The 65,316-nt window shown below is 38.6% G+C and overlaps 2 pseudogenes; both read left to right on the forward strand.

Moving 5' to 3' along the window:
• Window positions 1–11,853: 11,853 nt before the first annotated feature.
• Window positions 11,854–15,947, forward strand: LOC143667932 (ATM interactor-like; annotated as a pseudogene).
• A 9,024-nt stretch (window positions 15,948–24,971) lies between these two features.
• Window positions 24,972–27,016, forward strand: LOC143668189 (stress-induced-phosphoprotein 1 pseudogene; annotated as a pseudogene).
• The last annotated feature ends 38,300 nt before the right edge of the window (window positions 27,017–65,316 follow it).

The raw sequence follows: 65,316 nt of genomic DNA on the forward strand, positions 1-65,316 counted from the left end.
TTTGAGGTTCATCCATTTTGTAGCATGTAACAGTACTTTGTTCATTTTTATTGCTGAACCATATTTCATTTTGTCTATCATTCACTAGAGGAACATTTGGATTGTTTCCAGTTTGGGACTATTATTAATAATGCTACTATAAACACTTGCTTAGAGGACTTTATTTCAATCTATGTTGTCATTTCTCTTGGATAGATTCTTAGGAGTTGAATTTGTTGAGTCATATGGTAAATTTATGTTTAACTTTTTAAGAAACTGTCAAACTGTTTCCAAAGTGGTTTCATAATTTTATGTTCTTACCAGCAATGTGTGAGAGCTACAGTTTCTCTACATCTTCTCACCAGCACTTACTTTCTGCCTTTTTGAGTATACTCATTCTAATGAGTATGCAATGGTATCTCATTGTTTATTTTTTTATTATTATTGAGAAATATCCACATACATACAGTCCAAGTGTGGTTTTAATTTGCATTTCCAAAATGACCAATGATGAGCTTTTTTTTCTTCAGCTTATTGGCCATTCATATATCTTTGGTGAAATCGATCTAAGTATTTTTCCCATTTCTTGCTTGGGCTATTTGTCTTATTGGTATTGAGTTGTAAAAGTTATTTATATATTCTGGATATAAGTCATTTTAGATACATGATTTGAAAATATTTTCTCCCTGTCTGTGACTTTCTTTTCATTTTCCTGAAGGTTAAAATATACTTTAAAAATGTTACATAAAAGGTTTGTGGAGTACCTGAAACATCTCCTTGGTACTCTAGTATTATCAGATAAGTGAACATTCCAGTGGCATTTAAACTTAGCAAGGTAAACAATTCATCTTAAGCAAAATCATGAACCAGTGGAGTTGGGAAGGACTTTTCAATTAACCAGGATGCCCTCCCAGTTTTGTGCATAAACTTTCTTTCTTTCTTTTTTTTTTTTTGCTTTTACAATGGAAATTTATCATCTTATAGTTTACAGTTCTTAGGCCATGAAAATATTCTACTCAAGGCATCAAGAGGATGATCCCTGGCCACTGAAGACAGATTGTTGGCATCTGTGGCTCCTCTGTCACATGACAAGGCACATGGCCCTCATCTGCTGGTCCTTCTCTCCTGGGTTTTATTGCTTTCAGCTTCTGGCTTTAGTGACATTCTCAGCTTCTTTGGTGCTCTTCTCTGTGAGCCTCTCTTAATCTCATCTCTTAGCTTCTTGTAAAGGACCCCAGTAATAGGATTGAGACCCACCCTGAATGAGGTGGGTCACATCTCAATTGAAATAACTTAATCAAAAGGTCTCACTACCACAGGTCTGCACCCACAGGCGTGGATTGAAAGAACATGGCCTTCTCTGGGGTCCATAACAGCTTCAAGCTACCAGACAGGGGGCCTGACTTTCTACTTAGCTCTTTTTTTAAAAAAAAAAAAATCTTTGGGATTATTTCTTATCCTTCACCCCAGTCTTGGGTCCTTTTTAGTATCTGCCAATTTATTGTGTTTCTGTTTATTTAACAAATGCTTGTATAACAGTTACTAAGTACTTTAAGAAACCAGTCATTTGTTCCAACCCAGCTTTTTTGAAGGGCTTGGGCTGGCATAGCCCTGAGACCAAAGCACACCTTAGGCATGGAGTCAGACTTGAGTTTATCAGGACTTACAAACAGGAGAAGATTTTTCCTAGCGGCATCCATCTGGAAAACTGGAAATAGTGCTCTGCAAAGGCGGGATGGCAAGGGGTAGTTTATAAGGGTTTAGGGCAAAGACATTCCATAGGGTATGAGAACAAAGCTTCAGCAAGATCTCATGACACAGGGATTTGGAGAGTTGTTATCAACAGTGATCAGGGGAGAAGAGTTTTAATGTTTTACAAGACAAGTGGTCACTGAAATCATATATACATTCTTTTCCTCCCTGAGGAGGTCTGTTGACCTTTAACTTCTGTCCCATTCACGTAGGTGCCTTCGTACAACAACTTACTCTCGGTGTAGAGGGGGAGCCTGGGTTCTGGATCTTCACATTACTTAACTTCATTATAAATCCAGGGAATAGTATTATGTTACATATTGATATCTGTATCTGTATTGTTATCAATGTCTACATAATCTATATCTATATCTATATTTATATCTATATCTGTATCTATATCTATATTTAAAGATGAGGAAACTAAGTCCCAGGAGAGGTTAAGTGACTTGCCCAAACCACACAGCAAGAAAACATCTGCTCCAGGATACAAACCAGGCTGTCTGACTCCAGAGTCCTTGTTCTGTACATAAACTCGCAAGTCTGAATGTCTTAACTGTAACGTCCATAACCAAGGTTTTATGGAGCTTTGGAGACACAGATTGAATTTGTTGGCAAACAAAAATTGGACTTGCAGGAAAACAGGGCTCATGAGTTCAGCTAGGACAGGCATAAAAAGCAAGAGATGCAATCTTTCCTGATAGGACTAGAGATTTATCCTTTGGCTCAAGATAAAGAGATTTAGGCTTCAAAGAAATTTAAGCAAGGATTCTGAATTCAATAGAAACCTGGCTCTAATAATAGAAATCAATCTCAAGGACTGTTTGTTGTTTCAAACAATCACAAAGAAAGAAACAACAGCTCATGCAGTTAAGAAAACCGTATTGTATTCTGTACCTAAGAGCAACTTGACCGTTTACCTCAAACCACCCAGTGCCTCCTTGGCATTTATGATTGCCTCTTTGCACTTATGATTTAGGTACATTTCTATTTGCTGTTTTTTTTTTTTTTTTGTATGCTGTATGATGGGGTCACGTTTCATTCTCTTTCCATGTGGATATCCCGTTATTGCAGCACCATTAGTTGAATTGTTTGTTATGTTTTTGCTGGGTTCTCAGTTTGTTTGGAAAGTGCATAGCCGGGAATTGAACCTGGGTCTCCCGCATGGCAGACGAGAATTCTACCAGTGAACTACCCTTGCACCCCTGTACATTTTTTGTATACACCTTCAAACTTATCTTCTTGGTTCATTCATTTTAACAGTGAGTATATTGAACATCTATTTTATCTATTTTTTTTTTTTTTTTTAACATGGGCAGGCACCGGGAATCGAACCCGGGTCCTTGGGTTTGGCAGGTAAGCATTCTTACCTGCTGAGCCACTGTGGCCCGCCCAAACATCTATTTTAAAACTAGATACTAGACTCAAAAAGTAATTCTCGCTTTTCATGAAGATGGTGCCAAAAGTGAAGAAGGAAGTCCCTGCCCCTCCACAGCCTGTAATTTAAAGGTTATCAGCATGGGTGAGATCCCCAGATCTCTGAGCAAAGCAAATACAAACCTTACCAGATAAGTGTAACTTCAGCTGCGGCCTCAAAGAATTCCTATAGATAGACAGCCAAGAAAACTCATAGTAAAAAATTATAAAACACAAATCAAGCAAACCACAGATAACAGACCAGAAAGAAATGCAAACTTCAGATGTTTTAATTGTCAGAATTATAATAAAAAATAGTTATGCTTGAAATGCTTTAAAATGTAAAACACTGAACAGCAATTGCATGTAAGCTAGGAAGGAGGTGATGGTAGTTAAGGAAATCTAAAGTACTAGAATTGTTCAGAAAAAGGGCAATAAACTTTCTTAAGGATGCACTTAGGGACTAGAAATAGAGTATATATCTTTAAAAGTAGTAAGTGGGAAAATAGAGTGATAAAAAAATTCATAGAAGGAAAGAAATGGTGGTACTTATCTTCTTGGTTCATTCATTTTAACAGTGAGTATATTGAACATCTATTTTATCTATCTTTTTTTTTTTTTTTAACATGGGCAGGCACCGGGAATCGAACCCAGGTCCTTGGGTTTGGCAGGTAAGCATTCTTACCTGCTGAGCCACTGTGGCCCGCCCAAACATCTATTTTAAAACTAGATACTAGACTCAAAAAGTAATTCTCGCTTTTCATGAAGATGGTGCCAAAAGTGAAGAAACAGAGAAAGGAAAACAAAGAGCACAAAATAAAATTGTAGAAATAAATCCAAAATATAAATAAATGCAAATGGTCTGAATTCTTCATTTAAAAGAGACACAGAATTTTACCCTGAGTTTAAAAAGAAATCCAACTAGATGCTTGTTACAAGAGATTCAACTAAAAATAGGAACAGAGAATGTTTGAAAGAAAGAGGATGGGCAAAATTCTATCTCACAAAACCCAAACAACAGGAAGCTGGAGAAGCAATATAAATATCAGAAAAAAATATGGTTTAATGCAAAAAGTATTACTAAAGATAATGAGTATTACTCTAAGGTGATAAAAGGCTAAAGTCACAGGAAGAGATATTCATTCCAAATTTGTATGCATTTGATAACATAGTTTCAAAATATATTAATAAAAACACTGACCAAACCACAGGGAGAAATTGACAAATTCACTAACATAGTGGGAGATTATGATATACTTTTTTACAGTAATTGTTACATCAGCCATACAAAACATTAAGAAAGATATAGAAAATTTTAACAATACAATGAAGAAACTTAAGCAAATGGACGCAGCCTGCCTTTATCCATTGGAGAATATACATTCTTTTCAGATTACCTTGGAACATTTGTAAAAACTCACTGGGTATCAAGCCATAAAGCAATCCTACTATATTTCAAAGATTAATATCATGCAGACTGTTCTTAACCAGAAGAAACCAACAATAGATGCATTTGAGGTCCCTGTGCACTGTTTCCTGATTTCTTTCTCCACTTTCCCTCCACAGAACTAATCATTGTCATTAATCCATTACTTACTATTTATGTACCATTTTAAAACATTTGTTATTGAAAAATCTTCATATACATACTTTCTATACATAGTGCACAATCAATAGCTCACAATATCATTACAAACTTGTGCATTCATCACCATGATCATTTTTAGAAAATTTGCATCACTCCAGAAAAAAAAAAGAAAAAACTCACACATACCATCATGTACCACTTTCTACACGCCATTTGTTGTACTAAGCAATTATATGTATTAACTCTTTTAATCAGCCCAGTGCATGTTTTCAAAACTTCATTTGTATCATACTGTACATTGCTTTTTAGAACTTGCTTTTTAGTTCAAGATTGTGCCTTTTAGTTTTATGCAAGTTAATAGGTGTTCTAGTTTGCTAGCTGCTGGAATGCAATATACCAGAAATGGAACAGATTTTTTAAAAGGGGAATTTAGTAAGCTGCTAGTTTACAGTTCTAAGGCTGTGAAATTGTCCAAATTAAAACAAATTTATAGAAATCTAAGGCATCCAAGGAAAGATATGCTAGTTCAAGAAGGCCAGTGGGGTTCAGCATTTCTCTCTCAGCTGGAAAGACGCATGGCAAACATGGCAGCATCCGCTAGCTTTCTCTTGAAGCCTTTTGCTTTTTATAAGGCTCCCAGGGAGGCATTTTCCTTCTCATCTCTGAAGGTCGCTGGACTGGTTGACTCTGTGGTTCTCTCGTCCTTCTGTCGTGGTTCTGTGACTCTCTCCTCATTCTCCAAAAGGAACTCTCTCCAAAATGTCTCCTCTTTTATAGGGTTCCAGTAAAGTAATCAAGACCCATGGAGGATGGGTGGAGACACGTCTCTTTCTAATCAAGTTTAATACCCACAATTGATTGAGTCACAACTCTGTGGAGATAACCTAATCAAGTTTCCAATCTGTAGTACTGAATAAGTATTAGAAGAAACTGTTGCTCTCAGAAGATTGATTATGATTAAAATATGGCTTTTCTAGGGTACATAAATCCTTTCAAACCAAAGCAGTAGTATTTTAGGGTTTTTCACATTAACAGCAGTGTAGTAATAGTATTATATGAACACACTACAAATTGTCTCTCCTATTTTCAAATGTGGTTGTTTCAAATGGTGCTATAATTAACATTCTTGGACCTGTTCCCTTGTATGATATTTTGACATTGCTAAATGGTTGGATATGAAATTATTAAATTTTAGGAGATATTGTTGGTAAGAATATTCAAATATCTAACAACTGAAGTGGTATCAGTTTTGTGCTGGATATCTTCTGTTTGTCCCTCAGCTCTCTCCCCCCTTCCCCACTCTTTTCTGAACCACAGGAGAGTGGCCCGTATGGACTCCGTACTGATGGGCTCTTTGGCTCTCTGGCTTCATGCTAAGTTCAGGGAATGGCACCACTAGAAAGTGGAGGGGTAAGAGCAGAGGGAGATTCAGGTATTTAATTCCCTAGCTCCTTCCTTGTAGTGTCACATTGGGGTAGCTGTATCCTTCAACCTAAAGTCACAGATATTGTTCAGGGAGCCCTCTCCATGCTCTTACTCTGGTCTTCTAGTTTGCTAGCTGCCAGAATACAACATACCAGAAACGAAATGGCTTTTAAAAAGGGGAATTTAGTAAGTTGCTAGTTTATAGTTCTAAGGCCAAGAAAGTGTCCCAATTAAAACAAATCTATAGAAATGTTCAATCTAAGTCATCCAGGGAAAGACACCTTGGTTCAAGAAGGCCGATGAAGTTCAGGGTTTCTCTCTCATCTGGAAGCGCACATGGCAAACATGGTGTCATCTGCTAGCTTCTTCTCCTGACTTCCTGTTTCATGAAGCTCCCTAGGAGGCATTTTCCTTCTTCATCTCCAAAGGTTCCTGGCTGGTGGACTCTGCTTCACATGGCTATGTCATTCTGCTCTGCTCCCTCTCAGATCTCTCATTCTCCAAAATGTTTCCTCTTTTATAGGACTTCAGAAACTAATCAAGACCCACCCAAATGGGTGGAAACATGCCTCTACCTAATCCAGCCAAACAACCACTCTTGATTAAGTCACATCTCCAGGGAGATGATCTTATTACAGTTTCAAATATACAATACTGAATAAGGATTAGAAGAAACAGCTGCCTTTACAAAATGGGATTATGATGAAAACATGGCTTTTCTAGAGCATGTACATCATTTCAAACCAGCACATCTGGTTTCCAGTAGCTACCCTGCTGTTCTTTTGCCCATTTACAGCTTGGTTACTAGACTTGCACACTATATTATTCCTTCTGATTTCCCTGTACCTGCTTACACCTTTATTACTAGTCAGTTATTAAATCCTCCTCAAATTATTAAATTGGAAGGTGCTATCTGTTTCCTGCTGTGACCATGACTAACACAGATCTAGACATGAACACATAGATCAAATTTTACCCACAAAACAATTTAAAATATATATAGTATTAAGCTTCTTTGTGGGTTATTTAATTAATACCACAAATATTTCATCCATTCATTTATATAATTTCCAAATCATTTATTGATTTATAAAAACTTTTGATGAGTGTTTTTGCTTGATGTAGCAGAAACTAGATAAACAATGCCTATGTTTTGATTTTGGAAATGTCTTAGTTTGACAGGGGTGCTGTGAAAAAAAAAAACACACACTAGACTGGCTGAAACAACAAGAATTTATTGCTCTGTGGTTTTAGAGGCTAGAAATCACAAATCCACGGTGGTCCTTGGCTTGAGTTTCTTCCTCCTGTCACATTGCAGTCTTTGTCCAGGTGTCTGTACTTCCAGCTCCCATTGACTTCTGGTTTCTTCTTGTTTCTGATTTCTATTAACTTTGGACTTCTACTTATGAAGTCTCTAGTATTGGGCTTAAGGCCTACCCTGATTCAGTTTTGCCAAACCTAAGTAGGATCTTAGGAGATCCTATTCAGAAATGAGTCTATACCTTAACTATAAGAGATCTTCAAAGGTCCCTATTTACAAATGGGTCCACACCCACAGGAACATGGATTAAGATTAAGAATGTGTCTTCATTGTGGTACATGATTCATTGTACCATAGAGAATAAATTAGTTACCAAATAGAATTGTGGGAAGATGGTGGAGTAGGAAGCTGCAGGAATCAGTTTTTCCACCAGAACAACTATTAAACAGGCAGGAACTGTCTGAATCAACCATTATGAACTCTGAAGTCCAGTGGAACACCTTGTGCTCTCTCTGCACAGGGGCACCAGCAACCACCCCTCATGCTATATGGGTCACGCTGGAGTAGCTTGCTGGTAGCAGAAAGGGACATAAAATTATACTTCCCCAACATCTGTTGAAGGGAGGTCATTGCTTTTGATTAGCTACTTTGGATTGCAGGGGACCTGAGGCTCTGAGGGTGGCTATTGTTCCAAACCATCCTGGACAAAGGCAGTGGAGGAACTTAAAGATGGCATACTTCCTCTGAGCTGTTTATACAGTTGAAAGGCTGCATTGGCTGAGCAAAGGTCAAGTCAAGAAAGTGAAGCTTTGGGGAGCTGAGGAAGAAGCTCCTGTTTCCTCTCCTCTCCTCTCCTCTCCTCTCCTCTCCTCTCCTCTCCTCTCCTCTCCTCTTTTCTCCTCTCCTCTCCTCAGCAGTTTGGAGCCAAAAGGCACTCCCTTTATGGTTCCTAGCCTTCTTCTGGCTGGGAAAGACTCACTTGGGAAACTTCTCTCCAGTGAGACACCGTCCCAGAATTTGCCCTCCAGGAAAAAGCTTGAAGCAACAAAAGCAGTGTAAAAAGCAACAAAAGCAGTGTAGAAAGCAATTGAGACAGACATCCTGGGAAAAGTCTTTCCTGTTTCAAGACTTACAGTGGAAGACCCAGGATAGGGAGAATATCAGTTTCCAGGGAAGTGGAGGGTGCATTCAAACATGGGAATTCCTATGGACACGAGCATGCATAAGCCCAGGACCAGAGACAGGCCCAGAAAAGACAGGGAGGACCCTGCACACTGCATTTGCTTGGGCTGAACAGCCTTATAGGAGAACTGAACTCTGACCCAAGAGCACCAGCCAATGCAAAGTTAATATACAAAGATGGTGAAAGGTGTTTTTTGCATAGATTTGTTGGGTTGTTAGCTCTTGACACTCAAGAATATCTATGTCATGTCACCAGCTGCTTATGAGCTCAAGAAACAGATATCTCAGAGAAAAAAATCCCAGAGTTAACATTTTAAACTATTAGATAGTACAGGTGTGTAACAGGAGATTACAAGACAAGTAAGGGAAGGATGGTCCATGCAGAGGAAAAGGATAAAAATTCGGAAAACAGCAATGAAGAAGACCAGATTTTTTAAAGAAGACTTAAAAAAAAAAGAACCTTCAGTATTTCAATATGCTCAAGGAGATAAAATAAAATACAGAGAAAGAACTAAAGGATATCAGGAAAATACAAATGAACAATATGAAGATCTTAATAAAGACACAGAAAATTTAAAAGGGAAACAGAGAACTACTGAAATTGAAGACCACAATAACTGAAATGAAAAATTCCCAGATTGTCTTCAACAGCAGATTTGAATTGGCAGAAGAAAGAATCAGCAAACTTGAAGACAAGAAAATTGAAGTGAGTCAGACTGAGGATCATAAAGAAAAAAGAACTACAAAAACCAAAAGTAGCCAAAGAGACCTCTGGAACACAATCAAGTGTACCCATATACACAATATGGGAGTCCCAGAAAACAAAGAAAGAGAGAAAGGAACAGAAAGGAAAATTCAAAGAAATAATGACAGGAAACCTTCTAAACTTAGTAAAAGATGTGCGTATGGACATCTAAGAAGCCCAAACAGCATAAATTTGAAGAAAAGTACACCTTCAAATTGTCATATACTGATTAAACTGTTGAATGCAAAGGACAAGGAGAGAGTTCTGGAAACTGCAAAAGAAAGGCAACATGTTATGGACAAGGATGTCCCAATTAGATTAAGTTCTAATTTCTCATCAGAAACCGTGGAGGGAAGAAATCAGTGGGCTTAAATACTTAAAGTGCTGACAAAACATTTGCCAACCAGGAGCTCTATATCTGGTGAGATTTTCTTTCTAAAATGTGGGGGAAATGAAAACATCCCCAGATAAACAAAAGCTGAAGGAGTTCAATACCACTAGACCTGCCCTATGGAAAAGTTCTTCAGAGTGAAAGAAAAGACACTAGACAGTGGTTCAAGCAGCATAGAAAAATAAAGATCTCTAGTGAAGGTAATTATTTGGGTTATTATAAATGCCAGTCCTATTGTTTTGTATTTTTTGATATGTTACTCCACTTCTTACTTCCTACAGATGCAAAAATATAAATACATAAAATGTAATGGTAGTGACATCATCTACATAGTGGTGTGAAATACCTCTTGAAAAAAATCTCTCCAGAGATTCAGTGAATAAAAGGACAAATCCCACTTGTTTAGAACTCTGGAGGATGATAGAGACTAGAGAAGGACTCTACAAACACTGAATTGAAGAAAGAGAGAAATATCAGCTAGGAAATTCTGTCCCAAGCCACCAGTCCTCTTCTGTCCCTCTCACTTGATCCCACACAGCTTGGGGATTGCTCAGAGGCAGTGCTCCAGATCCCTCCCACCTTCTACCAGGGACACAGATTGACAGGTCACTTACAACACTGAGTTAGAAACCCATGCATATCCCAGCACAGGGACCCAAGTCAACAGAGATCCAGGGCTGAAGACAAGCCACTTAGAAGTGTCACATATAAAAGCCCCCCTCCAGGGGGGACCACTGTAATGGCTGCAAATTGGTGTACTTAATCCAGTTACTGTCGGCTGGACCACTTAAACACAAAATGGACTTTTCTGGAGTGACCCACTTTTCTGGATTGTCCCCATCTGTCCCTCTGGGTGGGATACCCTAATAGGGAAGAAACGGAGGCAGAAAAACCTCATAGAGATAAAAAAGGAGAAGATTACAGTGAACTGCTGTAAGACAGATGGGTCCTGTCTTACAGAAAAGTGTTAAGGAAAACAGGGCACTGAGTGAGGGAGAGAATTTAAAACAAACCATAGAAGCTGAGGAGAAACTTTTGCACAAAACCAAATAGAACAAATGAAGATTCCTAGAAAAGGAACCGAGGAAAAAAAGCTATGTCCTGGAGGTGACACAAAAAGTGCAATCTTAAAAATTGGTCCCATATCCAGGGCAAGAAGTAAGTGAAGAAAAGCTGGGATAATCTGATCAGTTAAACTTGGGTTATTCTAAAGGTCCAGAAAGAGTTGAACCAACTGTCAAAGAAGAGCTTTAACACAAAGCCAATCAACAATAAAACCCTAGACAAGAGGGAAAAGCTGACCTTCAGAGTTAACTCATCAAGACAATAAGATGTCAATCAACAATAAAACCCTAGACAAGAGAGAGAAGTTTACCTTCAGAGCTAACTTATCAGGATAATCAGATGCCTAGACAATAGCAAAAAATTACAAGCATACTAAGAAACAGGGAGATATGGCTCAATCAAGGGAACAAACTAAAACTTCAAAAGAGACACATAATTTGGAACAACTAATTAAAGAAGTTCAAACAAATCTAAATCAATTCAAGGAGGTAAAGTAAAATATGCATAAACAGATAAGGATATTAAGATGGCAATGAGTGAGCATAAGAAAGAATGAGAAAGTATAAAAAGAAGCCATAACAGCAATGAGGATGTTCTCAAATTAATTGTGGTGATGAATGCATAACTATGTGATTACTGATTGTATGCTTTGTATGGATTGTGTACATGAGCAAAACTATTAACAGATAAATAGATAGATAAATGGTAGATAGATAGATAAATGGAACTAAGATATGGTAAGAATGGTTAATGAACTTAATTTTCATCTTTTTAACTTGAAATCTACAAAATATCAGCTCCAGATAAGCAGTAATTTTTTTGTGTGTGTGATTTACTCACTGATGCATTCCCAACACTGGGAAGAGTACACAGATGGATTCTCAGTAAATACTTGTTGAATTAAAAAAAAAATGACTAAGTATGGGGATGAAAGACACAATAGTGAGATTGAAAATACACTACAGGCATACAACAGCAGATTTGAACATGCAGAAGAAAGAATCAGCAAACTGGAGGACGGGGCAATCAAAATCATCTGGTCAGAAGAATAGATAGAAAAAAGAATAGAAACAATTGAGCAGTGTTTCATGGATTTGAGTGACAGCACAAAGTGCAAAGAAATAAGCATCATGAGCATCCCAGAAGGAGAAGAGAAAGGAAAAGGGGCAGAAAGACTATTTGAGGAAATGAGGACCAAAAATTTCCCAAATCTTATGAAAAACATAAGTATACATGTTCAAGTAGCATAATGTACTCCAAATAGAATAAATTTGAATAGACTAATTCCAAGACACATACTAATCAGAATGTCAAATGCTAAAGAGAGATTCTGAAAGCAGCAAGAGAAAAGCAATTCATCACATACAAGGGTTCTTCATCAAGAGCAAGAGTTCTTCTATTTCTCAGAAACCATGGAGGTTTACTGAAAGCTTGGCCTTGCTGCCATGCAGGAGACATGGCAGCCTCTGAGGTGGCAGCAGTGAGTTTGACTGCCCTGTCCTCTGGCACCCCAGCCATCCCAGTGGCTGAGAGGGGAGCTATAGCTGCCTGAGGCCCTTGGGGTCTCCAGGCACAACTGAGGGGCAGCCAGCCATGGCCTCCAGCACCAAGGAAGCAGCCCGCAGCTCTGGCACTGCCTTCCTGGATGCTGAGCCAGCTGTCCCAGGCAGTGCACACCAACATTCTGTGTACCTTGCACAGCTATGACAAGATCCTACTCAATAGCCCCGTGCTCAACTTGCAACCTGGTCAAGAGCCACCGCCTGCAAGATGGCATAGTAAATCCAACTATGAGGAAAGATTTGAAAACTGTTCCACAGTTCTACTGTGGCCCAATTGAAAGATGCCCTACAGGCCCTGACAGACCATTTTCTCAACTCTTTCTTGTAAAACAGCACTTTCTGAAAATGAATGCTGAAATGAATCATAAATGTATGAAGTGCAGCAATTTTATGGTAATGAATGGGACCTGAAAAGAGTCATAGAGGATTGTAGCAAGACGTTCCAGTGCACGCGTGGCTGTTCTTTTGCCAGCAGAACTGCGGTGCAGTCCCACATCAATTGAACAGGCTGTGAGATCCCCGCTGAGCATGGGGATCCACTTAGTAAGGAAAGGAAAATGGAGAACTCCACAAACAACCAGGAGCTGTCAAAAAAAGACCATTCAATCGTTGCTTGATAAATCAATGTCTAGACCAGACACTCAAGAACTAGAAACTTCAGAAATAAAGCTAGTAGCTTCCTTTGAAGACTCTTGCAGCTCTAATGCTAAAAAACAGTCTCCTACACCTCCAAGATATCCTCAGAAGTTGCTTTTACCAAAGCCCAAAGTGGCTTTGGTTAAACTGCCTGTTAGGTGGTTTTCTCCTACGCCTGTCTTGGTGCCTACTACACTCAAATCCATGAAACATGGCTCAATTTTTTCTATTCTTTTTTCTATCTATTCTTCTGACAATATGAGTTTGATTGCCCTGTCCTCTAGTTTGCTGATTCTTTCTTCTGCTTGTTCAAATCTGCTGTTGTATGCCTTTAGTGTATTTTTAATCTCACTATTGTGTCTTTCATCCCCATACCTTGTTATTTGTCTCAGGCTGTGGTAGTAGGTGTGCATCATCAGGGCTCTGCCATGGGCACCCTTCACTCACTTCCTTTGTCCATAGTAACCTTGATCCTTGGTCCAGACTCAGAGGCTTGTTCTTTCAGGGTGAGCCTGCCTCTCTAAAAAACTGTGAACCTGGTTGCTGTTGAACCAATTACTACTGGTGTTCAAGTGAACTTGGGTAAAAGTTCACCTACTACTTTACAACAAGTAGGGAACACATGTCAGAAGAGCAGCATTTCCTCCATCAATGTGCAGACAGATCTCTCTTATGCCTCACCAAGCTTCATGCCTTCTGTACAGTAGACTTCCCCAGTAGATCGTCTTGTTCTCAAACTGATTTGAAGTTTGGTTTTCAAGTTTTCCTTCCCATTAGTGTTCGTATTCAAACACTGTTACCCAGTTCTAAAGTAAATCCATATATAGCACTCAGACTGATGTTTTTTTAGAAGCTTGTTTCAGTCAGATGGTATCTTCAGAGAAACTCGAACCAGTGGAATACAAAGTTCCACAGATGTCGTGGTACACATGGACCAAGAAATAATGTGTACAGATATTTTTTTAAAATTTTTTTATTAATTTTTAAATGAAAAAAATGACAAGAAAGAAACACAAACATTCTTAACACATGATCATTCCATTCTACATATATAATCAGTAATCCACATCATCACAAATTGCATATTCATCATCATCATCATTTCTTAGAATATTTGCATCAATTCAGAAAAAGAAATAAAAAGACAACAGAAAAAGAAATAAAATGAAAACAGAAAAAAAAGATTATACATGCCATACCCCTTACCCCTCACTTTCATTGATCACTAGCATTTCAAACTAAATTTAGTTTAACATTTGTTCCCCCATTTGTTTTTATTCCATATATTCTACTCATCTGTTAACAAGGTAGATAAAAGGAGCATCAGACACAAGGTTTTCACAATCACACAGTCACATTGTGAAAGCTATATCATTATTCAATCATCCTCAAGAAACATGGCTACTGGAACACAGCTCTACATTTTCAGGCAGTTCCCTCCAGCCTCTTCATTGCGTCTTGAATAACAAGGTGATATCTACTTAATGTGGAAGAATAACCTCCAGGATAACCTCTCGACTCTGTTTGGAATCTCTCAGCTATTGACACTTTGTCTCATTTCACTCTTCCCGCTTTTGGTCGAGAAGGTTTTCTCAATCCCTTTATGCTGAGTCTCAGCTCATTCTAGGTTTTTTCTCAATCCCTTGATGCTGAGTCTTAGCTCATTCTTGGATTTCTGTCCCATGTTGCCAGGAAGGTCCACACCCCTGGGAGTCATGTCCCATGTAGACAGGGGGAGGGTGATGAGTTTGCTTGTTGTGGTAGCTGGAGAGAGAGGCCATATCTGAGCAATAAAAGAGGTTCTCTTGGGGGTGACTCTTAGAGCCAATTTTAAATAGGCTTGACCTATCCTTTATGGGGTTAAGTTTCATATGAACAAAGCCCAAGACTGGGGCTCAGACTATAGCTTTGGTTGTCTACACTGCTTGTGAGAATATCAAGAATTCAACTTGGGGAAGTTGAATTCCCCGAAGGGCACTTAGCAAATACTTTTTTATTCACTGATCAAATCACTTGTGCAGACATTTTTGAGAATGTCCATTCCTCATACAGGGTTTCTACAGACAATATTATAAGCAACAATTTGGTGGCAGAGACTATAACTTATGGTTTGCTACATCAGAATGACCTTAAAAATTTAAATGAAGATATTGAGAAATCTGCACCAATTGTAAACTTCAGGGAGTAGAATAGTATACTTCCTTCACAAAACATGACATACAATCAGATCCAAACCATAGATTTAGTAAGCAATTTAGAAAACATCTTGTCAAGTAACCTGCTGGGTCAGACAGTAGATAATCACAATCTTTTGTCTGACATGAACACTGGACCTGAAACACAGCTCTCATCTGGCCCAACCCAGAATCCTGGAATAGATTTTGATATTAAAGAGTTCTTTTCAGCCTTAAATATTCAAACTCTAATAGAAGAAAGTGAACTCATCCATATGAAGACTGAACCAGTCTTGGAATCCCTGGACATAGAGACCCAAACAACTTTTTACTTGCAAACACCTCTGCTCAGTCCTACAGTTGTAGGGTAAATGCTAACTTCTTGGACCCTGAAATATTTGATACACAGACACAGTCAGACATAAACTTCTTTTTTTTAGAAAGTAACCTTCATTTGCCTCTGGGCAGTATTCTGAAATACTCCAGCTTTTCCATGAGCACTGATTCATCTGACACAAAAACCCAAATGGAAGGGATTTCCACTAAAAACCTACCTGCTCTAGAAAGCAAAGTTCATTTGAACAGTACAGAAATACAGGCCATGAGTTTTGGTTTTGAAACCCTGGGGAGTTAATTTTTCACCAGCAAGGAAACTCAAACAGCCATGGATGACTTCCTTCTGGCTGATTTGGCCTGGAGCACGCCGGAGTCTCAGTTCAGTTCTGTGCAAACCCAGCATGTGCAGAACCACACACAGTCTCCCACTTCTAAAGGTGAAGTCCATGTGCAGGATGACAGTTACAGTTTTCCTCTGGATTTAGAAAAGGGAGAATGGGGGCAGCAGTATTAACTATTGAAGGTAGTTTAGACTTTTTGTGGTTCATTGCCTTTTATAATTGTAAACATGAAATTTGTGTATAAATGTGAGGGATTATAAAGTGCATGATTCTGATCTAAAAATGATTGTTTTTGTGTTGCCTACCATTGCCCCTTTGAAGTTAGTTTTTGCTTCTAAAAAATTAATGCATTTCATATCTTTTTTTTTTAAGAAAAAGTAAAGAAACCATGGAGGTAAGAAGGCAATGGTATGATATGTTTAGGATACTAGAAGAAAAACATTACCAGCTTGACATTTTTTATCGAGCAAAATTGTCCTTCAAAACTGAGGGAGAGGTTAAAATATACACAGATAAACAGAAACTGAGCGAGTTCATCAACAAAAGACCTTCCCTACAAGAAATAATAAAGGGAAAGGATGAAAGGAAAGAGAGGACAAAGAGCCTTGGAAAATAGTGTAGAAATGAAGATTAAGAGTAAGGATAACCAGAAGGGTAAAAAAAAGACACAAAATAAGATATGGCATATAAAAGCCAAAGGATAAAATGGTTCAAGTAAGTACTGCCTTTACAGTAATAACATTGAATGTTAATGCATTAAACTCTCCAATCAAAAGACACAGATTGGCAGAGTGGATAAAAAAAAGATATAGTCTATCTATGTGCTGTTTATGAGAGATTCACCTGAGACCCAAGGACACAAATAGGTGGAAAGTGAAAGGTTAGAAAGAGATATTTCATGAAAACAATAATTAAAAAATAGCTGGAGGTAGCTATACTAACATTGGAAAAAATAGACTTTAAATACCAAACTATTATAAAACAAGGAAGGATACAATATATTAATAAAAGGATTTAACATATTCACCGAGAAGAAATAACAATCATAAATATTTACGAATCTAACCAGGGTGTCCTTTAATACATGAGGCAAACACTGGCAAAACTGAAGGGCAAAATAAACACTGCTACAATAACAGTTGGAGAATTCAGTACACCACTTTCATCAACAGATAGACCATCTAGATATAGGATCAAGAAGGAAAAAGAGAATTTGAATAGTATGATAAATGAACTAGACTTAACAGACATGTACAAAACATTGCACCCTGTTTTGGTTTGCTGAAGCTACCATAATGTAATAGACCAGAAGTCGGTTGGTGTTTTACTTTGCTAATGCTACTGGAATACAATACACTGGAAATGGGTTGGCTTTTATAAAGGGGATTTATTAAGTTATAAGTTTATAGTTATAAAGCCATAAAAATGTCTGAGGCATCCAGAGAAAGATAACTTGATGCAAAAAAGGCTGATTCTGTCTCATGGGAAGGTGTCTGCTGGTCCTTGGTCCTGATTCTGTTGCTTCCAGCTTCTGATTCCAGTGGCTTCCTCTCTAAGCATCTGTGGGCCTCAACTTAACTTCTCCAGGGCAAAACTTTGGATTCTGAGTTGCTTAGCATTGCATGGGAAGGCACATGGCGACATCTCTTGGGCTCTGCATCTCTAAATATCCATGTCAAGGCATCCGCTCTCTCTGTCAGCACGCCAAGCATCTCCAAATGTCTGCATCTGTGTCAGCTCTGGTTCCTGTCTAGTTTCTGCTAGTCGTCTCATCCCTTGGAGTCTCCTGGGGCTTCTGCATTTCCAAATTTCTGTGTCTCTATTAGCTGTGAAGAAACTGTGCTGTTCAAAAATGTCTCCCATTTGAAAGGACCCCAGTAAACAAATGAAGACACACCTTGAATGGGCAGAGTCAGACCTCCATCTGATCAAAAGGTCACACCCACAATTGGGTGTTTCACAGCTCCATGGAAACAACATAATCAAGAGGTTTCACCCTAAACAATAGGTTTGGCCTCACAAGATTGGATCAGGACTGAATGAACATTGCTTTTCTGGGGTACATAAAAGTTTCAATCGAGCCCAACTGATTGCTTTTCTGGAGTACAAAAAAGTTGAATTTTACAATGGGAATTTGTTAACTTACAATTTATAGTTCTTAGGCTGTGAAAATGTCCAACCTAAGGCATCAAAAGGACAATACCTGGACTCTGAAGACAGGCTGTCGGCATCCAGAACATCTCTGTCACATGGAACAGCACAATGTCTGCCAGTCCTTCTTTCCCGAGTTTCTTGCTTCCAGCTTCTGGCTTCAGTGGCTTCCTCTCAGCTTCTCTGTCTGTGGCTTCCTCTTTAAGCTTCTGTGGGTGTGTCCTTGTCTCTCAGCTTCTCTGGGGCTTCTCCAAGCTCTCTGTGCTTTTATCCTCTCATAAAGGGCTCCATTGGAGAGTTAAGACCCACTTTGAATGGGATGGTTCACATTTCAGTTGAAATAACTTAGTCAAAAGGTCCCATCTATAATAGGTCTACACCCATAAAAATAGATCAAAAGAATGTGGCTCTTTCTGGGGTACACACAACTTCAAACTACCACACACCCCAAAACAACAAGATATACATTCTTCTCAAGTGTTTATGGTCATTCTCCAGAATAGACCACATGTTGGATCACAAAGCAAGTCTCAATAAATTTAAAAAGACTGAAATCATATGAAGCACTTTCTTTGACCATAATGTAATGAGGCTGAAAATCAATAACATCTGGAGAATTGGAAAATTTACAAATATTTGGAGGTTAAATAACACAGTTTAAACAATCAGTGCATCAAAGAAGAAATAAATAAATATCCTGAAATGAATGAAAATGAGAACACAATGTAACAACATTTATGGGGATCTAAGGTGGTGGATTAGGGAGAGGCTGGGCTCATTTCCTTCCCAGGAAAACAACTAGGGAAGAAGCAAAAACTTTCCAAAGCAATGGCTCTGGAGCTCTGGTGGTTAGGGAGAATGCTGTGAAGCCTCTAGGAAAGTGCAGGGTGAAGAGATGGAGAATCTGCAGTGAGAGATCATGTGTAACTTCCTTCAGCCTCTGCTCCTGGCACCCTTCCCCCATTCTTGAGGCAGAAAGCTTCAAAGTCTCCAGTATGTAGTGAGTGGGTAGGTACAGACTGAAAAGGCAGTGGAGAACAGAATGGATCACTATTAAACAAAGAGAAAACTACAAGTGGTAGAGAGGATGTGGAGAAATAAGAATGTTCATTTCTGGTGAGAATATAAAATGGCACAGCCACTGTAGAAGACAGTTTGGCAGTTCCTCAGGAAGCTAAGCATAGAACTGCCATTTGATCTGACAATCCCAGTACTAGCTCCTAAGAGCTATAAATTTCCCTCTTAGCACAGCCTTTGCTGCATCTGAACTAAGTTTCAGTATGTTGCATCCTCATTTTCATTTGTCTCAAGACATTTCCTAATTTCCCTTGTGATTTCTAATTTGACCCAACAGTTAAGAGTATGTTGTTTAATTTCCACATTGTTTCAGCTTGCTAAAGCTGCCAGAAAACAAAATACAAGAAATGGATTGGCTTTACAATGGGGATTTATTATTTACAAATTTACAACCCTAAGGCCATGGAAAGGTTCAAATTAAGGCATCAACAGGGTGAAACCTTCTCTGAAGTTGTCTCTGGGATAACTCTGTCACAAGGGAAGGTACATGGCTGCATCTGCTGGTCATTCTATCTCAAGTTTCATTGCTTCTGGCTTCAATGGCCTCCTCTCTGAGCTTCTATGGGTGTGTTCTTGTCTCAGCTTCTCTGGGACTTTCTTTATGAGTGTCTCTTAAGTTCAAATTTTAGCTTCTGCATTTTTTTTAATACTCCCTAGTTTATTTTGAAAACAATCTTTTCTGATATATATCCAAATGAATTTGAAATTACAGTTAAAGTACACAGAAATTACGTATATTCTCCTAAAAATGAAACGATTATAAAGGATACTTAACATATTATTTAAGGACTTCAATTCTCTTTTTCCAACTTTTTAAACTTTTTTTTCCCAAGTCAGTGTACAATATTTGGCATTTGGGTAATATGTCCATACAAAGCAGACACATCTGTACAAGTGAGCATAAGATGAAACAGCATATAGTGTTCTTTCTGGATATACTTAAATTATCAGAGGCAAAATAGTCCAAGTGGGAACAAAAAGCTGACTTCCTCATGAAAAAAGCTAGACAAACAAAAATTAAGAATAATGCTAAAGATTTATACCATAAATCATTCTCTTTCCTACCCTTTTAACATAAAAATGTGCATACAGGGTATGTGTGAACCAAAATACTTCCAAATAATAATGATTCTATTGTTATATGTAACTCCTATAACTATGGGTATGTAATTCAAATAAAAGGCCCTGGAGTAAAAAGAGAGGTAGCCTAGATAGAGGACATTTGCCCATCAAGTGTTAATATTTTGACTTAATAAAGAGGTAGATTATTTAAAAGTCTCAGTGGGCTCAAATATGGCTTGGGTCTGAAAGTGATGTTTTAATTATTTATTAAGATCATAGTGAAGCATATTAGAACACTAGCCATCACTAGATAGTACATTAAAGTGGAAAGAAATGATTGTTACGAAACACACAAAACATTATGTTTTGTGGTTCTACTATTTTGTTTGTTCCACTGTTTTTGTAACTGGGGCAAGATAAGAGGTCCAATTTGTTTAAGAACATTTAGTGTATGCCATAAGCTATCTGAATCAAAGATTTTTATTAATTCTTCTGCCGAAAACAACATTGATTTCCGTCTACAGTTATCACTTTTTGTAAGTGCTTTAATGGCACAAAATGATTATAGCTATAAGTTATACATGTGCTATAAACTGTATATTATGATACAAAGTGCCAACTAAATAGATGAAGACAGCATAATCACTTTGGCTCAGTTAATTCCAGTAATTTCAACAACTAGTTCATTTGAAAAATCATCTGACAACTCAACAACAAAAAGACAAACAACCCAATTTAAAAATGGGCAGAATTTTTCACTTTTTTCTAGCTTCTCCAAAATACTGGAGACCAAAAGGAATAACAGCATGTTGATTCAGCAGTCATATTCATTTGATAAATCTTATCTTCTCTATTATACTCTTCTCTTTTTTTCTTTTTTTGTGAAAAATAACATATATATAAAAAAGCAATAAATTTCAAAGTATATCACAACAATTAGTTGTAGAACAGATTTCAGAGTTTGGTATGGGTTACAATTCCACAATTTTAGGCTTTTATTTCTAGCTGCTCTAAGGTACTGAGACTAAAAGAAATATCAATGTACTGATTTAGCAATCATACTCATTTGTTAAGCCCAGCCTTCTCTGTATAACTCTATCATCACCTTCGCTCTTTCTCTCACTCTTTAGGAGTATTTGGGTTATGGCTATTCTAACTTGAAAAACTGTGGAAATGTGACCCATACCCAACTTTAAAATCTGTTCTATCACTACCTGTTAAAATGTACTTGGAAATTTACTGCTTTTTTTATATGTTATTTTTCACAATAAAAAAGCATTGAGAGGGCGGGCCGCGGTGGCTCAGCGGGCAAAGTGCTTGCCTGCTATGCCAGAGGACCTCGGTTCGATTCCCGGCCCCAGCCCATGTAACAAAAACGGAGAAACAGAATACAATAAAACAAGAAAATGTTTAAAAATGTTTCCCTTTCTTCCTTCCTTCCTTCCTTCTATCCTTCCTTCCTTCTCTCTGTCTTTCCTTTAAAAAAAAAAAAAAAAAAGCATTGAGAAAAAAAACAAAAAACAGTTCATGCCGTTGAAGAGCTCAGTTTGGAGGACTTTTTAAGATTTGGGGCCACAGTGTTTTATAAATGGAGAAGAAAAATTATTCAGAAGGAAAACAAATTTCAACTTAATGATTTAAGGTTCTCAAATCACATATCTGGCAAAGTACTTATATCCAGAATATATAAAGAATTCTCAAAACTAAATAATAAGAAAAAAAGTAAAAACCAATGCAATACGATAAGAAAGTTGGACAGAAACTTAATCCAAAAGAATATACTGATGGCAGTTAAGTGCATGAAAAGATGCTCAACATTATTATTAATCAGTGAATTTAACTTAAAATCCAATCAGTTGTCTCTACACACTTATTAGAATGCTAAAATTAAAGACTCACCATACCAAATATTGACAAGGAAGTGTAGATAGCAAATAAACTCTGATATATTATTGGTAGGAATGTAAAATGGTATAACCACCTTGGGAAAACAATCTAGTAATTTTTTTAAAAGTTTAAACATGCACCAACCACATGACCCAGCCATTCTACAGCTAAGTATTTGCCCAAAAGAAATTAAAACAAATGTACAAAACCAGAAATAATCCAAATGTCCATCAACAGGTAAATGGATAAATTATGGTATAATTTATAATTATGGTATATACAACCAAATATTACTCATCAATAAAAAGGAATGAACTATTGAAACTCACAACATGACTGAACTTCAAAATATGATGCTGAATAATTCTACTTTTATAAAGCTAATTAATAGTATCAGTAAGCATATCTATGGTTACCTAGGAATGAGGAGGGTGCAAGAAGTAGGAGGGATGAATTACAGAAGGATAAAGGGAGATTTGGGGAGGTGATGGCATGGTTCATTTTCTTGGTGGTGATGGTTTTATGGATGTATACATAGTTGAAACTGACCAAATTGTCTATTTTAAATATGTTCAGTCTAATATATTTCAAATGCCTTCAATAAAGGTGTTTAAGTGAAAAAAAATGGGCAAAAGACATGAACAGAAACTTATTAGAAGAGGAAATACAAATGGCTAAAAGGCACATGAAAAGATGCTCCACTTCACTGGCTATTAGGGACATGCAAATCAAAACCAAAATGAGGTATTATTTCACTCCTACTAGAATGACCATTATAAAAAAATGAAAAAGAAATGACAAGTGCTGTGGAAGATGTGAAGAAAGAGCCACAATTATCCACCACATTGCCAATCCACATTGATGGCAATGTAAAATGGTGCAGCTACTTTCAAAGGCAGTTTGGTGGTTTCTCAGTGTTCTAGTTTGCTAGCTGCCGGAATACAATATACCAGAAATGGAACGGCTTTTAACAAGGGGAATTTAATAAGTTGCAAGTTTACAGTTCTAAGGCCGAGAAAATGTCCCAATTACAACAAGTCTAAAGAAATGTCCAATCTAAGACATCCATCCAGGGAAAGATACCTTGGTTCAAGAAGGCTGATATAGTTCAGGGTTTCTCTCTCAAGTGAGAAGGCACATGGCGAACACAGTCAGGGCTTCTCTCTCAGCTGGAAGGGCATATGGTGAACACGGCATCATCTGCTAGCTTTCTCTCCTGGCTTCCTATTTCATGAAGCTCCCCGGGAGGTGTCTTCCTTCTTCATCTCCAAAGGTCGCTGGCTGGTGGACTCTCTGCTTTGTAGTGTTGCTCTCTCTGAATCTCTCTGAATCTCTCATTCTCCAAAATGTTTCCTCTTTTATAAGACTTCAGAAACTAATCAAGACCCACTCAAATGGGTGGAGACATGTCATCCCCTAATCCAGTTTAACAACCATTCTTAACTAAATCACATCAACCAGGGAGATGATCTCATTACAGTTTCAAATATACAGTATTGAATAGAGATTATTCTACCTTTATGAAATGGGATTTATATTAAAACATGACTTTTCTTAGGGAGCATACTTCCTTTCAAACCAGCACACTCAGGAAAGTAAGTGTAGAATTGCCATATGATTTAGCAATCCCATTACTAGGTATATATTCAAAGGAACTGAAGGCAAGGATACAGACGAATATTTGCACACCAATGTTTGTGATGGCTTCATTTATGATTGCTAAGATATGGAAACAGCTTAAATGTCCATCAACAGATAAATTGCTAAACAAGCTGTGGTTTATACATACAATGGAATATTATGCAGTTGTAAGACAGAATAAAGTCATGAAATATGTAACAACGTCGATGAACTTTGAGGACATTATATCCCAGAAACAAAAGGACAATACTATATGGTCTCATTAATATGAACTAAAATTAATAAGAGAACTTTGAGAATTGAAGTTAAGAACAAGATTATCAGTGGATTGATAGGGTAGAGACGGGGCATTTGGTGCTTAAGGAGTACAGAATGTGCAATAGGACTGATTGTAGAAATTCAGAAATGGATAGCACAATACTATCTGATGGTAGTACAATAACACTGAATGAAGCTGAATGTGAGGATGGTTGAGGGAGAAGGGCTAGGGGCATGTATGACACCAGAAGGAAAGTTAGAGGATAAATACTGAGATGATATAGTTTAGGGATGCCTAGATGGACAATGATGGTGATTAGATGTACAAATATAAGAATGTTTTTGCATGAGGGGGAACAAATGAATATCAACATTGCAAGGTATTGAAAACGGGATGGCATACAGGAAAAAATACAATCAATGCAAACTAGTCAACAGTAACATTGTAAAGTGCTTCCACTGAATGTAACAAAGACAATATGCTGTTCTAGTTTGCAAGCTGCCAGAATGCATATGCCACAAATGGACCAGCTTTTAAAAAGGGGGAATATATTAAATTGCAAGTTAACAGTTCTAAGGCTGTGAAAATGTCCAAATTAAGGCAAGGCTATGAAAATGTTCAAATTAAGGCACTGACAAGAGGTTACCTTCACTCAAGAAAGGCCGATGAAGATTGAGGTTTCTCTCTCAGCTGGAAAGGCACATGGCAAAGTCTGCTAGCTTCCTCTCCAGGTTTCTTCTTTCAGAAACTCCCTCAGGGGCATTTTCCTTCTTCATCTCCAAAGGTGTCTGGCTGCATGGGCTTTAAAGCCTTTTCCAAAATGGTTTCATCTTAAAGGGCTCCAATAAGTAACCCTAACTTGAATGAGAGAAGACACATCTTTGTGGAAACCATCTAATCAAAAATTACCACCCACAACTGGGTGAATCACATCTCCATGATAATCAAAAGGCCCCCACCCAGCCATATTGAGTGAGGATTAAAGGACATGACCTTTGGAAGTTTCAGAAGGCAGCACATGCAGTCGGATCCACGTTGCAGATGGATTCAGTTCAATGGGGTCTGGGCCGGGCTGTGGATCAGGTGAATGAGCTGAAAGAGAAGGGCAGTAAGACCCTGAGCGTGGGTAACGCTGACAGGGCATTACAGTGCTGCTCTGAAGCACTCTAGTTAGATCCCCAGAACCATGTGCTCTACACCTATCCGTCAGCAGCCTATGCCAAGAAAGGAAACTACCAGAAGGCTTATGAGGATGGGTGCAAAACTGTTGACTTAAAGCCTGACTGGGACAAGGACTATACACAAAAAGCAGCAGCTCTTGAGTTCTTAAACCAGTTTTGAAAAAGCCAAATGAATCCATGAGGAGGGTTTAAAACATGAAGCAGATAACCTTCAGCTCAACAAGGGTTTACAGAATACGGCCCAACTGGCCGAGAAGAAATTTACGAACCCTACCAACATGCCTAATCTGTATCAGAAGTTGAAGAGTGACTCCAGCTTGACACTGCTCCGTGATCCGACTTACCAGGACCTGAGAGAGCAACTACGAAATAAGCTGTCTGACCTGGACAAGAAACTACAAGATCCCTGGATCATGACCACTCTCACTGTCCTGCTTGGAGTTGAACTGGGCAGTGTGGATGAGGAAGAAGAGGTTGCCATGCCTCCACTGCCATCCCCCGCCCCACAAAAGGAGACCAAACCAGAGCCAATGGAAGAAGAGCTTCCAGAGAATAAGAAGCAGACACTGAAAGAAAGAGTTGGGGAACAATGCCTCCAAGAAGAGAGACTTTGACACACCCTTGGAGCATTATGACAGAGCTGAGGATCTGGACCCCACCAACATAACTTACATTACTAATCAAGCAGCGATGTACTTTGAAAAGGGCGACTGCAATAAATGCCAGGAGCTGTGGTGAGAGGTCCATTTAAGTGGGGAGAGAAAACTGAGAAGACTATAAGCAGATTACTAAAGCTTATGCCCCAAATTGGCAACTCCTGCTTCAAAGAAGAAAAGTATAAAGATGCCATCCATTTCTACAACAAATCTTTGGTAGAGCACCAGATCCCAGATGTACTCAAGAAATGCCAGAAGGCAGAGAAAATCCTGTAGGGAGCAGGAGCAGTTGGCCTGCATTAACCCTGACCTGGCTTTGGAGGAGAAGAGCAAAGGCAGTGAACATTTTCAGTAAGGGGATTATCCCCAGGTCACGAAGCATTATACAGAAGGCATCAAACATAACCCTTCAGATGCCAAATTATACAGCAATGGAACTGCCTGCTACACTAAACTCCTTTAGTTTCAGCTGGTACTCAAGAACTGTAAGGGATGTATCCAGCTAGTCAACCTTCATCAAGGGTTATACCCAGAAAGCAGCTTCCCTGGAAGCAATGAAGGACTACACAGAAGCCATGGATGTCTACCAGAAGGTGCTAGAACTGGACTCCAACGGTAAGGAGGCCACAGACGGTTACCAACCCCTATAACCACCATGACAGCCTGAAGACGTGAAGTGCCAGGCCATGGCTGACCCTGAGGTGCAGCAGATAATGAGTGACCCAGCTATGCTGCTCATCCTGAAGCAGATGCAGAAGGACCCCCAGGCACTCAGCGAATCATGTAATAGCTCAGAAGACGCAGAAGCTGATGGATGTGAGTCTGATTGCAATCCTGTGATGACTTGTTCCTTCCACTTCCCTTCACCATCACTCAGTCAGAGGAGCTGGGGACGGCAGCAAGCGGCACAGAGCAGAAGGGAGAGAAGGGGGTCAAAAAGAACAACTTATCGCTCTATATTTATACATACCTATGTGTACGATACAGAGGCTTGACTCACGTTGCTGTCTGCCCCTGGGCCCTCCCAGCACATGCATGGTCTCTTCACCGCTGCCCTCGAGTTCTATGTCTCCTTCCCCTTCTCCAATCACTGTCTTGGCTGCTCCCCACAGTTATCATTTTTTTATTTGGGACAGCAAGCATATGTGGGGAGGGGAGGGTGTTCTTCCTAACCTCCAGTCCCAAGTGTCCTTACATGTTAACTCCACATCCACTTCTCCAATAAAACCAGCCAATCCAGCATGGTTAATAAAAGGGCGTGGCTTTTCTGGGGTCCACAACAGATTCAAACCAGCACAAATGCCAAAACGAAATGTCAGTAGGTGGGGGATATGAGGGACGTGTATGGAATTCTTTATGGGAGAAAAGGATATGCCCTCATGCGGATTGTGCTGTGAAGTCATGACAATGTGATTGTACAAGGAACCATTGATTTTTTTACTTGGGTTGGATTGTATGATGTGCGACAAAACTGTTTAAAAATGAACAGAGAGATACTAGTGCTGGAGAAAATGTGGAGAAAGAGAAGTACCTATTCACTGTTGGTGAAAGCTGAGTGATGCAGCCTCTCTGGAAGGCAGTATAGTGGTTCCACAGGAGGCCAGGGGTGGGCTTGCCTGCAACCTCGTTGCTAGTTATATACCTGGAGAAGCAGAGTGTGGGGGCAAGAATGTACGTTAGCACATTTGGTGTTTATAGCAGTGGTGCTCACTATTTGCAATGGATGGAGGTGCCCTAAGGGTACACTGACTAAGGAATGAAGGGGAAACTGTTTTACACATACAGTAGACTACTGAGTGGCTGCAAGAAGGAATGAGGTTGTGAGGCATGTAATTAGGTAAATGAATCTTGAGGACAGTATATTGAATGAAATGTCAGAAAGAAAAAGACAAATACTGTCATGCCTCACTCATGGACTAACTGTAATATCAAACTTAAAGAATTGAAGTCTGGAGCATGGGTATCAGGTTGGGGCCTTACAGCAGTCACATACATTCTGGAGTTCAACTGTTATCTCTAAATTCTGGGTTACTGAGCTATTCGTGTATATCCCAGTCATTCCCTGAAACTTCAGGTATTTGTGTGATCTGAGACAAGAGTAGAGCTCTGAAGCTATGAAAGTCAGCATTATCCCATATGGCAACTGTTAAAAAGGTTGAATAAGTGATTAGATTTTGGCTAGAGATATGAATGAAGCTGATCTGGATAAGACTAAGGTAAATCAGAATACAGGGGAAAGGATAATATTTTAAGATTTTAAAACCTCAACTTCTGTTTGAGACCAAAGGGAGAGATTTTGTTTGGTGCAAAAATTATATTCTAGGTAGTGCATTATCTAATTTAACTTGTGTGGCCAGTAGATTTGCATGACATAATTACATGGAATCTTGAATCAGGTGTGAGGTATTGTTGGTTTGTACTAGTTAGTGTGATGACCCAATATATCCCAGGGTAATATGAGCAGAGATTAAAAAAGTATTTGCAAAGTCCCCTTGGGGGATTGGGGAGAAAGTAAACATTAAACTTCCCCATCTGGGGAATTCCTGATATGCTTGCAAGCAGTGCGGACAACCAATTCAATAGACTAAGCCCTCAATCTTGGGGCTCACCCCTATGAAATTTATTCTTCAAAAGAAGCTAAGTCCACTTATAATTATGCCTATGAGTTATGGCAGAGAATGTCTTTTGTTGCTCAGATGTGGCTGCTCTCTAAGCCAACTCAGTAGATGAATTCACTGCCCTCCCCCTCTATGTGGGACATAACTCCCAGGGATATAAATCTCCCTGGCAACATGGAATATGACTCCTGGGGATGAGCTGGGACCCTGCATCATGGGTCATAGAAAGCCTTCTTGACCAAAACGGGGAAGAGAGAAATGAAATAAAGTAAATTTTCAGTGGCTTAGAGATTTCAAACAGAGTCGAAAGGTTATCCTGGAGGTTATTCTTATGCATTATATAGATATCTCTTTTTAGCTTGTGGTATGTTGGAGTGGCTAGATGGAAGTATCAGAAACTGTTGAGCTGTGTTCCAGTAGCCTGGACTCTTGAAGACAGTTGTATAACTACATAGTTTTTACAAAGTGACTGTGTGATTGTGAAAACCTAGTGGATGATGATCCCTTTATCCAGGGCATGGACAGAAGAGGAAAAAAATAGGGACACAAAATAAATAAATAATAGGGGTGGATAAAGGATTGAAAGAATTGGGTAGATTGCAATACTAGTGCTCAATGAGAGGGAGGGGTAAGGAATATAGCATATATATTTTTCCTTTTTCTTTGTTTCTTTTTCTGGAGTGATGCACATGTTCTAAAAATGATCATGGTGATGTAAACCCAACTATGTGATGATATAATGAGCCATTGATTGTATACTTCAGATGGACTGCATGTGCATGAAGATATCTCAATAAAAATATTAAAAAATAAAAAACATCTGACTGGCTGAGTCAATTTTCATTTTTTGGAATAGTAAATATTTTTACTGCAATCAGTGTAACTTGTTGCATTCCCAATAAGCAAGTATGTGTGTGGTTGCTCTTGATCTTGATACTTTTTACAAATATTTTAAATCATTTTTCTTCAAACATAAATACAAAGCCTGCTTTTTTTCCCCAAACTGTAAACAGGTGTAAAGCCTTTAAATATTAATCCTAAAAAGAGATTCAACTGTTAATTGTTAACTTCTCCTTTCCAATCATACAATCTTTTTCTGTTCAATGCAGATCTGGGTAGGTATTATAAATATTCAATCCATATATTATAAGAGCTAACAATCAATACTGTATTTCATCTGATAAGTTCTACTGTAATCCTATATTCACATTTTAAGCAATATTCCTTAATCTCACAGATACTTTAGGTTAAAGGGCAGAGCTAAATTTATTTTTAGCATTGAAAAAATAGTAAATTATACTCAAGTTATGATCACACTAATGATAGAATTATTACCGAATTTGGAAAAACGACAAGGTGATGCCTGTAAAAAGCTGTTGTTCCTCAAGAACAAGAATAATTTTGTTTTTACCTTCCTTGATGCCAATTATAATACAAAGTAAGGTGTATATATGTAGTTCTTTTAACTTTACTTATTTATTATTGTGAAAATAGATATTCAATATAATTGAATCATTATTCAACCATTTTAATCATTTTAATTTAAAAAATCAGTTGCATAACTATCTTTGTAGTATTTTCTTCATCACCACCATCCATTATCAGAACTTTCTCATCAAACAAAACAGAAATTTCACTCCCATTAAATAATATATTGCTCAACTGTTCATCCCCTCTGCTCCAGAACCACTAATCTATTTTATTTCCTATGAATTTGCTGGTTTTAATCCATATGTTTTATTCATCTGCCCATACCGTAGATAAAACGAGCATCTGACACAAGGTTTTCATGACCACACAGTCACATTGCAAAAGCTATATCATTATACAATCTTCTTCAAGAAACGTGGCTACTGGAACAGAGCTCTACAGTTTCAGGCACTTCCCTCTAGCCTAATACACTTTAAACTAAAAAGGAGATATCTATGCAATGTGTAAGAATAACCTCCAGGATAACCTCTCAACTGTTTGAAATCTCTCAGCCATTGACACTTTATTTTGTTTCATTTCTCTCTTTCCTCTTTTGGTTAAGAAGGTTTTCTCAATCCCTTGAGGCTGAATCCCAGCTCATTCTAGGATTTCTGTCCCACGTTGCCAGGAAGGTTTACACCCCTGGGAGTCATGTCCCACCTAGACAGGGAGAGGGCAGTGAGTTTGCTTGCCATGTTGGCTGAGAGAGAGATAGGACACATCTGAGCAACAAAAGAGGTTCTCTGGGGGTGATTGTTAGGCCTAATTTTTTTTACACATAACAACATACAAACATGAACATTCTTACCATATGATCATTCCATTCTTGGTATATAATAAATAACTCACAATACAATCACATAGTTGTATATTCATCACCATGATCACTTCTTAGAATATTTGCATCAATTCAAAAAAGAAATAAGAAAAAAGAAAAAAAAACTCATACATACCATGCCCTTACCCCTCCTTCTCATTGACTGCTAGTATTTCCATCTACCCAATATATTTTAGCCTTTGTTTCCCCTATTTTTTTTCTATACCCCATTGCCACTCCCTTTCATCGATCACTACATTTCAATCTACTAAATTTACTTTAACAATTGTTTCCCCCATTATTTATTTATTTTTAATCCATATGTTTTACTGATCTGTCCATACCTTAGATAAAAAGAGCATCAGACACAAGATTTTCACAATCACACAGTCACATTGCAAAAGCTTTATCATTAACCAATCATCTTCAAGAAACGTGGCTACTGGAACACAGCTCTACATTTTCAGGCACTTCCCTCCAGACTCTCCAATGTACCTTAACTAAAAAGGTGATATCTATATAACGCATAAGAATAACTCCAGGATAACCTCTCGACTCTGTTTGAAATCTCTCAGCCATTGACATTTTATTTTGTCTCATTTCTCTCTTTCCCCATTTGGTCTAGAAGGTTTTCACGATCCCTTGATACTGAGTTCAAGCTCATTCTAGGATTTCTGTCCCACATTGCCAGGAAGGTTTACACCCCTTGGGAGTCATGTCCCACCTAGAGATGGGGAGGGCAGTGAGCTTGCTTGTCATGTTGGCTGAGAGAGAGAGAGACCACATCTGAGCAACAATAGAGGTTCTCTGGGGGTGACTCTTAGGCCTAATTTTAAGTAGGCTTAGCCTATCCAAGTTTTGTATGAACAAACCCCGAGATTGAGGGCTTGACCTATTGCTTTGGCTGTCCTCACCGCTTGTGAGAATATCAGGAATTCTCCACCTGGGGAAGTTGAATTTTCCCCCTTTCTCACCATTCTCCCAATGCGACTTTGCAAATACTTTTTATTCAATGTTCAAATCACTCCGGGATTTATCTGGTCATCACTCTGGACAAACCAACAAAATTGCATGCCCTACTCAAGGTCCCACGTATTTATGGTGCTCAGTTAAACTGTCCACATGTTATTTTAGGAAATGAACTAGTCAAAGTACAAATTTTGTACCAAAAGAACATTTTTTGCTTTAGTCTCACACATAAATGAAAGTTTTAAAATACGAATTACCATCCATTTTCAATACCCTGCAATATTGACATTCCTTTGTCCTTCCTCAAGCAAAAACATTTCTTAATTTGTACATTTAGCAACTATCATTGTATACTCCAGGTACTCTTAGATTATACCATCTCAGTCTTTATCATCTATCTTCCTTCTTATCTCATTTCTCTCAAATTCCTTTTACGGTGAAATCTATGGAAAGAGTTATCTATCCTCTTGATTCTGTTCTATTCACGTATTCGGCACTGTTTTCTCTTGCCAAGTTCATCAGATGCCCCCTGGTGGCTGTGAGCGGAACCACAGCAGGACACGGTGCATCTAGCCTTTCTCCCATTGTTTTTATTTTCTTTAACTCGGAGTGGTAGTGAAAATAAATATACCTGTCCCTAACGCGTATATTATATACATAACCCGAATGTTCTCAGGCCAGTAGTGAGCCCTGTCTGAAACTTGGGCTTGCCAGGAAGAAATTGACCCTGGGAAGTTCACCACTGGAATTAGCACTCAGGAATTACAGGTTTGTCTGTTCCCTGCTCCTGGTGGGCAGGCAGACAAGTAAACTGAGAGCCCAGAACAGCTCAGAGGGCCTGGGTGGGGATGGGGATGTGGTGTTTGTGGGGTGGGGTGGCACTTTAAAAACCCTGCGAGAGTGAGTGGTTCAGTGGTAAAATGCTCACCTGCCATGTGGGAGACCAGGGCTTGATTTCCAGCCCATGCACCTAACAACTCTACCAAAACACACAAAAAAACACCTTACAGAAGGATAAACAGAGCTTCTCAAGGGACTATAAGGGATCCTTGAAAGCAGGGCGCCTGATTCATGGAGTTACAGGCCCAGGAAGTTTGTTTCTTCAATGAGACTTTTGGATTTTGCTCTGGTTGTGGTTTCTATGTAAGAAACCATAGCCTTTATCAACTTTTAATGAATGTGTATCCTTTGACTGTGTCCATTGTGAACAGTCTATCAAGCACTGAGACCCTGTGACAACCCTATAAACAAGTTCCGCAATAATATTATTATTGGAATGGGGAAAATCTCCCAGTTATTTCTGAGGTTTTCAAAAGGGAAGCTCTTGCATATTCATGAATGAGCCTGTCTGCTCCCTTTATTGCAGGGCATGTTCCCTGTTGTCTATTATACGTCCACGTGCACTGCCCCTAAGAGCGCATGGTGGCGCCAGTGCCCATTTAATATCTTCAGTGTGTGTGTCTAGGGCATGGACTCCAGATATCCCCAAAGCTTCCGATGAGAACTGTGTTTCATTGTAAGCCACAGAAAACCTGGGTTTAAAGTAGCCTGGAGATAGTTCAGCAGGTTAGTAATATCATCAAAGACGTAGGCTTTTTATTCTATCATCTAAAGTTCGTAGAAGAAACAAAGATGAATAGAAAGAAGTGGGAAAAGGCTACACAAAGGAAATTTACCAACAGACCATGAATGATCATTAAACATTAACAAGTATTACTCTTAAGTCAAAGAAATATACATCCAAACACTGATATGCCATTTGTCATCTATCAAATCTAAAGACTAAAATGATTACTCCATCCAGTATTTGTGAGGGTTTAAGGAAGGCAACCTTTTTCGTTGTTGGGAGACTATGAATTTCACATAACCATTATGAGGGAAATTTGATAATACATATTAAAATTTTAAAAATGGGCCTATGCTTTGACCCACCAATTTACCTTGGTATTTATCCTGAGGAACTAATTGTGGATGTGTGCAATGATATTGCTATAAGGATGTTTGTGTATAATAGGAAGATTGGTTAATAAATTATGGTACACACAAACAATTGAATGCCAAGCAGCCATTAAATACAAAGTTGGAGAAGGACATTGAATGAAGGACATGAAAGGAACTGTGTTTTCTATATAAAGTTGAAAAGCAGTTTACATAATATTAATAGCTAACATGTATTGAGTGCTAACCACTGATTATCACATAGATTTTGAAATAATTACACACATTATCTTATTTAATCTTTATAACTATCCTGAGAGGATGCTACCTCTGATTAACACCAAGCGCCTAGATACTCAGAGATCTTAAGTTACTTGTTTAAGGTCATATTCCCCAGGATTCAGATGTAAGTTTTCTGACGCCAAGGAACATTATATTATGAATTTATTCCCTATACTTTGTATATGAACCCATTTTTTTCTTTCTTTCTTTTTTCTTTTAAATTACTTTTGGTCTTAAAGAAAATTAGTATGCATAGAAAAAGACTGGAGATAGATGGTCTGTGACTTGTGGGTTACAGGAAATTTTTTTTTTCTTGCTTGATTTATAATAAGAAAAAAGAAAGGTTAATTAAATGGAAAAGAAAAAGTGCCGGTTTGAGAACACACTCAGCTGAGTCCCAGTACGGGACTCTATACACACTGTGCTGTTACTCTTTTCAGGTAAAATATAAGAGAAGTCATGAGGTGAAGGAGAGAGGGCAATTGTCTGAGAGACACGAGTCACCATCTCTTTACTTGTGACCTTCTGCAATGCAAGGTGTCCTTTGGCCTGGGTGACTCATCTGTAAAGTTATTTATAAGGTCTGCCCTTCCTAAAATCCGTGCCTGAAATGCTCAAACACTAAAAACAAAGCAGAGCGTTTGAAAAAAATTAGCCCCCAAATATGTTACTAGCTTATAAATTGAAATGTGCTTGTTATCTATTTAATGTGTGTTTTGCATTTATCTAAGTCCTGTCTTGAGAGCGTGCTGGGAATGTTTTCTATCTTTACTGGCTTTGTTTTGAAGAGGGCATTTCTCAATTTTTAATAAACTATCAAGAATTTAGACCAATTTTGGCCCAAAATTAGGTGTGAGAATCAAAATGAGAACGATACTTGTTCATGGATCTTTAAACTGACTCAGCTATTAATTTCAAATGTTTGGGGGTATTATGAATATAGACTTTGACACCTATATAAATTTTAGTATTTTTAATGTTCTATAAAGTTATGTATAGTCAGTTTTTTTTTTATCTATGCTTCTTGGTTAAACGTTTTTTGCATCGGGTGAAGAATTAACATTAATCCCTAGTGTTGTTTTCAACAACTTGACACTATGATTTCTAGTTGCAAATACAAACCAGAAAATACCTAGATGCAGCAGGCACATTTTGGGATAGCCATACACACGTAAAGTATGATAATCAACTCTTCCTGAACCTGTAAAATGATTTCTAGTTTTCCACAACATTCAGAATGTTGCAGAGGGGCTTATTAAATAAGTGTGAAAATATTTAAACTGGTTATAGTAACATTTTCACTCAAAAAAAATTTTCTTTTAACTTCAACCCTCAGATTCACCTATGATTTTATTGGCCTTGGGGGCACACATCTAATTCCTGAAGTTCATTCATCAGAATCTGCCTACTTGTTCTCCGGGTGGCAATGCGTGTGACTGAAAAAAAAAAAAAAATCTCGACTTCAGCGTCTGCTGGTGCTTAGAGGCACGTGCCACGGGCAGTGACCAAATCTCTTCAGGCTCAAACGGCTACTGATCATTTTGGGCAGTGCCCAGAGATTGCTAGGGCTAATCGCCGCTGGCCTTTTCGTACAGATCCTGGAGGCAGGAGTTTTGGTTTTTCCTTGCGAGCTCCAGAATCCTAGCCTCATTGATCTTGGCCCCCGGAACGGTGGCGGGATCCGTCCGGCGCGCGCTTGGCTCTAGCTCAACACGTGTGCACGCCCACCCCGAGCGCTGCACACTTATCACGACCTGGCAGGCGGCGCTGAACCTAGCTCTGGTCCGCTGGCTCCGACCCTGAGGGAACACGGGGTCAAGGGAGGAGCTGTCGCTTTGCTCCCAGCGCGTCTGCCCCCGGAGGCGAGTGGAGAAAAGCCCAAGTCCGCGCCGTCTGCGCTCGCTGAGCTCTTTTCGTCACCCCCCCCGATCGTCCGCCCGCCATCCCTGACCGTGGCCGGGGGTCCTGACCCCCTCTCTGATTGACAGCCGCGCGGGTGAGTACCTGACCCGCCTGAGTCGGGAGTACGCTGTGGGTGGGCTACCAGGGCAGTAGGGATCCGCCTGCGAAGGTCGCCGGGGGCTGGGGGCTTTGCGGCGCGCGGGGACAGTGTCTAGACCGAATCCCGAGTGCGAAGAAGGTAAGATTAGAGGGAGTCCCGGATCGTCTGACTGAAATGGGGAGACGCTGGAAGGGGACCGCCAGGGGAGGATCCAATGAGATTGTGGGAAGACGCTTCACAATTTAGAAAGTATGGTACAGATATTTGTTGTCATTGTTAAGTAGGAGCTGCTTCTTGAGGGTGCATTCGGAATGTCTGCCTGACTCATCTTCACGTTTACATAAGTGATTATGAGCGCTCTGCTCCTGAGCCCGCAGACCAAAGACTGGAGTCCTTGGTTAAACTTCGATACGTTAGATTGGGTGAGTCAACGATGAAGTCCCTTTGGCTGTGTTTCTACTCTTGTTTAAAAGTAGAAAGCGGCTCAGATAAAATGACTGGGGGTTTCACCTCTCAGTTTTATTTTAAAGTGAGTATGAAATGCAAACTGAATATTCAAAGTGGTTTCTCAAAAAAGGATATGTTGATTCAAATGATTCCATGTCTGGTAGTGTGTTAAGTAAGGACTGGTTGGTTAAATTTTTGTCTTTCTCTAAATGAATGAAGCCAACTAGAGTTGACGTTATTTATGTCTAAAGATTTATTGAGCAGGAAAGTTTGTTGATATTGATATTTTAAAAACGATTAACCAATATATTCTGTATTTTTCTTATTCCCAGGAGGTAAAGTTTGTTTTCAACTTCGAATGGTTTGCTAATGAGTGAACCAACTGCCTTTAGTAATTTTTCTGTACATCCTGAGTTTTAATGATTGACTTTTTTTCAATGTCAGAATACAGTTCATTGTATTGTATTATTTTTTTTAAAAAGTAAATAGCTGAAAGAGGGACACACAAGCAAGACAGAAACCTTAGGGCTTAGTCTTCACTTAGCCTTCACTTAGTCTTCACTCCATATCCAAACCTATTGCCAAATTGTCATGCGATCTTATAAATATCTTTCAAATCTGCTCTTTTATCTTCATATACCTCTTTTACATCCAGCCTAAATGCCCTCTTATGTATGCAACTGAGATAGTCTCCTAATCAACTTTTATTCCCCTCCAATAATAATTGACTATTTAAAAAACATTTTTTGTGAAAACATATATACAAAACAGCAATAGGTTTCAAAGTGCTTTTTAATAATTAGTTATAGAACAGATTTCAAAGTTTGCTGTTGGTTACAGTTCCACAATTCAAGTTTTTCCTTCTAGGTGCTCCAAGATGTTGTAGACTAAAAAAAAAATCAATATAATGATTCAAGAGTCATACTCACTTGTTAAATCCTAACTTCTCTATTATAACTCCTCCTTCTCCTTTGATCCTTCTTCCAATATATATTTTAAGATTTAAAATTCCTTATTTTTTAATGCAGTGCTTGACGTTAAATTTTTTCATCATATAGCTGTGCATTTATTATCACAATTGACTTATTTTTCTTTTTGTGATAAATAACACATATACCAAAAAGCAATAAATTTTTTAGCACACTATGGCAATTGTAGAACAGATTTCAGAGTTTATGAGTTATAATTCTGCAATTTTAGGTTTTTACTTCTAGCTGCTCTAAGACACTGAAAACTAAAAGAAAATCAATATAATGATTCAGCAATCAATAATATTTGACTTTTAAGTTTACCATTTTATTGCAAAAGTAATAATTATTAGAAATTATATTGAAAAATTCGGACAATGCAGAAAAGTATAAGGCAAGATGTAATAGCCTATAAATCTACCAAACAGTTAAAAAAAAAAAACAGAACAACCCTGCAATGTGGCCTTGTTTTATTTTTTTGCCCAATAGTAGTAATGTAAAAGCGTGTTCCTTTTTCAGAAAGAATACAGATCGTATACGTTGGGCATTCATAGCAGGAGTTCCCTAAGGGAACTTGCATTCTTTTGTATAAAGATAGTATTAAAATATGCATACAACCAACATTTCTGTGTTTATTAGGCATCCATGAACCATTTAAGGTGAAAATAAATATCTTATATGGAAAATAAAATACAACCTAGAGTAGAAAGTCTTTTTAAAAAATATTTTAACTGAAATATCCTCACATGCATACAGTCCATCCAAAATATACAGTAAATGGCATAATATAATTACATAGTTGTGTATTCATCACCACGCTCATTTTTAGAGCATTTGCATCACTCCAGGAAAAGAAATAAAAAGGAAAAAGAAAAAACTCATATATCCCATACCCCTTACCCCTCCCTCTCATTGACCACTAATATTTCAATCTACTCTTTTTTTTTTTTACCCCTTATCCCCCTCCCATTATTTATTTATTTTTTAATCCTTAATTTTTTTACTCATCTGTCCATACCCCGGATAAAAGGGGCATCAGGCACAAGGTTTTCACAATCACATGGTCACATTGTAAAAGTTACATAGTTAAGCAATTGTCTTCAAGAATCAGGGCTACTGGAATACAGGTCAACAGTTTCAGATACTTCCTTCTAGCCACTATAATACAATATAAACTAACAAGGGATATCTATATAATGCATAAGAATAACCTCCAGGATAATCTCTCGACTCTGAAATCTCTCAGCCACTGAAACTTTATTGTCTCATTTCTCTATTCCCCCTTTTGATCAAGAAGGTTTTCTCAATCCCATGATGCTGGGTCTCAGCTCATCCTGGGAGTTTATCCCATATTACCAGGGAGATTTATACCCCTGTGAGTCTGTCCTTCATAGTGGAGAGGGCTGTGAGTTCACCTGCCAAGTTGGCTTACAAAGAGAGGCCACATCTGAGCAACAAAAGAGGTTCTCTGGGGGTGACTGTGAGGCATAATTGTAAGATTAGCTTCTCCTTTGAGGAATAAGTTTCATAGAGGCGAACCCCAAGATTAGGGCTCAGCCTATTGAATTGTTTGTCCCCACTGTTTGCAAGAATATGAGGAATACCCCAAATGAGGAAGTTGAATATTTCCTTCTTTCTCCCCAGTCTTTCAAGGAGACTTTGCAAAGGAGTAGAAGGTCTTGATGAAGGAGCAAATGCGAAATGGCTATGGGCAGACCATGGGGCCCTATGCAATTATTTTACTTTTTAAAAATTTTTATTCAGGTAACATATACAGCATTACATTTCCCATCTTAACCACTTTCAAGTATTCACTTCAGTGGTGTTAATTATAGTCACAGTGTTGTGCTACCATCACCCACAGTCCATTACCAAAACTTTCCTGTCACCCCAAATAGAAACTCTGTACCCATTAAGCATTAAGTCCCTATCCCCACCCCTGGAATCTTCTTTCTATGAATAAGCATATTCTAGTTATTTCATATAAGGGAGATCATACAATATTTGTCCTTTTGTCTTTGGCTTACTTCACTTAACTCGATGTCTTTGAGGTTCATCCATGTCCTAGTTTATTTCAGAACTTCACTCCTTTTTAGGCCTGAAAAATATTGCATTGCATGGATACACCACATTGTGTTTATCTGTTTGTCTATCTGTTTGTCTATCTGTTTGATAGACACTTCAGTTAGTTCCATCTCTGGACAATTATGAACAATGTTGCTACTGTGAACATTTGTGTATGGGTATCTGTTCTAGTTTGCTAGCTGCCAGAATGCAACACACCAGAAACGGGTTGGATTTCAACAAGAGGGGATTTATTTTGTTAGTTCTTCACAGGAAAGGCAGCTTTCAACTGAGGTTCTTTCTTACACGGAAGGCACAGGGCGATCTCTGCTGGCCTTCTCTCCAGGCCTCTGGCCTTCAACAACTTTACCCAGCGTGATTACTTTCTGCATCTCCAAAGGCCTGAACTGAGCTGCGAGTGCTGAGAAGAGGTATGCTCAGCTGCTTGGGCTGTGCTATGTTGAGCTCTCTCATGTAAGCACCAGCCAATTAAGTCAGACATCATTCATTGCAGCAGGCACGCCTCCTAGCCGACTGCAGATGTAATCAACAACAGATGAGGTTCACATGGCATTGGCTCATGTCCACAGCAATGAGAAAGTGAAAAGACAACAGATCTGGACACCTTCACCTGGCCAAGTCGACACCTGAATCTAACTACGACAGTATCTGTCTGAGTTCCTGCTTTTAATTTCTTTTGGGTATATACCTAAAAGTGGGATTTCCAGGTCATATGGTACCTCTACACAGAACTTTCTGAGGAATCACCAAACTGTTTTCCACAGTGGTAGCACCATCTCACAGTCCACCACAAAATATGTAAGCGTTCCTATGTCTCTGCATCTTCACCAGCACTTGTTTCTCTCTCTTTTTTTTTATAGTAGCCATTCTCATACGTTTGATATTTTAATTTCTATTTCTCTAATGGCTAATGGTGTTGAACGCTTTTCATGTGCTTATTGGTTATTTGTAAAAATTCTTCAGAGAAATGTCTGTTCAAATTCTTGGCCCATTTTTTAATTGATTGTCTTTTTGTTGTTGATTTGTAGGAATTCTTTATATATTCTGCATACTAAATCTTTATAAGATATGGTTTCCAAATACTTTCTTTCATTCTGTTGTCTTTTCACTTTCTTGATACTGCCCTTTGGTGCACAAAAGTTTTTCATTTTGATGAAGTCAAATTGATCTGTTTTTTGTCCTTTGTTGCTTATGTTTTTGGCATACCTTATAGTTTTTTGAAGCAGGTATTTGTACTTCACTAGTACTAGAAAAAAACTATATATATAAATTTTGAGCCACATAGTTAATTTATTTATAGAGATAAAATAAGATACTCAGAGAATGATAGCCTTGAAAGTCAGTACTGTTATAGTTGTTAAAACCTAGGGTGAGAGAGTGAGTATGGATAAGGCAAAATTGCTGCTGCACCTTCTTCTCGTATCCTGGTCTCAGTAACCAAGTTTTATTTTCAGCAAGAAGGCCAAAAATCCTGTTGAGGGAGGTTCCCTGGGGTTTGCTGATCACTAGCCCAATTTCTTTGGGCTTGGTTAAAAAACTTGTTAGTACTCTTTAGAACAGGGTCTGGCTGGGAATTAGTTCTTAGGTCCACGTAGTGTTAGGTAGTTCTGACATTTCGCTGATTAAAACTTGAAGTCAGGAGACTTCTGGGTCAAATGGTGCTTAACAACATGTGCATTTTAGTTCGTCCTCCAGAACAACTACTAAATAACCAGAAACAGTACAGAACAGCTCCCAGAGCCACGATAGTGACTGGACGCACAGCGTACCCCGGTCTGGACCAGCTGGACTGGCTGCGAGCACCCTCCAAAACCGTCAGTTCCCAAAGCTGCAGCGGCCAGTGCCCCTCCCCCACAGGCTGCTTCCCAGAGGGGAAAGGAAAGGAACTTTGCCAGCAGCAGGGACTTGGCACAATCAAATGCCAATTATGGAACTAATTAACAAATTCTAACTACTAAAAATAGGCCCCCAGCTTAGGTGAACCTGATCAAAGCAGAGGTTGCTCATTTTTGCCCCAGCACCAAGGGGGCAGGACTGACAGAAAAAGGGGAAAAAAAAAAAAGAAGGAAACAGAGGTTTTTGTAGCTGTGTATCTACAAAGGCTTGACTGCCTCTGGATATAGTGACAGGACTTTTCAGGCTGCAACTGCCCCAGGCATAGGCAGAAGTGAGCTCTTTGGGGGCTTGTCTGGAGCCTGTGCCTTCCCCAGGGGAGGGGTGAAGCCCAACTCAGGTGGAATCCCTCCATCAAGGAATTCAGACCCCAGAACTTGGTAATTTGAAGCCATTAAAAACAGCCTACAACGTCTCCTCTATCTCCACCATGCCCCCAGCAGGGAGAGTCTGCCAAAGTTAAAGGTACCTCATCATCTTATGCTGGTGGGACCTGCAGTCAGACAAGTGCCACACACAGGGCAGGATAAGAAAAACAGAGTCCAGAGACTTCACAGGAAAGTCTTTCAACCTGCTGGGTCTCACCTTCAGGGAAAACCGACACAGATGACTCTTTTCTCCTGATAGGAGGCCAGTTTGGTTGGGGAAAATCCAGCTGGGGTATATAATACCTAAGTAGACCTTCCTAAGTGTGTGTGTGGGGGGGAAGGCACCACACAAGCAGGGCAAGAAACAAGAAAACAAGAACTGAAAAATTCTCCTCTGTTAAACAAAACGTAAGCTAAAGGTTCAGATAAAGCTGAACGGAATGTCAAAGAACAAATAGACAACAAATTCATCCAGCAAGAAAACCCTAGATAAAAGAAGTGAAAGCAATCTCCAGAATAAACTAATTAAGGTAATTAAATGCCTAGACACCAGCAAAAATAACAAATCACACTAGGAAAATTGAAGATATGGCCCAGTCAAAGGAACAAACCAACAATTCAAATGACATACAAGAGCTGAAACAATTAATTCAGAATGTACAAACAGACATGGAAAACCTCATCAAAAACAAAATCAATGAATTGAGGGAGGATATAAAGAAGGCAAGGAAAGAACAAAAAGAAGAAACTGAAAGTCTGAAAAAACAAATCACAGAACTTATGGAAATGAAAGGCAAGGTAGAAGAGATGAAAAAAACAATGGAAACCTACAATGGTAGATTTCAAGAGATAGAACATAGGATTTCTGAACTGGAGGATGAAATATCTGAAATCCGACAAGAAACAGAAACTATAGGAAAAAAAAATGGAAAAATATGAGCAGGGACTCAGGGAATTGAAAGACAATATGAAGCGCACGAATATACATGTTGTGGGTGTCCCAGAAGGAGAAGAGAAGGGAAAAGGAGGAGAAAAACTAATGAAGGAAATTATCACTGAAAATTTCCCAACTCTTATGAAAGACTTAAAATTACGGATCCAAGAAGTGCAGCATACCCCAAAGAGAATAGATCCAAATAGACATACTCCAAGACATTTACTAATCAGAATGTCAGAGGTCAAAGAGAAAGAGAAGATCTTGAAAGCAGCAAGAGAAAAGCAATCCATCACCTACAAGGGAAGCCCAATAAGACTATGTGCAGATCTCTCAGCAGAAACCATGGAGGTGAGAAGACAGTGGGATGATATATTTAAATTATTAAAAGAGAAAAACTGCCAACCAAGAATTCTATATCCAGCAAAATTGTCCTTCAAAAATGAGGGAGAAATTAAAACATTTTCAGACAGAAAATCACTGAGAGAATTTGTGACCAAGAGACCAACTCTGCAAGAAATACTAAAGGAAACACTAGAGACAGATATGAAGACAGAAGAGAGAGGTGTGGAGAAGAGTGTAGAAAGGAAGACTATGAGTAAAGGTATAAAGAAGGAAAATTAGATATGACATATAAAATCCAGAAGGCAAAAATAGCAGAAGAAAGTACTATCCATGCAGTAATAACACTGAATGTTAATGGATTAAACTCTCCAATCAAAAAACATAGTCTGGCAGAATGAATTAAAAAACCATCTATATGCTGTCTCTACTCAAAGGACACGAGGCCAAGGACACAAATGGACATTTACACACCAATGTTTATAGCAGCATTATTAACAATTACCAAGAGATGGAAACAGCCAAAATATCCATCAACAGACCGTTGGCTAAACAAACTGTGACATTTACATAAGATGGAATATTATGCAGCTGTAAGGCAGAATAAAGTTATGACATATGTAACAACATGAATGGACTTTAAGGACATTATGCTGAGTGTGATTAGTCAGAAACAAAAGGACAAATACTGTTTAGTCTCACTGATATGAACTGACATTATTGAATAAGGAATATTTCCTTGGTAACAGAGACCATCACGAGATAGAAATAGGGTAAGATATTGGGTAATTGGAGCTGACGGGACACAGATTGTGCAACAGGACTGAATATAAAAACTCAGAAATGGACAGCACAATATTACCTAATTGTAATACAATTATGTTAAAACACTAAATAAAGCTGCATATGAGAATGATGGAGGAGGGCTGGGCCATAAATGAAATCACAAAGAAAGATAGACGATAAAGATTGAGAGGGTGTAATCTAGGAATGCCTAGAGTGTATAAAGGTAGTGACTAAATGTACAAATTTAAAAAATGTTTTTGCATGAGGAAGAACAAAAGAATGTCATTACTGCAGTGTGCTGAAAATAGATAGTACTTAATATTTTAAAATTTCAACTAATGTGTGAGACTAAGCAAAAATGTTTATTTGGTACAAATCTATACTTTGACTAGTGCATCTCCTAATATAACTTATGTAGATAGTTGATTGAATGCCTTAAGTACATGGAACTTTGTATAGGACATGAGATTTTGTTGGTTTGCCAAGGTGAAGCCCTGATGAATCCCAGAGTGATTTGATCAGTGAGTGGAAAAGTATTTGCAAAGTCCCCTTCGGGGAATGGTGAGAATGGGGGAAAACTCACCTTCCCCAAGTTGAATTCTTGATATTCTCACAAGCAGTGTGGACAACCAAAGCTATAGGCTGAGCCCCCAGTCTTGGGGTTTGTTCATATGAAACTTAACCACACAGGGGATAGGTCAAGCCTACTTAAAATTAAGCCTAAGAGTCACCCCCAAGAGAACCTCTTTTGTTGCTCAGATGTGGCCTCTCTCTCCAGCCAACACAGCAAGCAGATCACCAACCTCCCCCTGTCTATGTGGGACATGACTACCAGGGGTATGGATCTTCCTGGCAGCGTGGGACAGAAATCCCAGAATGAGCTGAGATTCAGCATCAAGGGATTGAGAAAAACTCTAGAATGAGCTGAGAGCCAGCATCAAGGGATTGAGAAAACCTTCTCGACCAAAAGGGGGAAGAGTGAAATGAGACAAAGTATCAACGGCTGAAAGACTCCAAACAGAGTCGAGAGGTTATCCTGGAGGTTATTCTTACGCATTAAGTAGATATCACCTTGTTATCCAAGATGTAATGGAGAGGCTGGAGGGAACTGCCTGAAAATGTAGAGCTGTGTTCCAGTAGCCATGTTTCTTGATGATGATTGTATAATGATATAGCTTTCACAGTGTGACTGTGTGATTGTGAAAACCTTGTGTCTGATGCTCCTTTTATTTACCTTGTCAACAAATGAGAGGAACATATGGAATAAAAATAAATAATAGGGGGAACAAATGTTAAAATAGATTTAGTTTGCAATGCTAGTGATCAATGAAAGGGATCAGTAAGAGGTTTGGCCTATAAATTTTTTTTTTTCTGTTTGTTATATTTTTCTGTTGTCTTTTTATTTCTTTTTCTGAATTGATGCTAATGTTCTGGGAAATGATCATGATGATGAATATGCAACTATGTGATGATATTGTGAATTGCTGAGTGTGTGTGTTGGGAATGTTTGTTTCTTATATATTTTTTTAATTAATAAAAAATTTTAAAAAGAACAAAAAAACTTGAAGTCATCCCAGAAAAGGTGAGAAGGAAGGGTGACAATGGAAGTCTCTAAAAGCAGCAAGCCCTGTGATTTTCGTTTGAAACCACTTGAAGTTAGTGTCTTCAAGGAAAGACTGCCCAAGATGTAATCCAGAAATTTCCCTGAGCTCTGGATATGCTCACACATACGATTCATCCAACCTCCACCTCCCTCAGACCCCTCCTCTTCCGTTTCTGGTCCACTCGCCGGCCCTTTCTGTACAGCCAACCCGGGAGGGCTCTTCCCCACACCACACCCCAAGTAAGAAGGTAAGAATGTACAGAGGGACTCCAGAATACTTTAAAAGCGAAGTAGAAAACGTTTCATTTTACTCCTTTTCCTCAACCTTATTAGTTTAGAATGCCTTAAGATAAGTTAATTACTTTCTCAGGATGATAAAAGGAAATGGCCAGTAATGTGTGTGTGAGTGTTTACTATGTATGAGGTGGTGTTTGTAGCCATTCTCATTTTATTCTCACAATAAGCCTTCCAGGAGGGTATTTTAATCCCATTTTTATAGATGAAGAAGCTAAGGGCTCACTGGGTCTTTCCTATAGCTAGGAAAAAAGACTATTGAATGTTATGAATTCACCAATGCCTCTTCTTTTTAACTGGTTTTTTTTTGGGGGGGGAGGGGTGCATGGTCTGGGACTCGAACCTGGGTCTCCCGCATGAAAGGCGAGCATTCTGCCACTGAACCATTTTCAGTGTGCCCATTTTTTTCTTTTTTTAATCAAGCTTGGTAATTGGTTTCATTTGTTTCTTTCATAGTTCTGTTACTGGATAAAGGCGGTGTATTCTTTCATCCGACGTGCAAATGACCAATTCCTGAGACACTGAGAGAAAAAGTTTATTACAAGGCATCTAGCAGGAAAGCATGTGGCCTATTGGCTGAAAAATCTGTCTCCCCGAAGTGCAGTAATTCTGGTAGTTTTATAGAATCAAGAAATGGACAGGGTTTAGGATAATGAGCGCAGTGGCCCCGGATGATGTAATTACAGGTGATCTAGTTGTTGAACACGTGCAGATTGATTACGTTTAATCACAGAATGCATATAAGAGAATGGCAGAGTATTATAATGAGATATAAGTGACTTGTAGGTTAAAATCTGAGCTACTGTCTGCATCAGGCAGGCCCATTTTGGTTAGATCCAGTCTGTGGTAGACTTGGGATGAGTTAGTTCTGGGTTGACCCAGGACCTTTCATTAATAAACATTAGGAGCTGTCTTTAGTGCTCACAAGACTCTAAAGTTGAAAAACTGGATAACTGGGTACAGATAAAGATTAGTAACAAGGCTTTTACAATCACAGGGGCACAAGATAAAGGCTATACAACCATTTTCAGAGATCAAGGCAATTGGATTGCAATTTAGAGATTTCAGCTATTTCCTCTGTCTACTCTAATATACCCGAATGCAAAAAAGGAATATCTATATAATGATTCAGTAGTCAAAACCATCCCTTAAATCCTAATTTTTTTGTTACATTTACAGAGTAGTTCATTGTAAAGGCCTGCAAGGACAAGAACATCTGAGTTGTTAGGGAGCAGGGACTTCTAGACTAGACTTTGGTTTAAAAACTGAGTCATTTCTTCATTTTCCACCTTTGACAAATCACTTCATCTCCCTGGTCCAGTGAAGATATGTGGACCAAGGAACTTGTGAGTCTGGATCTGGAGGGATCTGTATTTTGTTTAAGGAGTCCAGAAGCAAAGCAAGGGTCAGTTGAAAGGGCTAGAATGGTAAGTCAGAATGTTAAGTGTGCTGAGTATACTTCTTTGTATTCTTATCTTGCCCATCACTGGGAATGCTAACTGCTTTTCTGTTTTGTTTTATTTTGTTTGTTTGTTTTAATTAGAGAAATTGTGTGTTTACAAAACAATCATGCATAAAATGAAGAATTCCCATCCAACACCCAATCCCAACACCTTGCATTGGTATGGAACATTTGTGACTGTTGATCATAGCATTTAAAAAAAATGATTGTACTGACTTCTTTGTTACCTTTGTTACAACTGATGAAAGATTATTAGAATCATATTATCATCCTTATTTACATTAGGTGTTTTTCTCCCCATATACTACACAATTATTGACACCTTATATTAGCATCGTATATTTGTTACAATTCGTGATAGAACACTTTTATGATTGTACTATTAGCTATAGTCCATTGTCTACAACAGGGCTTACTGTATGTGCAGTCCTGTATTTTATCTTTTAATTTTTATTTTAGTAATATGTATGTCCTAAAGTTTCCCTTTTAACCACATTTACCTTTGTAGTTCAGTGCTGTTAATTACACTCACAGTAACATGCTCCCATCACCAGTATCCATTTCCATTCCTATACTGTTTTTTATAAATAGTGTTCAAAGTATTTTATTACATTAGTGTTGTGAGTGGAGTCATCAACCCAGGAGAAGTCTGTAAAGACCGTAGGGTCTAAGTCCAAAGACCTAGGAGCCAGTCCTGGCATGCTGATAACTACCTTATAGCCTCACCTATAAAACTGGAATAACTCTGCCCAGTTACCTCATATTTATGAGGCTCAAATGAGACAGCATAGCTTAATATTGTTTGCAAACTTTAAAACACTATGTAAGCATATGGGATTATAATTTGTAATGGGTTTCCCTATATATTGATTTTCTTCAATCTGTTTTTAACAACATGAAACTCCATGAGCTAGATGGTCTTGAACAGCACTGTCAAATAGAAATGCAAACAACATTTCTAATTTAAAATTTTCTAGCAGCCACATTAAAAAAAGTAAATTAAACAGGGGAAATTAATTTTCACAATGCAGTTTATTTAACTCAATATATTAATATTGTTTTGATATGCAGTCCATATAAAATTATCAATGAGATATTTTATATTCTTTTTTTCACACTAAGTCTTCAAAATCTGGTATCTTATAGGCACAGCACATCTCGATTCTGACTTGTCCACCTTTCAAGTACTCTACAGCCACATGTGGCTAGTGGTTGCTGTATTGGGTAGCACAAGTCTAGGGGCATTCATTGATACATTGGACAAAACTTAGCTTGGATGGTCTCTTTTATGTCATGAAGATAATGTAATTGTAGAGATGCCTCTTGCTTCTGATAACTAATAAATTGCTTCTAATTCCTAATCGTTTTTAATAAATAAAGAAGGAATAAAAAACTGCAGGAATTATAGGAATCTAAGAAATAGATGTAGCATATACTTGCTCTGAATATGGATCTCTTAATGCAATACTGTGTGATTTAGACTCCTAAATCGCACACTTAACACTCTGACCTATTATTCTGGTACTTTCACCTGGCCCCTACTTTGCTTCTGGACTTCTTAAATAAAATTCAGATCCAAACTCACATGTTCTCTGGTCCACATAGGAAATTTGCCATCTGACTTTGATTTATAATTTTTCTAATCTGTCTCCTATTTTATAACATGGGGATAATATTGTAAATCTGCCCAGTATACTTTCCATGACAGTTCCCTCAAATAAAATGTATGTGTGTTATAGTTTATAACTATAAAGCAGTAGGCTGTATTTAGGGTTAAAAATTCATGGTACCATTTCAGTCATACCTAAGTCTTATAGTACTGTTTCAGGCATGTCAAACCACTCACCCACTTCCATCTCAAGTCTAAGCTAGGAGTAGTGTTAGGAATTGAATCATGTCCCCCACAAAAGACATGTTCAAGTCTTAATCATGTGCTTGTGGGTGTGAACCCATTTGTAAATGGGACCTTTGGAGATATTATTAGTCACGGCGTGGATTCATTTGTGAATAGGAGCTTTTTTTTTTTAAATATATTGCTATTTTTAAAAAATATTTTATATTGACAAAACAAAAACACAAACATTCTTAACATATGAACGTCCCATACTTGGTGTACCATCAATGGCTCACAGTATCAGCACATAGTTGTATTGAATAGGAGCTTTGAAGATCCAATTTGATGAGGCCAAATTGAAAGAAGGTAGGCCTTAATCCGCATAGCTAAGTCCTTATAAACAAAGGAAATAGGACATGGAAATAGAAACCAGAGTTTGCAGTTAGCCAGAAGTGAGTGGAAATCAGCAGAACAGACACCGGGAGAAAACTGGCCATGTGATGGAGGATGGCCAGGGCTCTACCGACTCTGGGAGAAAGCAAGCCCTGATGTTGCCTTGATGTTGGACTTTTACCCTCCTAAACTGTGAGCCAGTAAGTTCCTGTTAAAGCCAACTATTTGTATTTGTCATAGAAGTCCAAGCAAACTGTAACAAGAGGAATCTGTTTGACATGGGAAATGTTGACTTATACTCGGGAATAAAGAGCTGCCTAGGGACGGTTGACCCTTTCCAGTTGTCCCAGTATAGATTCATCCTTTCTACTTAGCTGTTCTACTGGAGCTATTAACCAATCATTGTGTTCTGATTTCATATGAAGATACAGAGCTCTCTCACCTTCCCTCCAGGCAAGATGTGTATCTGTGCCTTCTCGCCTTAGAATTACCACCCCATCTTATTGGTGGAAGCAGCAGCTCCCCTCATTAGCTATAAATGAGTCCTTATGTGCTTGGTTAATATTTTGATCACCCATAGAGTTAAGTTTAGGTGGGTTTGAATATTTCAACAAAGAGCAATTGTCACCCTCCATTCCTCACCCCCCACCATGATATCTACCTAAAAGGGAAGAAGTGAAGATCACTTCTGAGAAAAAGAGTTTGTAAATCTTTGTAAGCCTACTGCTCTTATTTCTTTCTAGGTGTGAACAGAGACATCCCCTAGAACTTGGTTTTTAGGAGGATCCTACAACTCTCATATCATTTGAATTTCAGCTTAAACATAAATATGCCTGAGTATTAGGGAAATGTCTTTGATGTGTTATTTTTTGCAAGCATAATACAATTATGGAAACTAACAACTTAACACTGGTACAATATTACAATACTATTAACTAAACTACACACTGTTTGGATTTCATCTCTCTTTGTATTTAATGGTCCCTTTTCTGTCCAGGATCCAATCTAGGATTTCACATTGTGTATTATATCTCCTTAGTTTCCTCCAGCCTGTGACAGTTCCTTAACCTCTCCTTGTTTTTCATGATAGTCTTAATTTCCCAGCTGCTGTGACAAATGCCACAATGGGTTGGCTTCATGATGGAAACTTACTGGTTTCAGAGGCTCAAAGGCTTGCTTCCTTCTGGGCAAGCAAGTCTAGCCAGGCAATCATTAGGTTCCTTGGTGTTCCTGTCACTGGCAGTGTTCTCTCCTTTCTTTTCCAGATTCCATTGACTTCCAGCTTCTTGTTCTCCATGTAGCTTTCTCTTCAAAATACCTCCAATAATAGGATTAAGAGCTAGTCACATTCAATTGGGCCATACTTTAATGGAAAAAAAAAATCCTCAAAAGGTCCTATTTACCGTGGGTTCACACCAAAAAGAATGGATTGAGTTTAAGAACATGTTTTTTTTTTTTTCTGGTGTACATGATTCAACCTATCGTGACTTTGACACTTTTTTAAAAATGTTTTTATTATAAACAACGAACAAACATACATTCTTTTTTTTAATTTATTTTTTAAAATATCAAAAAATACCAAATACAGACATTCTTATTTTGATCATTCTGTTCTACATATATAATCAGTAATTCACAATATCATCACATAGTTGCGTATGCATATTCATGATCATTTCATGGAAAATCTGCATCTATTCAGAAAAAGAAATAAACAGAAAACAGAAAAAAAATCATACATACCATACCCCTTACCCCTCTATTTCATTGATCACTAGCATTTCAAACTAAATTTATTTTAACATTTGTTCCCCGTATTATTTATCTTTATTCCATATGTTCTACTCATCTGTTGACAAGGTAGATAAAAGAAGCATCAGACACAAGGTTTTCACAATCACACAGTCACACTGTGAAAGCTATATCATTATACAGTCATCTTCAATAAACATGGCTACTGGAACACAGCTCTACATTTTCAGGCAGTTCCCTCCAACCTCTCCATTACATCTTGAATAACAAGGTGATATCTACTTAATGCATAGGAATAACCTCCAGGATAACCTCTCAACTCTGTTTGGAATCTCTCAGCCATTGACACTTTGTCTCATTTCACTCTTCCTCCTTTTGGTCGAGATGGTTTTCTCAATCCCTTGATACTGAGTCTCAGCTCATTCTAGGGTTTTTCTCAATCCCTTGATGCTGAATCTCAGCTCATTGTAGGATTTCTGTCCCACGTTGCCAGGAAGGTCCACACCCCTTGGAGTCATGTCCCACGACAGGGAGAGGGTAGTGAGTTTGCTTGTTGTGTTGGCTGGAGAGAGAAGCCACATCTGAGCAACAAAAGAGGTTCTCTTGGGGGTGACTCTTAGGCTTAATTTTAAGTAGGCTTGACCTATCCCCTGTGGGGTTAAGTTTCATATGAACAAACCCCAAGACTGGGGGCTCAGCCTATTGCTTTGGTTGTCCACACTGCTTGTGAAAGTATCAAGAATTCAATTTGGGGAAGTTGAGTTTTCCCCCGTTCTCACCATTCCCCAAAGGGGACTTTGCAAATACTTTTTTATTCACTGTTCAGATCACTCTGAGATTTATTGGGGCATCACTCTGGACAAACCCACAAAATCTCATGTCCTCATGTCCTACTCAAGGTTCCATGTACTTATGGTGTTCATTTAAGCTGTCTACATAAGTTATATTAGGAAATGCACTAGTCAAAATATAAATTTTGTACCAAATAAACATTTTTTGCTTTAGTCTCACACATAAGTTGAAATTTTAAAATATTAATTACCATCTATTTTCAGCACCTGCAGTAATGACATTCCTTTGTTCTTCCTCATGTAAAAATATTTTTAAAATTTGTACATTTAGTCACTATGATTATATACTCTAGGCATTCCTAGATTATACCAGCTCAGTCTTTATCCTTCCGCTATCATTCTCACATTCAGTGTTTTAACATAATTGTATTATAGTTAGGTAGTATTGTGCTATCCATTTCTGAGGTTTTACATTCAGTCCTGTTGCACAATCTGCATCCCTTCAGCTCCAATCACCCATATCTTACCCTATTTCTACCACCTGATGGTCTCTGTTACCAATGAAATTCTCTAAATTTATTCACTAATGTCAGTTCATATCAGTGAGACCATACAGTATTTGTCCTTTTGTTTCTGGCTAATCTCACTCAGCATAATGTCCTCAAGGTCCATCCATGTTGTTACATACTTCATAAGTTTATTCTGTCTTATGGCTGCATAATATTCCATTGTATGTATATACCACAGTTTGTTTAGCCATTTGTCTGTTGATGGACATTTGGGCTGTTTCCATCTCTTTGCAGTTGTAAATAATGCTGCTATAAACACTGGTGTGCAGATGTCTGTTTGTGTCCTTACCCTCATGTCCTCAGTAGATACCTAGCAATGGTATTGCTGGTCATATGGCAATTCTATATTTAACTTTTTGAGGAAGTGCCAAACTGCCTTCCACAGAGATTGTACCGTTTGACATTCCCACCAACAGTGGATAAGCGTGCTTCTTTCTCCACATCCTCTCTAGCACTTGTCATTTTCTGTTTTGTTGATAATGGCCATTCTGGTGGGTGTGAGATGATATCTCATTGTGGTTTTGATTTGCATTTCCCTAATAGCCAGGGAAGTTGAGCATCTCTTCATGTGCCTTTTGGCCATTTGTATTTCCTCTTCTGAGAAGTGTCTGTTCAAGTCTTTTGCCCATTTTGTAACTGGGTTGGCTGTCTTTTTGTTGTTGAGTTGAACAATCTCTTTATAAATTCTGGATACTAGACCTTTATCTGATATGTCATTTCCAAATATTGTCTCCCATTGTGTAGGCTGTCTTTTTACTTTCTTGACTAAGTTTTTTGATGTGCAAACGTGTTTAATTTTGAGGAGTTGCCATTTATTTATTTCTTTCTTCAATGCTCTTGCTTTGGGTGTAAGGTATAGGAAACTGCCTCCTAGTATAAGATTTATAAGATATCTCCATACATTTTCTTCTAACAGTTTTATTGTCTTAGATCTAATGTTTAGGTCTTTGGTCCATTTTGAGTTAACTTTTTTATAGGGTGTGAGATATTGGTCCTTTTTCATTCTTTTGCATATGGATATCCAGTTCTCTAGGCAACATTTATTGAAGAGACTGTTCTGTCCCAGGTGAGTTGGCTTGACTGCCTTATCAAAGATCAATTGTCCATAGATGAGAGGGTCTTTATCTGAACACTCTGTTCTATTCCATTGGTCAGTATATCTGTCTTATGCCAGTACCATGCTGTTTTGACTGCTGTAGCTTCATAATATGCCTTAAAACCAGGTAGCGTGAGACCTCTGACTTCATTTTTTTTACTCAGGATACTTTTAGCTATTTGGGGCACCCTGCTCTTCCAGATAAATTTGGCTATTGATTTTTCTATTTCTGAAAAGTAAGTTGTTGGGATTTTAATTGGCATTGCATTGAATCTGTAAATCAATTTAGGTAGAATTGACATCTTAACTATATTTAGTCTTCCACCCTCCATGGACACAGTATGCCCTTCCATCTATTTAGGTCTTCCATGATTTCTTTTAACAATTTCTTGTACTTTTCTTTGTACAGGTCTTTTATCTCTTTAGTTAAATTTATTCCTAAGTAGTTTATTCTTTTGGTTGCGATTGTAAATGGAATTCTTTTCTTGATTTCACTCTCAGATTGTTCATTACTAGTATATAGAAACACTACAGATTTTTGAGTGTTGATCTTGTAACCTGCTGCTTTGCTATACTCATTTATTAGCTCTAGTAGTTTTGCTGTGGATTTTTCAGGGTTTTTGACATATAGTATCATATCATCTGCAAACTGAGAGTTTTACTTCCTCCTTTCCAATTTTGATGCCTTGTATTTCTTTTTCTTGTCTAATTGCTCTGGCTAGAACTTCCAACACAATGTTGAATAACAGTGGTGATATGGACATCCTTGTCTTGTTCCTGATCTTGGGGCAATGTTTTCAGTTTTTCCCCATTGAGGATGATGTTAGCTGTGGGTTTTTCATATATTGCCTTTATCATTTTGAGGAAGTTCCCTTCTATTTCTATCCTTTGATGTGTTTTCAACAGGAAAAGATGTTGAGTTTTGTCAAATGCCTTTTCTGCATCAATCAAGATGATCATGTGGTTTTTCTGCTTTGATTTGTTGATATGGTGTACTACATTAATTGATTTTCTTATGTTGAACCATCCTTGCATACCTGGAATGAATCCTACTTGGTCATGATGTGCAATTCTTTTAATGTGTTGCTGGATATGATTTGCTAGAATTTTGTTGAGGAGTTTTGCATCTATATTTATTGGAGTGATTGGTCTGTAGTTTTCTTTTTTTTTTTTTGTAATATCTTTGTCTGGCTTTGGTATGAGGGTGATGTTGGCTTTGTAGAATGAGGTAGGTAGCTTTCCCTCCTCTTCAATTTTTTTGAAGAGTTTGAGCAGGATTGGCACTAATTCTTTCTGGAATGTTTGGTAGAATTCACCTGTGAAGCCATCTGGTCCTGGACTTTTCTTTTTGGGGAACTTCTTTTTTTTTTTTTTTTTTTTTTTTTTTTTTTTTAAAGGAAAGACAGAGAGAAGGAAGGAAGGATAGAAGGAAGGAAGGGAGGAAGAAAGGGAAACATCTTTTTTTAAACATTTTCTTGTTTTATTGTATTTTGTTTCTCCGTTTTTGTTACATGGGCTGGGGCCGGGAATCGAACCGAGGTCCTCCGGCATAGCAGGCAAGCACTTTGCCCGCTGAGCCACCGCGGCCCGCCCTCTTTTTGGGGAACTTCTTAATGACTGATTTAATTATTTACTTGTGATTGGTTTGTTGAGGTCGTCTGTTTCTTCTCAAGTCAAATTTGGTTGTTCATGCCTTTCTAGAAAGTTGTCCATTTCATCTACATTGTCGTATTTATTAGCATAAAGTTATTCATAGTATCCTGTCATTACTGCCCTTATTTCTGTGGGGTCAGTGGTTATGTCTCCTCTTCCATTTCTGATCGTATTTATTTGCATCCTCTCTCTTCTTCTTTTTGTTGGCCTTGCTAAGGGTCCATCAATCTTATTGATTTTCTCATAAAACCAGCTTCTGGTTTTATTGATTTTCTTAGTTGTTTTCATGTTCTCAATTTCATTTATTTCTGCTCTAATCTTCATTATTTCTTTCCTTTTGCTTGCTTTGGGGTTAGCTTGCTGTTCTTTCTCTACTTCTTCCAAGTGGACAGTTAATTCCTTGATTTTTGCCGTTTCTTCTTTTTTGTTATAGGCATTTAGGGCAATAAATTTCCCTCTTAGCCCTGCCTTTGCTTCATCCCATAAGTTTTGATATGTTGTGTTTTCATTTTCATTTGCCTTGAGATATTTACTGATTTCTCTTGTAATTTCTTCCTTGACCCAGTGGTTGTTTAAGAGTGTGTTGTTGAGCCTACACATATTTGTGAATTTTCTGGCACTCTGCCTATTATTGATTTTCAGCTTCCTTCCTTTATGATCTGAGAAAGTGTTTTGTATGATTTCAATCTTTTTAAATTTATTGAGACTTGCTTTGTGACCCAGCATATGGTCTATCCTTGAGAATGATCCATGAGCACTTGAGAAAAAGGTGTATCCTGCTGTTGTGGGGTGTAATGTTCTATAAATGTCTGTTAAGTCTGGCTCATTTATTGGATTATTCAAATTCTCTGTTTCTTTATTGATCCTCTGTCTAGATGTTCTGTCCATTGAGGAGAGTGATGAATTGAAGTCTCCAACTATTATAGTAGATGTGTCTACTTCTCTTTTCAGTGTTTGCTGCATGTGTTTTGGAGAATTCTGGTTCGGTGTATAAATATTTATGATTGTTATGTCTTCTTGTTGAGTTGTTCCTTAGTGTCCTTCTTTGTCTCTTTTAACTGTTTTATATTTGATGTCTGATTTGTTGGATATTAGTATAGCTACTCCTGCTCATTTCTGATTGTTATTTGCATGAAATATCTCTTCCCAACCTTGCCCTTTCAACATATTTTATCCTTTGGTCTAAGATGAGTTTACTGTATACAGCATATAGATGGGTCCTGTTTTTGAATCCATTCTGCCAATCTATGTCTTTTGATTGGGGAGTTTAATCCATTAACATTTAGTGTTATTACTGTATGGGTAGTACTTTCCTCTACCATTTTGCTTTTTGGAGATTATATGTCATATCTAATTTTTCTTATTTTTACCTTTACTGATAGTCTTCCTTTCTACACTCTTCTCCACACCTCTCTCCTCTGTCTTTTCATATCTGCCTCTAGTGCTCCCTTTAGTATTTCTTGCAAGCCCATCTCTTGGTCACAAATTCTCTCAGTGATTTTTTGTCTGAAAATGTTTTAATTTGCCCTTCATTTTTGAAGGACAATTTTGCTGAATATAGAATTCTTGGTTGGCAATTTTTCTCTTTTAGTAATTTAAATATATCATCCAACTGTTTTCTTGCCTCTATGGTTTCTGCTGAGAAATCTACACATAGTCTTATTGGGATTCCCTTGTATGTGATGGATTGCTTTTCTCCTGCTGCTTTCAAGATTCTCTCTCTTTGACCTCTGACATTCTGATTAGTAAGTGTCTTGAAGTACATCTATTTGGATCTATTCTCTTTGGGATACGCTGCGCTTCTTGGATCTGTAATTTTAGTTCTTTCATAAGAGTTGGGAAATTTTCAGTGATAATTTCCTCCATTAGTTTTTCCTCCTCCTTTCCCCTTCTCATCTCCTTCTGGGACACCCATGACACATATATTCATGCACTTCATATTGCCATTCAATTCCCTGAGTCCTTGCTCATATTTTTCCATTTTTTCCCCTGTATTTTCTTTTGCTTGTCGGATTTCAGATGTTCTGTCCTGCATTTCACTAATCCTATCTTCTGCCTCTCAAAATCTACCATTGTAGGTTTCCGTTGTTTTTTTTTTTTCATCTCTTGTACTGTGCCTTTCATTCCATAAATTCTGTGATTTGTTTTTTCAGACTTTCGATTTCTTCCTTTTGTTCATTCCTTGCCTTGTTTGTATCTTCCCTCAATTCATTGATTTGATTTTTGATGAGATTTTCCATGTCTGTTTGTACATTCTGAATTAATTGTTTCAGCTCCTGTATCTCATTTGAATTGTTGGTTTGTTCCTTTGACTGGGCCATAACTTCACTTTTCCTAGTGTGATTTATTATTTTTTGCTGGCATCTAGGCATTTAATTGCCTTAATTAGTTTATTCTGGAGATTGTTTTCACTTATTATACCTAGGGTTTTCTTGCTGGATGAATTTGTTGTCTGTCTGTTCTTTGACGTTCAGTTCAACTTTTTCTGGACCACTAGCTTAGGTTTTGTTTAACAGAGGAGACTTTTTCAGTTTTTGTTTTCTTGTTTCTTGCCCTGCCTGTATGGATCCCTTTTCCCCCCACCTTTAGGAGGGTCTACTTAGGTATGATAAACCCTAGCCGGATTTTCCCAGACCACATTGGCCTCCTGTCAGGAGGAAAGCATCACCTGCATCAGTTTTCCCTGAGGTTGAGACCCAGCAGGTTGAACACCTTTCCTGTGAAGTCTCTGTGCTTTCCTTTTCTTATCCTGCCAGTATGTGGTGCTTGTCAGCCTGCAGGTCCCTCCAGCATAAGATGATACAGTACCTTTAACTTTGGCGGACTCTCCCTGTTGGGGGTGTGGTGGAGACAGAGGAGAGGTTGTAGGCTGGTGTTAATGGCTCCAAATTACCAAGCCCTGGGGTCTGAATTCCTTAAGGGAGGGAGTCCACCTGATTTGGGCCTCACCCCTCCCCTGGGGAAGGCACAGGCGCCAGACAAGCCCTCAAACAAGCTTGTTTCTGCCTCTACCTGGGGCAGTTGCAGCCTGAGGAGTCCTGCCCCTGTATCCAAGGGCAGCCAAGCCTCCATAGAACCACAGCCACAAAAACCTCTGTGTTTTTCTTTTTCTTTTTCCATCAGCCCTGCCCCCTGAGCACTGGGGCAAGAATGAACAACCTTTGCTTTGACCGGGTTCACCTGACCTGGGGGCCTATTTTTAGTAGTCAGAATTTGTGAATTAATTCCACACTTGAAGATTAGTTGCACTCAGGCCCGGCTCCTGGTAAAGTCCCTTTCCTTTCCCCGCTGGAAAGCAGCCTGTGGGGGAGGGGTGCCAGCTGCCGTGGCTTGGGGAACTCACGGTTCTGGGGGGGCTCACAGCCTGTCCAGCTGGTCTAGACTGGGATATGCTCAGTGTAGGTCACTGATGTGGCTCCAGGAGCTGTTCTGTACTGTTCCTGGTTATTTAGTTGCTATTCTGGAGAACGAACTAAATCCCACACCTTGCTAAGGCGCCGTCTTGGCTCCTCCCTCAAACATACATTCTTGGCATGGTTACAATCAATGGCTCACAATACCATCACATAGTTGTGTATTCATCACCATGATCATTTTTTTTTTAACATTTGCATCTGTCCAGCAAAAGAAAGAAAAAAGAAAAAAAACAAAACCAGACTCATACATGCTATACCCTTTCATTGACCACTAGTATTTCAATCTACTCAATTTATTAACTTCAGTTCTCCCTATTATTTGTTTATTTTCTATCCGTATTTTTCACTCATCTGTCCATTCTGTAGATTAAAAAAAGCATTGGACACAAGGTTTTCACAACCTCACAGTCACATTGCAAAAGCTGTATCACTATACAATCATCTTCAAGAATCAAAGCTACTGGGACACAGCACTACACTTTCAGATACTTCCTTCTAGCCACTCGTAATGCACCATAAACTAAAACTACATAATGCATAAGAATGACCTCCAGAATAACCTCTTGACTCTGTTTGAAATCTCTCAGCCACGGGCACTTTGGTTTGTCTCATTCCTCTCTTCCCGCTTTTGATCGAGAATGTTTTTGTCAATCCCTTGATGCTGAGTCACAGCTCATCCTAGGTTTGCTGTCCCACATTGCCAGGGAGGTTTACACCCCTGGGAGTCATGTCCCATGTAGAAAGGGGAAGGAGCAGTGAGTTCTCTTGCTGTGTTGGCTGAGAGAGAGAGAGGCCACATCTGAACAACAAAAGAGGTTCTCTGGGAGTGACTCTTAGGCCTAATTTTAAGTAGCCTTCTCCTGTCCTTTGCAAAGGTAGGCTTTGACACTGTTGAAAAATACTGTCAGTTATTTTGTAGAAGGCTCCTCAATTTTTATTTGTCTGATGTTTTTTCAGGATTAAATTGAGGTTCTACATTTTGGGCAAAAATTCCAGGAAAGTGACGTGCCCTTCTCAGGATACATGAAGTCAATATATCTTAACATCTGGTAATGTTAACCTTAGTTAAGGTGTTTGTCAGGTCTCAATGTAAAGTTACAGTTTTCCCCTTTATAATTAGATAATCTGGGTGAGAAACTTTGATAATGCAATATCCTGTTTCTTCATAAACTTGTATCCACTAATTTTAGCACCCATTGGTGGAACTTGTTGTACTTTATACTATGTAGTTCTAATGATGATTTTTAAAAAATTCTCACATTCCTTTTCCATTTATTAATTAGAGTTTATTAATTTATTAATTAGAGTAATTCTTTAAGGATAAGCTGTCCTTTCTTTCTCATTTATTTATTCAATTATTTGTCGGTGTAAACTCATTGATTTTTATTTTATTCTGTGGGCTATGGTCCAATACTATTGTTACTTAATTTGTTGTTCAAATTGTTCTACTTTTGGCCATTGGGAGCTCTTTCAGGTTGGCCTCTGTGCCCTTTTAACATAACTGCATCGTTTCTTTTTTTGAACATTTCTTTACATTCTGGCACTAAAAAAGCAAAAATTTACAAGCTTATCTTGTATTTCCCCTGCCCTAACTTCAGTATCTAGAGTTATTTCTTCACAAAGCTCTGGTTCCTTTTTTTCTTTGTATGCCATATGGCCAGGGTCACATTTCATTCTTTTTTTCCTTTGAATATCCCATTATTACAGCACCATTTATTGAGTTTTTTGTTTGCTTGTTTGTTTGTGGGAGTGCATGGGCCAGGAACTGAACCTGGGTCTCCCACATGGGATCTGGTTCCTTTTATTGGAGAAACCAAGATCTGGGCACTAGGTATGTTATTGGGGTTATTTTGAACTTCTTAAGTTTAATAAATCTGTGGTCTAGAAAATGCATCTCTATGGACTCATACCTTAAATTTCAGACACTATAGAGGACCTGATTGTAGTTGTCAATTGGATTCAGTAACCTATGGATAGATGAATACATGAGCTTTTGTTTGTTAGGCTCTGATAAGAAACCAGGAACATATTATTAACTTAGTTAACCCCCATCCTAATGGGTGAATATATGTGGAGGGGATCTATGCATAGGTCATATCTTTGAGATGTGCAGCGAGTCCTCAGGATTACTTAGGAGGTTTCCCTTCATGCTGACCCCTGTCATCTTGGGCGGAGACTTTGCAAAATCGTTGTTGTAATTATTATGGCTTTTTCCCAGCCCCTGCCAAGGCACTAACTTGAAAACTCCTAAGCTAGTTTCTTAACCAGGACTGTGGGAAGATGGACTATAGGAAGAGATGAGATTAGAGAATTTTGGAAGCCTAAGGTCCCAAGAGGAAAGCAGGAGAAACAGGTAGAAATCAAGTTGTCTTGAGTTATGATTCAAACTAATCATTTTAAAAATGATTTTGGGAGATATAGTTGTGTGTGTGTGTGTGAACACACATACTTTTATACCTTTGGATCATAACATTTTCTGACTGTAAGTCTCTGTCAGAATTTTGAGAAGCAGTACTGCTGCAGCAGCTCTGACTTCCTAATGATAAGTAAATTCTTAGCACCGAAGGGTAATTATGACCTTCATGTAGCAGCCATGTATTATACTCGTGAAGAGGAACTGAGTTCCAGTGTTGTGTAGTTTTGGGCAGTTTATGTCTTAAAACTCAACTTGATTTTTGCCTGCTTCTCCTATGTCCCCCCTTGTTGCCTCAGGATTCTAAAATTTTCGTATCCTGCTCTTCCTGTTGCTTATCTCCCCACAATTTCAGTTTTGTGGGATGAACAGTGCCCGGGGCGGGGGTGGGGGAGAGAAGGGTGATGCCTCCTACAAGGATTCCTCCCCCCCACCAGCCCCTACCCAGGATCTGTCTTCTTCACAAGTATCTTTTACCTAAATTCATAGGGATTTCTCTGAATCAATTGCCTCTCAGATATAAATGGAGTTTTTCTTCGGTTCCTGTGAATTGAAAGCCCATTGTGTTACATTTTTTATACTTGCCATTTCATTTATTTAAACTTGCTGTTGTTTTCCCGTGACTAGACAGAGAGGGAGAAGTGGGGAGCTGGGGTTGTATGGGACCAGGTTAAATAGTGAGAATCATTTTAAAATTTCCATTGGCTGTGACTTTGCTGTGGGAATAAGGTGCCTCCTGCTTCCTGGAGTCTTGTGCCCTGCCCCACCCATCCATCCCTCCCCCAGCCCCTACCCCTACCTTCTGGTGGACAAGAAAGTATATTCCTGGCATCCTAATGCACCTTTTCCCCCTAAACTTGTGCTGTTTTTGTTTTTATATAGTTTCCCAGTGCTGATCTTGTGTGTGGTGATGTCCTATGGGCAGAACGTACTGAAAGACAAACTCGGCAAACTCATCAAAGACAAGGTGAAGAAGTTCAGGCAAAGTTTTATTTCAAGAAGAAACAGCCACTCAGGCAGCGTTTCAAGAGAGGAAGAAATGGCTGCTCCAGGTGGCAGAGGATAGGGTTTTTATGGTTTGGGATTAGGGAGTTGGGGGCAAGAGTTAGGTGGGTTCTTATTGGCTAGTTTTCAGAAATAGAGGGCTAAGTTAGGAGTTGGTGCTTTCCATTGGTAAAGTTCAAAATTTAAACTCTGCCTCCCCTGAAGAGTAGGATAGATTAAGGATGTTGGTGGAGTTATACAGAGAAGGTAGGGTTTAACAAACGAATATGATTGCTGAATCATTAAATTGATATTTATTTTAGTTCTCCAGTATCTTAGAGCAGTTAGAAGTAAAAATCTAAAATTGTGTAATTGTAACCCATACCAAACTCTGAAATCTGTTCTACAACTAATTGTTGTGCTGTGCTTTGAAATTTATTGCTTTTTTATATATGTGTTATTTTTCACAAAAAAGAAAAAAAAAAGGTTGTTTGTGATGATAAAAAAAATATTTATTCCTTCTAGCCTCCTATATTCTGGAGCAACTAAAAGGAAAAATCTGAGAGGATGGTATCGTAGCCCTTGACAAACTCTGGGCTCTCTCCTATAGCTACCTGTTGAAGAGTGCTTTGAAAACTATGGCTTTTTTACTTTCTTTGCATTATATTATACAATAACAAAAGTTAAAAAAAAGAAAAAGAAAAAAAAAGTGCTACTTTAGTGCTTAGTGCTACCTTAGTTATACAGGGTTGTAACTGTCAGAGGGCAGATATTGAGTAAGGGTGTTTACTGCAAAAATACATCTGCCAGAGGGTGAAGGTTGAATAATGGGAGATTATCGCAAGAGGGCAACTGCTGGAGGGTCAAGGAGATGTGGGCTAGCATGAATTGGGGTGAGGCTTTCTGAAATATTTGCCATGGGTAGGTCACATCCTGGGGGGATGGGGTCCTGTCTTCCAGGCCTAACATTCTTATCTTTTTTGTAATAGTGGAAATGGGGCTATGGTCTGTTTTCTGAAATTGCTTCCAACTGAAATGGGGTGTAGTTGTCCTAAGGGAAAAAATTGGGGGTAACTGGAGGTACCATGGGACAAGAGAAAAAGTTGTTTCTGTTCCTTCTTATATTGGGAGACATCATTCACGTATTCTTGAGTTATTGACCAGATGACTCAGTATATGAACTGGGAGAGGAGCTGTAAGGGACAAGGGCCAAAGAAAAGAACCAAGAAAAACAACAGTAATGGTGTTATAAGGGATGCCAGCGATGATTTTAGTGGTGAAGTGAAATGGGAGAAAAATAAAAATAGCTATGACTGGGTCCCAAAATTAGCATCCCGGGCCTTTTGAATGATTTCTGTGTTTTCTTTTTAAGATTTTAAGATTTTCTTCTACCTGTCCAGTTTTGTAACATAAAAACAACAGGCTCCATTTATGATTGCACAGGGGCCTCCTGCAATAGCAGTGAGGACATCTAATGCTCTCCTGTTTTGTATAACAACTGAAGCTAGGCTATTTATTTCCTACTGTTGGTTATCAGTAGCCTGTACAGTTGTATTCCAGGATAGTTGTAATGTGAGGGAGATATTTAAAATTGACCATTCTAATAATGGGATTCCTGCAAATCAAACCAGGCTACAAAAGATGGTGTGTCCTATGCCAGGTTTTTCTGTAATAAGATTGTCATGAGCATGAAATCCAACTCTGGATCTTCTAAGAAATGCGTTGTTTTTCTTTCCTGTTTTGGGGTTGGAGTGACGTTTTAAGAAAGGAACCTAATAAATTAGGGTATTTGCCCAGAAGAGGCCATTTCTTCAGGTTTTAAGATGGTGTTAGGAATGATGAATACTATGGTACAGTTTCCTGTCCATACCCGAGGAAATACTAAGTATGCGGTGTTACCACATAAGAAATAAAAACAAGTACCTGTGAGTATCAGAGCTGTCGAAGGTCCAGAGGGGATAAGATATAATAAAAGAAGTTGCAAGCTTTGGTTCCACCATACACTATACTTACACATGGAGGGGAGTAATGAGGGTAAGAAAAGAAACAATAATCCAGATTGGGTTCCCAGACCAAACAGTTCAGTTTGATTATAAGTCTGGATGGTTCCTGTGAGAGGATGGTAAGGGTTTTTTAGGGCATTTAATGTGAGGAAGAGTGAGATAGTAAGAGGAAGAGTTGGCTGAAATAACAGGGAGATCAGTGCCATGGTTTAAGTAGAGTTAAGGGATAAAATAAGGACTGGATTTGCTGCCACTGGCAGTCTTGGGAGGTGCCTTGAAGGAATTTGCCCAGCAGGAATGTTAGGAGCTGTTGTTTTAAGGTTCTGGAAGGTGAGGAAATATGATTTCAGCAGGGAAATGGAAGAGTGAAGTTTGGGTAAAATGTCACAGGACAATGTGTGATCTTCTATTGCGCACATGATTGGTTTAATAATTAGAGGGGAAGAGGAGATGCCGTCAACCATAGAGATTGAGAAAGTGGATAAAGTCCCTGATTGTTTAAGGAGAACCGAATATGTGGCCCCGCATCAACTAAAAGGAAGATAAGCTTACCTCAAACATTGATAATGACCCTTGGTTCAGACTTACTGATGGAGATGTGGGGCCATTTCGAACCAGGGACCCGTCAGTGTTCTGTGTCCTGGCTCTGGGTCTGTAGGGTGTGCTGGAGGAACTTTCCTGGAAGCAGGATTTTCAGGACAGCTCGACTTCCAGTGGCCCTTACAGCAGCACACCGGGCATGGTCCCGGGGCGGGGGCGGATCTCTGTGAGGACAGTCTGATGTCCAGTGACTGTCATGATGACACACTGGGCATGGTCCAGTATGGACTTAGGATCAGGGCAGGAATGTGCCCAATGCCCATCTTTTCTACATTTGAAACAGGGTCTGGGGGCAGCTAAAGAGCAGAAGAGAGTGTAGGCTTCTGAGATTCGAACCTGAGAGCAGCAGGTAGGAGGGAGGCTTTGGCCTGATCTCGTTTGTGTTTTTCTAATTTGGCTTCCTCCTCTCTGTTGTTAAAGATCTTAACGATCTTTTTGAAGGGTTTAAGGACCATTCTCTAGTTTTTGTAACTTTTCTTGTTATTAGGATAAGCTTGTGTGATGAAGTGAGTCTGAAGGAACAATGGGTAAAGTTTGATTCAGGGTCTAAGTTAGTGTAATTTAGGAGAGACTCCAACTCCATTGATCTATTCACGCCTGAGAGGTGAGATTGTAGGAGTGGGTAAGGTGTTGGGATTCTTTTAATATATGGGGCAAGGTTTTCAGAGGATGATCCTAGTCAGTTTTCTATTTTAATTAAATAAGAGAGTGAAAAAGAATGCATACTTCAACTATTCCTTCAGCTCCCGCTACTTCCAGGAAGAGTA

This window comes from Tamandua tetradactyla, chromosome 24, assembly GCF_023851605.1.
Source record: "Tamandua tetradactyla isolate mTamTet1 chromosome 24, mTamTet1.pri, whole genome shotgun sequence".
Lineage (NCBI taxonomy): Eukaryota > Metazoa > Chordata > Mammalia > Pilosa > Myrmecophagidae > Tamandua > Tamandua tetradactyla.